The following is a 68,199-nucleotide window of genomic DNA, read 5'->3' as shown; positions in this document are numbered from 1 at the left end:
TGGGCCATTTCCCAGGCTGTGGCTCCAGCACAGCAGGGCCAGCAGTTGGCACCTGCATTTCAGGCACGAGGGAGCCATGGTTACACATGGATATTTCTATTCCCAGCAGTCATTTTTGGAGCTGCTTTTAACTTTGTCCTGTCTTTTCACCTTTTTGGATAGGAGGTGGCATTTTTTTCTCAGCATGGGTGTGAGTTCTTGTGGGCACTTTGAAGGCTGGAGAGGTCTCTTCTTGGTGGGGAAATGCAGCTGCAGGCTTTGCTCCCCAGCTATTCCAGCCCAGCAGCAGTGGGGTTGTGGAGTGTGATGGGTGTTCCTTGGGTGCTGGGGGTGCTTTTTCTCCTGAAAACCTGGAGATTCCCCAGCAACTGGGTGAGGCTGTGGGTTTGAAAGCATGCACAGGGTGAGGGGATCTTCAGCTGGGCTTGCAAATATCTGGAAGCTTCATGCCAAGGATTCCACAGCTTAGGGGCTGCCCCATCCCTTGGCAGCCAGAAACTGTATGTGAAAGGCTTCATAGATGCCACTGAAATTTCCCTAGGAGGGTCAATCCTGTCTGGAAATTCACCCTTGCATGTAGAGACTTCAGACACTTAATCTTTTTCCTTACCCCAAGAAATAATCCATGGACACCCCGGCTCTGCGGATCACAAGCAGAAGCCCTTGCCCTGAGGGAAGTGGAGGATTTTGCCTCCTGTTAACATGGGAAAAGGGGGAACTCAGAGGCTATTCAAAGGCTTCAAAAACATTCATTCAATCTACATTAAAAATGCCTCAGGCTCCGTGCAGGCTGTCGCTGCCCCAAGGGGGTCAGCACTTCTGATGGTCCAGTCCCACCAGCACAAAACGCTGCTGGTTCTGATTGTCTCAGAATGTTTGTTTGTTCCTCCAGGCCTCAGCCTCCAAAATCACTGGACTGCACAAGGAATTGAAGTTTTAATGGATTCTTCAAGGATTCAATTCCAAAATCTCATAAACACCCAGTGAGGCTTGGGGATATGCACCTCGAAGCAGAGGATGAGAATCCAAGAGCTGGTGTTTAAAAGTGAATTAATCTGGGATTTCAAGTCATTCCTGCTATATTTAAAAGCCTCATTCCTTAGGGAACACTGCCACAAAAGCACTCTGTCCTCAGTGTTGGTGCTGGCACACAGTGTGACACCCTTGGGGGGGACCAGCGCTGGCCCCACTACCAGCAGCAAGGACACAAACCTGCTCTAAGCACCAGGGAGTCCAAATCTTCCCAGAGGATGGGGGCTACAGCTTCCCCTGACATGGCAATGAATAACTTGGCACAATTCCTGCCGAGGGTGAATCACTTCAAAAGTTCCTGGGGAAAAGTACAATTTAGACAAAATGTTCCCAAGCCTCCTCAAGACCCCACAGGGGAAAGGCAGAACATCCCATCCTCTGGAGCCTTGCTGCTGGAGCACCTGAAGCTGGATGGTGTCAAGTCCTAAACTAACTCGAGGAGATTTTCTCCCTTGCTTGAAACAGTAGCATCCATAAAGAAGGTGCAGAGAAGCTTTTTGGACAGTGCCTGTGAGGATGTCCTGGCTGCTGCTCAGAGCAGGGAGATGCTTTCCCTGCCCTCAGAGGATGGAGCTGGGAGAAACCTCCCATGGCTGCCCAGTGGAAGAGAACAGGCTTCTTCCAGATTTAAAAATCCTCATGAATTCCCATGACTCCAGGAGCTGGGGCTTACTTCAGCTGCTGGATATCACAAGACTGAGGTTTCCAAGGTGGGCACAGCTCTTAAATACCTTGCCATGAAATCACAGTCTCCTTCAGCTTGTTGTGGTAGATCCAGGGCACCTGGCACTTCTAGGAGCCCAAAGGACAGCCCTGCAGCAGCACAGAGAAAGAAGAGGAATACCTATTTTTAGCCACAGATCATTTGGATTTTTCTCTTTTGCAGAGATGGGCAGAAAGCAATGAGAACAGTCTATGGCATTGAACTCCCCACCTAACACTTGAAGTGCTTGCCATCAAAACAGAAACTTATCTGAGATCTTAAGGGAAATGGATGGGATTGGGCCTGTCTTTCCAGCATGGAGCAGAGCTGGCTGGGGATGGCAGGGAAGGGGCTGGGCTGCTGCACTTGGAGCAGCTGCCACATTTGGCTGGGAGCATCTCCCTGTGCCTGTTGACACGCTAAAATGAATAGAGATGCCTTTTGATGTTGCCTTTGAATTGCTACTCTCTCTTCCTTCTTGTCCCCAGGGTATTTTATTGGACTTCATAATAAAGCTGGAGGGGGGGGGCAGCAGGGGGAAAGTTCTTTGAGCTTATTGTAAATGAGCAGAATTTTATCATCCCTCTGCTCCCATTTTAGATTTACCCTGTAATCTTATTTACAAGCTGAATACCAAGAGCTGGAGTAATCAGTAGGTGATCAATAACCAAGAGATGCTCCTTGAGCTGCAACCATTTAAAGTCAATCTGTTCCCTTGCATGCAGGTGTGGAAGTTGTTTTTTGGGAAGAAAGGTGCCACTGGGAGAGCCCAGCGTGGTCCCCTTTGTGCAGATTGAATCTGAGGTCTGACAAGCCCCAGTCCTCCTCCTATGAGCTTGGCCATGAACTGAATCCTCAGCACAAGCCATGGTTTGGGGGTGGGATGAAGTTAAACCTTTCCCTGCCTTGAAGCAGGGCAGGTGGACCACGACCAACACTTCTGCTCCTACTCAGCCCAGTGTAAACCACATACAATCCTCCCAAAACAGCGATGTGCTTCTGCTTACAGAGGTGGGACCGGTTGGTGGATCCACAGAAAGTTTGGGCTGAGGAACACATCAGCCCCTGTCTGCTGCTAATTAGCACAACTGCCCTCCCTGGGATCACTAACCTTTTTATTTCTTACTGCCCTCTCTTTTGCATTCAGCTTTGTCTTTCGTTTACCTGAAGATGCTGGCAACCCCAGTGCACTTTTAATTCAAAATAAAGAAATAGATCTGAGTTTTATAAAGGGCTGCAGGGAGGGAAAAGAGAGGGCTTGCCATCTTTTTGTTACTCTGTAGTCCAGACCTGGCAAAAATCAAGTGGCTAAATTCAGATGTTACCTCTTGTGTGACCACCCTGAGCAGAGGGGAGCAGGACACGGACACTTGCCCAAGCTGCCTGCCCACTGCCTCCCCCTCCCAGCTCCCACACTGGCTGGGAAAGTGCCTGCTGAGTCCCAGCCTGTTGCTGCTTCACTCTCCTCTCGCTGCCTCCTCCTTACTCAGCAGTAGCATCTCCCCCAGCCCATCCATCACCGCGGATTAGCCATTAGTACCGTCACCCGTTCGCGGGGCTGCAGCAACGATGGGTTGTGTTAGCATTCCAGCCACCACAATGAATGGCCTGACATCGAAACCCTTTTGGATCACAGGGAGAAGCCAATCAATTATTTCACTCCCCTGCCTGCTGCCAGCACCCAGGCTGGAGCATGCTCTGATCCCTTAATGGCGTTTTGAAACACCGTCAAGAGAGTGGTGCATTTCATTTCGCCGTGTGCATGGCCGGTGCCAGAAGCGCGTTATCATAAACCCCCTTGGTGGGACAGGCTGTCCCCTGGTGCTGCCTGCTGTCTGCACCCCTCCTGCTTCCTCCCAGGGATGCACAACCCGCCTCCCCCGCAGCCACCTCCTGCCACGGGAAGCACTGCAGGTAGCCCAGCCTCCCAGGCAGGCAGAGGAGAGGGGAGAAATTGTGTGCAGTAAGGGAAAAAAAGCCTTAATTGGAGTGTCCTGTCTCTCAATTCACTTAAAGCCATCAAGTTCCCAGCAGCAGCGTGGCTCTTGCTCACTTCCCTTCTCTCACGTACAAATATAGCACGATAATTAGATGAGGGCTCTTTGCCCTCTCGTTGGCATCTCATCCTGCACGGAGCAGGGTCAGGCAGCCGGCACGGCATGTGGTGCTGGGCAGAGCATCCTCTGAGCACACTGCCGCAGCCCCAAACACCCCTCCCTCCTGCGGAACGGGGTGACAGGGCTTCAGTCATTCCCCAGCTCCCAGGAGACACCACACGGCCGGGCTTGGCAGTGGGGAAAGCGTCCTGGCTGCTGGATGCAGGTCACTCTGGACCAAAAGGATCCTCCGATGGCACCGCACCTTGTTTAAAGCACCGTGCCCTCCAAACACTGTCTCCACAGACAGTTGTCCCAAAGCCGTGGTCAGCGGGGTGGGATGAGTGGAAGGACAATTTCCCCGCCTGCTGCCCCAGTTTCTGCAGTGCTGGTGAGAGCACAGCTCTTGCTGGCGGAGCCAGTGCTTGCTGAAGGCAACTTCTTGCAGCAGCTTTTATTCCTGGGGCTGCCTGTAAAGGGAAACAACAGGCTGGGGAATGCTGAGGCGGCTCCCAGTTCCCTTCAGCTTGCATTAAACCCAAGTTATTTCAGGACAAACAATCCCATCTCCTGGTTTACGACATTTATGACACTCGTGTTCAGAAGTCTCGAGCCCTTCGGGATCCAGAGCAGACACTCTGTCCCCTCACTGAGCTCTGTTTCCATCCCCCAGGAAAGAGAAGCAGAGCTCCTCTCACATAGTCAGGGGACTCTCAGCTGCTCTCTCCTCTGCGTGGTGGCTGTGTGAGCTTTAATGACTTTGTACATGCTTAGAAGACTTTTTCACTCTATAATGATGATCAAAGTGAAGGAATTGCCAAAACTGAGCTCAGCATCAAGGCAAGCAGTATGGGGCCTGATGTCCTCCTGGATATCACATCCCAACTCCGCTGCAGCAGTGGGGCTGGAGAGAGCATTGAAATCCTCCTGTGAACAGCAGGATTGCAGGGCTTTTCTCTGTGCAGGCATGGAGAAGCAGCCTGAATGGAAGGCAACAGCTAAATATAAACTCTGATTTAAAAGATAAGTGATGGTAAGTGGTTTCATTGTTTGGGAGCAAGGACCTCCGAACCATTCACTGGAAAAGGCTCAACCAGCCTCAGCAGAGCCAGTAATTAAAGGTAACTATAGCCCAAAGCAGCCACAGCACAAATAAAGCAAGGAATGAAAATTGCACTCCTGTGGTGAGCTGACCTAGGTTGGATGCCAGGTGCCCACCAAGCTGCTCTATTCCTCCCCTCCTCAGCAGGAGAGGGAACGGGATGTGATGGGAGGAGAAAATAAGATGGAAAACCACTCATGGGTCAAGATGACGGCAGTTTAATAAAGCCAAAGGCTCACACCGGCACCAGCTGAACAACACAGCAGCCTCCTAAAGATCTGTGTGCCCAGGGAGCTCATCCCCTGGCCATCCCAAGCACCAGTGGCAGGACACTGCCCAGCTGCCACCAGCCTACCTACTGGCACCCCCAGAGGTGAGGGAGGGCAATCCCCAGCTCCCTGTCCAAGAGGGAAAGCCATAATCTTAATCGCACTCAGCCTTATCAGGTTTTGGAGCGGGCTGCAGTATTCAAACGAGGTGAACAGAGATTTAAGAGGCAGCAGGGGGCCTCTTGAAGAGGATGAAAGGAATCATCTACAGCTGAGGGAGGAAGGGAAGGGAGAGGAAAGCTCTGGCTCTGTGAGCCGGCCAGGCACTCCCAGCTCAGGGCAGGCTGTACACCTGCTCCATGTGCCAGGGCCCCAAGGCTTGACACAAGCAGAGCACATCCACCTGAACTCCTTTCAAAGCTGATCTGCCACCCTGTCCACCAGTCAGGAGTCCACACAGGTCCTGAGGTACTTTAGTGAGGACGACTGTCCCTTGTTACTCCTCTTCAGAGCATCCAGTGACCTTTATTTGAAAGCCAGCCAGCTTTGCCATAGCTCCTTGTCCAGGGTGAGGGACACCTCATGGGTTGCAGCAGGAACACATCCCCAAGCATGTGGGACCTCAGCACTCACAAAACTGAGGTCTCCAGACCTGTCTGCCAGCCCTTTTCTGCAGAAGGTAGCAGCATTGTGCCAGGGAAAGTGAGGTTGCAGCACCTCTCCTGTGGAGACAGGCTGAGAGAATTGGGATTGTTCAGCCTGGAGAAGGCTCCAGGGAGACCTTAGAGCCCCTTCCAGTATCTAAAGGAGTTCCAGGAGAGCTGGAGAGGGACTTTTAACAAGTACATTGAGTGATAGGAAAGGGGGAATGGCTTTAAACTGACAGAGGGCCGGTTTAGATTAGACATAAGGAAAAAATGGTTTACAATGAGGGTGGTGAGGCCCTGGCACAGGTTGTCCAGAGAAGCTGGGGCTGCCCCATCCCTGGAAATGTTCAAGGCCAAGCTGGACAGGTTGGAGCAACCTGGGATAGTGGAAGGTGTTCCTGCCCACGGCAGGGGGTTGGAATGAGACAGTCTTTAAAATCCCTTCCAACTCAAACCATTCTATGATTTTATGCACAAGCCTCGAGCTTCCTTGAGCCTGTGGGGCTTTGCAACCCAATTCCCTGTTTTCTCAGCCATGGTTTGCCTCCTCTCCCTTCCCTGCACTAAAGCTGTACCCTGACATCAGCAAAACTAAGTACCTGTCCAGGAGAGGAAAGCAAGATTGATTTGACTCCAAATGCTGCCAAATGCATAAAGCCAACACACTGGGAAAAGTAAGGCAGGCAATTTCATCCTAGTTGCCTTCAGCAACAATGACATTAGGTGTTATTTGATACAAGAGAAGAGCCAATATATCCAGAGTGAAGGGCAATTATTTAAACCTGTGTATTTAGAGGGTCTGGATGCTGTTCAGAACAGGAGCACTGGAAACAGCTTCTGACTTGGGGATTGTGTGGGCCCAACACTTCTTGATGGCTTCACCCTAGTCCAGACTTCGCATTTAAAGAAAACTTGGGGCAAAGTTTCTAAAAGCAATGTTGTCCCGATTCTTCTCCACCATCCATAACCATCAGCTGGATCAGCACTAAAAGTCAAGTGCCAAAAATTTTTGCCAACCCTGTATTTCCAGCTAGGAGCACAGGAAGAACCCTGCTCACCTCGCTGAGCACAAGCTCTGGAGCCCCAGCCTAATAACGTAAATGTCAGGGGCTGAACCTCCAGCCAGCCTTTGTCTCTGGCACAGGAATGCATTGCTGGGGCTGTGAAATATTAAATGAAGTGTTAGAGTCAAAAGAACAAAATTACACATCCGAAGGCTGCTTTCCAATGCCCCCCGGGCTTGGCTCCGGCTGCCTGTGACGTAAACAGGTATGGATTTATGGCCAACCCACCCCAGCAGGGCCACCAGAGCTGGCAGGGGACAGGGGAGCACTCCTGCACATCCACACCCCTCAGCCTGAGGTCTGAGGGCTGCCAGGGCCCTGATGATGCTCTTCCTTCCCATTACAAACAGGAGGCTGTCAGGATTCAGAGCTCCCCACAGAGCCGGAGACAGAGTAGGGTAATGGATTAAGGTTTCTCAGTGCCAGGCTACTGCTTTTCCCATAAATCCACTGCATTTTGCCACAGGAACAGCCAGGAAGCCTCAGCAGGAGGCTGCCACGGGTGCTTGTGAAAAGCCCCAGTCAGTGCCTTTGTACCTCTGCTGGCACTGAAGCAGCTTTGCAAGATTGAGCTTCACAGACCTGAGATCTGCCAGAAGTGAAATGAAGAGACATCCTAGAGAGCAGACAGGCAAACAGGGCAGGTACAGAGGGCAGAGATGCTCAGATACTGCAGGCATGGAAATCCAATTCCTTGTTTTGTTGGAAAATGCAGGGCTTTGATGATAATGCTGATGAGGTCACATGTCTCAAACTGGGATGAAGCTGCAGGTTGGAGATGCAGGAAGGCACACACGGGCATGGAGAGGAAGAGGATTGACAGAGGCCCTGGAGAATGCAGGAATGAACACGGGAAAGAACCTGGGAAACTCAAACCACCAGTGCCACACAATGGGCTGAATGCATCCTGAGCAGCAAACTGAGAGCTCTGCAGCTACACCAGCAAGGTGAGGCACCCAGGACATTGGGAGCAGCCCTGAGGATCACTCAGCCCCTGAGGCTTTTTAGGAGCTGTTTTCACAATTCTCTGCAGTTATTCTGTAGGATGTTCAGCCACCACTCTGCCCCACAGAGGCTCATCCTTTGCTCTTGGCACAACCTCTCCATTTGTTTGAGAGTGAATTCAGAGTTGTGAATCATACAGCCATCAGGAGGGCAGGACTCCTGGCACGTCCATGCCAAGTATTCCAGCCTCAAATGGCTCAGACCTCAGCCGGAAGCTCTGATGGAGGCAGTGCTCACCAAGGCTGGGTGAGATCTGGTACCCTACAAAGAAAACCACCTCTCCTTCAGAAGGGGAGGGATGTTTGCAAAGTGGGACTGAGGAATGACAGCCACAGCAGGTCCTGCCACCTTCAAACTCCGCCACAGCAGCCAGGATCAAAGTGCCAATATCTCTATAATGTTAACAAAGCACATGAGATTTTTGCTAATGTGTGCAAAAAATATTTAAAGAATGACTCTGTTACTACTTAATCCCCTACATCTGTATTTAACCATGATCCCTTGATACTTCTGGACCCTAGGGCAGAGCATTTTACCACAAGCTGCCACAAAATTGCCATTGCACACCCAGATTCTGACCTCTACTTCCTCTCCTATGCCCCACGGCGTCAATAAAACCAATGTGATAAAACCATGCAGCACAGGGGAGCGTGAGGGACAGGTGCAGTGGGGCAAAGAGACAAAAGGATTCCCTGGGATCACCAGCCACCAAGGACTGAGGAAGCACTGTCCCAGCAACTTGAACCCCACAGGGTTCCATGAGTGCTCCCAGCAAGAAAAGGTCCATCTGATACACGGCCCCAAGAAACCCCACGACACCAGAGACGTCCCCACCCTGGAGATCTTTGCCTTGCATGCTGCTGTCTCTTGGAAGGGTGATGCCTCCACCTGCAAATGTCAGGAACTTCTGCTCCCGGAGCTGCAAGGGCAGCAGCTTTAAGGCAAGGGAAGGATTTCTAAAGCGCAGCACACACATCAAGTACAAAGGCCAGGGCTGTCTGTGGCAGTCAGAGCTCTGGGCTGCTGCAGAACAGAGGCATTACAGCTTGAGCTCTGCTCGCAGGAGAAGAGCCTGTGGGTGAAAAGCTCCTTCTGAGATAGGCAGGGCTATTTCCAGTGCACCTGTCACAGCTCCAACCTGATGCTGCATCAACCAGGGCAGCTCATATGGCTGAAGGGAGGGGAAGATTTGAGCACCCTTTCTGATAACAGCATGCCCCATGAGTCAAGGGCTCTGGATGATGTTAAGGGTGAGGAAGATCCAATGATGGGTTGGATTAGATGTTCTCCAGACGTCCCTTCCTACCCTAACAATTCTGTGATTTGGAGATAGTGAAAGGATATTGGGATAGGAATCAGAAATAAACTCCAAGCAGTTTTTCTGTTTGTCCAGGTGAATTCCTCAGAAGAACTGGAGAACTTCACACTGCAGCCCCATCTCAGCCCCTCTGTGTGGACTGTAAGCAGCCCTTAGCAACTGTATCACTGTCTATATATTGTCTTAATCACAGGCTCATGTTGTGCAACTGCTCCTTTTGATTTCTGCCAGGCATCTTTAGGACTGATTCCTTCATTTACAAAACCCCCACAAGTATTTTTGTCACTAACTCTTCATACAAAATTATTTGTGCATAAATAGGATTCTGTTCTCTGCTTGCAAGTATTGTGCATGGAAACCCTTTGACTGGAGAAAAGAAGATCCCTGCAGCCTTGACACCTCTCCTTGAACTTGAGAGCACCATTTCTGAACAATGCCAGGCTTTCCTCAGCCTGACTCGGTCTGAGTGAGTAAAACCAGTTCTTCCCTGTCTAGCCAGATGCTGCATTATGATGCTAGCCCAGAAAGAAAGCAAGCAGCTTAGACTGTACTGATAGAAGTCCTGATGGAATAATTAAACTCAAATAATTAAATTAACACTGCAATTGAGTAATTACATTTGGAGCATGGCTGTAATTGAGCAATATTTGTATTGTCCCATCCATGAGGATAGGCACAGTCGCCTTTCAGCAGGCAGAAGGAGATAGATGGTGCTAATAAAGGGCAGAAGATGGATGTGAGGTCACCAGATTAAGTGTGCTTCCTATTTTTGGCTAGAGGAGGAAGTCAAGCCACTGTGATCCCGTTGCCTTTAAAAGCCTAAGTAACAGAAATACAAGAGACTGCAGGACTGCAGGAGTCTGCTTTACCATTAATTACTTTTTATTGAAAGCTCCCAGCCTGCTTGGCATTGCATCAGCAAGAGGGCAGCCGTGACCCTGCCCACAGAGCCCCTTATCTTAATCGAGCTCAGACAGCAGCAGCAAGTGGTGAGTTGAGACCTGGGGAGCAATGTCTGCTTCCCTTGGCAACCCGAACGAGCCTGCAGAGCGTCAGGCCAGGAGTCAGCAGACGAGATCTCAGTAAGATAAAACTGAGACAGGAAAATAAACCAGCGATTTTGGGCTGCCTCACTCGTGCTGGGTGTAGCTGCATCCTGAGATTCCACAGGACTGAGGGCAGGGAGGGGGCTCTGGGTCAGCGAAGAGGGCAGGTGAATTACCACCCCTGACACCCCCTTGCACCGCAGCCCAGCTCTGAGGAGTGTCCACAGTGGCTGCTCCACTATGCACTACCTCTTCTTTCCCTAAAAAGCAGCAGCAGTATTGCAGCAGGTGAAAAAGCCATCAGGAATCCATTTACCTGTGAGTACAGGGGCTTCAGGTGCTGCATGTGGATCTTTCCTTTGAGGCTTGGGCTGATGATCAGCCTTGGGGGACACAGGCATTTGGGCGTTCAAGGATTAGCCTCTAGCCAAACACCAGCTGTAGCTCACAGCTTGACAATATTTGGAGATGGGGGGGGTCTTTCCTAGGAACTCAACTTTATCTGGTAGCCTCAGGTGCTGGGAATGGAAAAGTGAACAGCTGGGTTAACCTCTTCCGGTCTGAAAAGTCACTACAAGCATGATGTCAATCTTCTCCACCTACTCTGAGCTGAGCTCTTGGCAGCTCTGTTAGAGTACCACAAATCTCTCTTCCTTCCCCAGAGCAATTTCAGGTTTGGGGTTTTTTTAATTTTTTTTTTTTTTTTTTATTTCCAACTCCCAGAGCTTTCTAAGCAATTTAAACTTGTTTGGCAGATTTTATTTTTTTTAAGAAAGAGGCAGCTGATGCTAGTATGCTGTTTGAAGCTCCTCTCCCCTCCCACTCTCAGCAACATCTGAGCTTGGTGGTTAATTACTCTGAGACCTCTCCGCCTCTGTCAGTGTTAGCTGGAATGATGGGTTTACACCATGCATATCAACAAGCATCTAGATGGAAAATAAACCTACTGATGCTTCCACTGTTGGGGAAACAAGTGTGCTGATTCAGGCATCTCAATCCATGTGGATGACAGGCACCTCCTGCTCTGCAACAGAGCTCTGATCACTGAGGTCCGTGTTAGATCCTATGTGCACAGCGGGACAGATCCATAAAAACCAAGCTTGGGTAACTCAGCTCCTTGCTCTCATTTGAGAGAGGTTGCTCACATGCAAAATTGACCCGGTTTAACTTTTCCCAGGCAGACAAAGCACGGGACCCTTTCCACGTGGGAGAGGGCTGATAACTCCCCAGCTTCTCCTTGAGCCTGTGCCTTAGGAGGGGCACAATCCTAAGCCACAGCACTGAGCTGTGGCTCCTTTTCCTTGAAGGAGCGTGGCAACGCAGTACGAGAGGGGATGAACACGTCCTTGTGACGGGAAAGCCACATGCTGGTGACGAGTCTGGTCTGACTCATGGCCCAAGAGATGCTGTGATATTCCACCACTGGCCTGCTCTGTCCACCTGCTCTGAGCACTGAGGCAGAGCTTTAGCATTCAAGTCCATATTTACTGTAGGACCTCATTTTCCCACCACAAGAGCAATCCCAAATCAAGGGGAAGAGGTGACCTTGCTCACCACAGCAGCTCATTGCCTGGTTAAGATCTTGCACACAAACTCATTCCCAGCTCTTTCATTGTTTCTACAGTTGGGTTCAGGCTCTGTGTGCTCTGGTTTTAATCAGGTGTTTGGCATCAGGCCCATCTCCAGTTCAGTCCCTTTCACTGAGTACCAAAACATTCCTCTTCCAGGTGACAAATTCCATGGAAAATACTCTACATTACCCAGGTGGTACTTCCCTCCCCCCCCCCCCTTTGGTAGGGCATATAAGCAATTTTCTCTTTCTCTTTTGATCCATATCACACTTTCTCCTGTTTCTGTCCTGTACCCTGTTCTATTACCCAGCTTTGTACCAAGAAATACTACATAAGCTTGTATATAAGCAGCATTTAAGTTGGTCCATGATTCTTCTAAGTAGAATAATTTCAACAGAAAGGAATTTAGCTTGACAAATTCTGCCCAAGACCTACCCTTGTCATCCTTATGCTGCACTTCACAGCTTTCGTTAACTTATGAATCAATTCCTGTTGTGTCTCATGGCTTCTTTCAGATGTTATTATTCCAGTTCTCCTGGACATGAACAATTATCTTCATTTAAGAAAGTAGCCTGAGATGCTGCTTGGCTGTGGTTTGGGGAGGGGCAACAACGTTGGAAAACACATTTTATTCAAGAAAATAAAAATATTAGTTCCAAATAGAACCAGAGATGCAATTTAAATAAACTCACTGAGCATAAACTTGGGAACTCATGATGCAAGAGAAGAGAAATGGAGTTTTCTATAACTTCAGCTCTTCTCTTCATTCAGCATCTGTATCACAGCAAGCAGTTAATCACCTTCTGCTCTCTTATTCAAGCACTGGTTCAGGACAACCTTGCAGGATCTTTCCAGATGGTGACACCCTTCTCTTCACCCGAGGGATGCCCTATCCCTGGTCTGAAGGTAGCACCTGGCTCCAGAATAAGAACAATTCTAATTCCCTCATTTATCTATTTACCTACTGATCTTTGAGCAAAAGCTTGTGGTGGTTTTTTTGTTTGTTTTTGTGGGTGGGCTTTTTGTTAGTTTTTTTTTTTAGTTTGTTTTTTTAATAAACATGGGCTGCTCTAAATAGGGAAAAGGATGGAGGCAAGCATGCATATGCATGTAGGCCTAAAACTAGATGTGACATCCCCTGTTCCAGGTCAGGCAACAGCAATCTGTCACCCAGGCACTGCACACACTAACTCTGCTTACCCAGAAATAGGTGCTGCAAGGACAACACAGAGACTCCGGCTGTTGGGAGCATTTGAGAGGGTTCATGAACTCCCAACACCAACTCCCCTTTCATCTGCTGTTGATAAAAGTAATTGCAAAAGGGCCACCTTAGTCTGACCCCCAGAGTGAGACAAGGCTCCCAGCTCAATAAATCTGTGTGACCCAAGCACTCAGGCCCTCTTGGAAACCTCATAGCTATTCTAGGCACAGTCCCCATCCCACAGCTTCTTTTGGCACAGGATTTTCAGTGCTGGTGACATTCTAACAAAGGTATCTCATCAGCCCTAAGCTCAGGGCAGTTGTCTGCTCGGAACTTCACCTTCAAAACAGTGTTTTTAAAGAAATTTTGGTAATGTCTTTCTTCTCCCACTTGTGCTTTTGCCCAATCCACATCATTCCCACCATCTAGTTTGCCTTAAACACAGACCCAGCTCCCCTAGTTCCTCACTGTTTAACTCTTCCTGGAGGGATTCCTCTGGGTCCCTTGGGATCAGCTCAGGTGAGAAAAGGTATAGCTGACTACTCCAGATGAAGTCAATCCCTCATTCCCCTCTATATACTTACCAGCTTGGCACAGTGCCCCCCCAAGAACTGCTTTGGGGATATAACTACAGCAATCTGGGTCAGAAGATCCTATCACCAGGGTTCCCAGTCACAGAAACCCCCAGGGGTGGTAAAATCTCATTACTTGGGCACCTGTGAGGGGTGGAACCCACTCAGAACTCACAGTGTCATTTAACTCAAGTATTGGTGCTTACATTTGTACAGCTCCTCACCTGCTACTGTTTGGCAAATACCTGCCTTGCCCACATCACCTGATGAGTTAACAAAACCAGCTGTGTCCATCTCCATTCCTATCCTGCTCCTTTTTACACAGCTTTCCAACATGAAAAGAGTTTTCTAGAAGAGGTGTGTGGCTCTTTTTCTCTCTGCTCAGCAGCTGCAGGAGACAGGTTGCCAAACAGAACCAGAGAATTGTTTCAGTAAATACAACCTAGCAGTCTTGGCAGTGTTTGCTGGGTTGTGATACCATCAAGTTAAAATGACATGGATTAAAAAAAAATATTGTTCAGCAACAGAAGTGAGTTTCCAGCTGCTGGGATCCACAGAGGAGACACCCAATTAAAGAGAGATGGTCTCTAAGGATTGTAGGTGGACAGTATCTGCTACCGTTCTGGCAACTTCGTATGATCTTCTCTTCAGAAATGAGTGTGTGGAGGCAGAGAAAAAAGATGAAAGGGAGGCCTCGAGATGAGAAAACCACAAATGATCAAAGGTTCCTATGGATTGAGAGAAATACTCCAAAACCAAAGGCATTCCTGTGTTGCCTGTGTCACTGTTGCCCTGGAGTGGATTTCAAAATCTTCTTTAATTATTCATCTGGGATGTGGGGACACACATCAGGAAGCAGATGGAAATTTTTCAGGCCTTGGGGAAGGCTGAAATTCTGAATGAGTCTGACTTTTGCTGAATTGGTTCATGCCTTCATAACCAGATTCCACTGGGGCTGTGTGGGACTGGCTGCATTTGAAGCAAAGGCTCAAGAGGCCTCTCAATTCTGTCAACACTCCTCACACAGCCTGCAGCATCTGCTGCTTTTGTGTCATGGTCCTTCACTAAAAGCGCCTTAACACGCTCCAGGTTCTGCTCGTGGTGCTCGTGCTTGTGTCCCCTTCCCACCCACACAGACAGGACACACCTCAAGGAAGGACAAAACTCTTCACCCAGCACTGATCTGAGTGAGGGGAGATGAATCACACACTTCACCCACATTAGGCACATCCAACAAGGGTCAGATATGTCAACTGCAACCTGCCAGGAGGCTCTGGTGAGAAATGTCCTAATGTGAGAACAATCAGGAGATAAAGCACTTAGGAAAGGAGAAAAGAGATCAGAGTCCCCTGAAAAGAGCACAGAACAAACAATTGTGAGGGAAAAGGAAAAACAGGAATGCTGTTCACCATCATCTGATGAATTCATCACAATCTGAAGGGGAATTCTGCCTGAAGGAGAAAACAGAATGAAGAAAGACACAAAGAGAGCAAAGAGAGACACCAAGAGACAAATCATCTCCTGTTTGTGAAGATTACAGGAGAAAACTAAACCAGCCCCCAGCATATTCCAGGCACCTTCCCTGGAGCCAGGACCACGAGCAGACAACAATGACTGTCTGCCTGTGGCAGCAGTTCCTGAAGGGGATCCCAGAGGACAAGGAGGAATCCAAGCTGCAGGTGCTGCAGAGCAGAGGGTAAAAGTCTACACCGACACCAGCAGGTTGAAAAGGAGCTGCTCCAGCATGAGGGAGACTGATCTGTCTGTACACGTAGATACAGCTTAGTCATTCTAGATAAACTTTATCTGGAGGGAAGCATATACTGATAAAGCAGTGTTTCACACAGTGCAAGAAGTACACACAAAGTTTGGATACACACTTTAAACTGAACAGCAGAAAAATGAAGTAGTCTTTTCAGACAAATAGAAGGGCTCTATGATGATATCAACAGCAGACCTAGAGGAAGATGACAATAAGAGCCTGCAGGCTTAAGGGAAAAATCTAAATTTAAGTTCTTGCACTGTCTCAGGTGTTCACATGGAACAACTCTTCTGGGTCTTCTCTTCCTCAAGCTATAGAATGAGGCAAGTATCTTGGCCCCAGGGCAGTAAGGAGACAAAGGGAAATATGAAGAGAGGTGAAATTCAGAAAGCGAGCTGAGCCATGTATGTTAGCACACCACCACAGTTCTGAGAGAAGGCAGGAGCAAGTCAAAATGGGGATGGTGGCTCTGCAACCACAACTGGAGGACAGAATGTGCAAACAAGGTGAGATGAGAACCTGCAGTTTATTGGGATACTACTGTAAACAAGCCTCTACCTCATTTCCACATCTACAGTACCCTCTACTGAACTGCAATACATTTAATCAGGCTGCTTCTTATGGGAACCAAATAAAGCTCAATGATGCTTAATGGCTGGGGCTTAATGGCTGGCTTGTTTAACTGGGCTCATAATTTTGATTAATTAAGATGCTTGCAGGTGCTGGAGTGGCACTTCGGCAGCAGCACTGATGCTCAGAGGCAAAGGGGGTTCTCCTCCTGGAGGATTTCTGCCAGTGCTCCTTCAGCAAAGCAAAGCTGCCCTCAAGCCTGTGCAAAAAAAAGTCAACTCTTGTAGCTGGCAGTAGCCTCCAGATTTCTGGGAATTTTGACAACCTGTGTGTCCTTTTGACCAGTTTCCTCCTGGGAGGATATATGGAAAAAATCCAAACACTAAAACTTAACCTTCTGTCTAGGGCAGCTTCTGTGTCCTTGATAGGAAGAAAGTGAGAATATGAGATGCTCTCCAGGCAGTGATGGTGCTTTCAGGCAGTGGATCCAACCAGCCCAGCAAACTGCCCACCCCCAGAGCAGTGTCCCTGCTTTAGTGAAAAGGGCAGTAGAGCTTATCCTGAGTGGAACCCACAAAGCCTGGTTGCTTATGAATTTGTTCCCTGTGTTCCTATATGCTCACTCTGTGATTTCAGCTTCCCCCTGCCAGGATATCACCCTTTTCCCATCCAGTGTCACCAACCTGCCATCCCCCTCATGGATGATCTACAGGAGCCTGGAGATGGATGCACAGAGTGAGTGGCCAGCAGGTACAAGAAATCACACTACAGCCTCCCCCTTAAGCAGAACACATTTGTATTTCCTTTTTCTATTCAGTAGCTGGCTTTCTTACAAAACATACTTACCTCAGATTTTTGTCTCCTGAATGCTGATAAAATGCCCTCAGGTTAAAAAATATTTGGACACAAATTATGATACAGATACCAGTGTGGCATATGCTCATTTCCATAAGAAACTAAAACACTGGAGAGAGGCACAATGAGCCAGACTCATCACCGTTTTCAGTATCAAACACTGACGTTAAATTAAAGAGAACTTGATGATTTAAGGCTTAGTAAATTATTACTCCCAACTATAAAGGCAACATAACCTTGTGGAGAGAGCACTGGAGCAGGGCTCAGAAGAGTTGTACCCTGCCATAAATGTACTGAATTAATTTGGACAAAAGTTATCTTCACATGCATATAAATACTGATCAATCTTCCACTTTTCCTGTAATGAGTATAAGAAATGCAAAAATTAAGCAGCATATTGTCTAGGGAGCACAAAGGCAACCTTTTCCCAAGAAACAGCTTGTTTGGCAAGCACAGGAGGGAAGAACTGAGTCAGGAGGAATGATCTCAGCCTTTTCTCATACATCTACATTGTCCTGCTCAACCACAGCTTTGAAATAAGAGACATTCAGATCTAATTTATGGAAACTTAAACAGATAGCAGTTGGAGTAGCCCCTGAGTGTTACCAGCATATTTCATAGCTTGTAATGAATCATAACTGAGATATCTGCTTTCCAGTGCATTAAGGCTAAAGCAGAAGTTGATTAGGATTATTCTGACCCAAGCAATGGTTCACTTTTCAGGGAAGTGGTTGAAATGTCCAGACATCAGCCTGATTAGTCCTGGAGTTACAATGCAGTGATTACAAACATACTGTGACTACACCTTTAAACTCACTGTCTGTCTGCAGTCCATCATGGAGTGTCCATCTTCCCATTACAGCCTGCCAAAAATTTAGCTGCATGGGTGCTGTCTGCAGCCTAGATGGTCAATTATTTTCCTCTACTTCCACCCCAGAAGAATGCAGGACTCAAGTCATTTTGCTCTGAAAGTACTCACAGGTTTTTGGTTTAAGTGTAGCATTAATATGCCAGGGCCTGCTTGTCCTCTCCACTTTGATCATTGAGCAAGTACCTTTGTTTCCTGCAGGACTAACAATGTTAAATGAATATATTTGCCCAGCAGCTACTGAGAGAAACATCTAGACTGGACCTGAAGGCCAAAGAGCAGATTTTGCAGCATTTCACCCCTTTGAGAGAAGCTTTGTTATGCAAAGTTCCTCTTATATCAACTTTTATGAGGTCTCTCAGAGCTTAATATAGAGAAGGCAGACTCAAAGATAACTGGAACTGTTCCTTAGAACCTATTATTTTATTAATCAAGAAAGATCAGAAGAATAGCTGGAGGGACAGCAGGTGAATAGACAACACTGAACCATAAATTGTCAAAAACTGTTCAAAAGAGCTGAGACGTTCAGCAATCCAACTACAGTTGGTTAACTTGTTCTGCCAGCGTAAAGGAGCCTCAGATGTGCATATGGATCCCTGAAGAACTTTGATCTTCTCACCAAGAAATAGGTAAGAGAAGATTCTGAACTGGCCCCAGTCCCAGCACTGGAGTCCAAGCAAGGACAACAGTTGCAAGTCTTGAAACGGTACCAAAGCACCAGACTCATTGTCCAGAACCTCACTGTGCTACTTCTCAGCCACAACCACACAAAAGGCTTTCTCTGGCTTCCAGAAATCTCCCACTTTCTGATTCACAGGGTCTGTATCAGACTGAAGGAACCAGAAAGTTAACCAGAGCAGTGTAAGAGCCAGACAGCGTCAGCTTTTAGAACCTGTGGGTGCTGTGCTCCTCCTGACTAATTTCTCCAGAGACATTCCCCCTGGACTGTTCAAGGGAAACAATCTACTACTGCAGAACAAGCTGGGTTTCAAAAACACTTCTAACTAGAACCTTAGTTTTTGCAAACTCTCTCTATCTCTCTATTCATCAGAAGAATTTATGAAATCAAACTTCCTTGATACTCTCAAGGTGACTTCCAAGGTCTCCTCGTCAGAGAGAAAACGAGCTCTACCCTCCTTGCTGTTCACAGGGTAGGGGAGGTGCAGCAGCAGCTTCCTGTAAAAGAAGACACAGGGAATGTTGGTGTCTCAGATCAGGTGAGCAGTTGAGATGTCATTGCAAGTCACTCCTGCAATTTCTCAATCAATATGCCAGGGAAGGTTATTCCAATAAATCTCCTTCTTGCGACAGGTTGTGGGGTACCTGCAATACCTCATGCACAGCTGGACTGGCCCTGAAATATTTCCATCACCTAAAAGCAGCTTGGCTTAGAAGCAGACCCAGGACTACAGAGTTGGAAGCAGTTCCTTTGAGTCTTCCTCCCCATCTGTGGGAGAACAGTGTTTTTTAGTATGTGGAACTTGACATCTTGGTTGTTTCTTTCATACTGAGAAGACTTGCACTTATATTTGTAAAAGCAGCACTGGTTCAGGCTGTACCCAAGCAACCATCAGATTTATGGTGAACTTTTTATTTGCTAGGCTTGTGACTAGAGACAGCTGGGTACTGAGAAGATAATGGCAGATCTGAGTCACCAAAAAGATAGAATTGCAAAAGGAAAAGGATGCTGAGGTTTTCCTACATCTGCACTATTGCATTAAGCTACTTCTTTTACTGCCCATAGGTTCTGTAAATCATTAGCTGAACAATTATTCCTCCCAATTTTCCAGTTTCAAAACTAACATTACTAAACTTTCTTCCACTCCTGTTGCATCTTTGAGTTAAAACCAAGCACAGGGTAACTCAGTCTGCCTGGTTTTGGCTGTGAGAAAAGTAGCTTTTCTATAGTTAGCCTATTGGGGACTTATTTGAGCCTTAATCCATGGCTTGCACCTTGAATTTATCTGCAGAAAGCTATTCACATATAGATCTTCCCACATCCCATTCAGTGCAGCAAGTCAGCCCAGAGAGGATTAAGGTTTCTTATGAAAGCAGTCTTTGTGAAGAAGGACTTCAAGCAAAACAGACATGGGAATTATCTGGAAATCTCAGGCAGGGCATTGCACGCTGAGGGAGAGATGGAGGAAGACTGAGAAGTCCAAGAGTGTATCAGTCAGCTGATTATCCCTGTAGGCTTGAAAGAGCTCTACCAAAAAAAAAAAAAAAAATCAAAGGAAATCTCTTTAGGAAACCTTGTAACATTTCCATCTCTGCATCTGTGTTTGGATATGTCCATAATTTGGCTTTCAGCTACTGAAAATTTATCTTTTTAAACCTTTTTAAACCACTTTTAAAACCATCTTTGGTCATATATATTTGTACAAATTAGTATTTAGAAATCCTAGACAAGAAGTCCTTCAAGACTGTGGGCAGCTCTTTGCCAGATGTTTTGGGCCCTTGAAGCCTTGTTGTTTAAGTAGCCAAATCTGTCTCAAAGCAGTTTTTTACTAGACAGTATCACAAATTCAATGCCAGCACATTATACACCTATGGATGGACTATGGGTGATTTTTTCTGTATCTATTTCTCACGAGCAATGAATAGTACAATCATTAGCTTTGCTTTCCACACAGCCTGCAGTTGAAAGCTTGGCTAAACCTCATTTCAAACAAGGTATTAAGTGTACTTGTATCAATTGTGCTACACTTACTTTTTGGGAGTTCGAAGGTCAAGAACCTTGTCCTGGATATCTAATGTGATGTCTGAGTACTTTGTGTCTGGCAGCTTGATTTTAATCTGAAATGATGGGCAGAGGTAAAGCTGTGATTACATATGTTGCCCTAAAAGCCATAAAAGATCTCATTTTCATGAATATTTCAATACTAGTATCAAAGAGCAACATTTTGAGTAGGTAATTTGTATCAGAGAAAATACGACAGTGATAATCACTGCTTTCAATAGCTCAGTGATGTGTATTGATATCCTACTCTCTTCCAGATCCTGAGCTGCTAATGTGCTTGACAGGTGTTCAACATCCAGCAAAAGCCTCAGGCTTTGTGCATTGCAGGGACAGTTTGCTTCTGCTAGAAAGATAACACAGCAGTTCTACCTGTCCTGGAGCTCAGAAGCCAGGGAGGTCTTTGATTATATAAATATGAGGCAGGATCTGATAGCTGTAACTTTAAAGGCTGTCAGCATTGTAGCATTCTGCTAGCCCACATTCCTTGTAAAAAATGCAGGAAGATGAAAAAAATCTCCTTCCCAACCCCTCTCCTCCCCAAAATTGTGTCCGAGATGAAACTTCATCTTAGAGCTATGTTTTATTCCCTTCCAGTTTATATGGGGCATATGCATTTGCACAGATTCCCTTGAGCACACTTGGTCCTTGAGCAGATACACAAGTTCCTCAGGTTAGCAACTGTAAATGTCACCTTCAAATGCTTGGAGAACCACAAGGAAATGCTACAGGAGGTCAAAGGCAGCGGTACAGCTTGATGTTTACATTCTGTCCCTCAAAAAGATGGGAAGATGGAAAAGGACAGAGAAAGAGCACAAAGAAGGGATCAGAGCTCCAGGCTCAGCTCACCACTATATCCTCACAGCAGGCTGTGGAGGGGTCTTTCCCCGTCATCCCAAAGAAGACATCCTCTGTTCCCACATGCTGCTTGAAGAAAATCTCATACCTGAGAAAGAGAAGTCATTGCCTAGCAATACTGGAGAAGGGGCAGGAGACTAAAGGAGACTGTGATTCTCAGAGGACTGTAAATCCCCCTCACATTGTCTCTCCTTTTTTGCAGTCTTCCTTCAAGGCTCCAATCCATCTGCACTGGGTTCTGTTCAGAGCCATGACTGAGACAGCTGGAAGACAGCTGAAGATTGTTGACTCCACCTTCCAAAGCACTCACCATGCTGCCTCTGCTTCCCTAACCAACCTTTGCACGATCAGGAAATGCATCCTAAGTGGATACAATACTGATTCAAACCATTCAAACACTACAAACTCTTGGGGAACGAATTTGAAAGGGGGGATGTCACAATTATGTGTGCTCTGTTCTGTACTTTAGCATATTCTTGCAGCTTGAGCACAACATTCTGTTTTGCATTCAGCCAACATTTATTTTCTTCTCCTTCACATCTACAAAATGTAGAGTCACGTATTCCCTTGCTCTTGATAATTAATGAATGAGGAAATGAAAACTAAATTTGTATTTATAACATATGCTACTCCTACTAAGTTCAGCAAAATTAGTGGGGTGGAACACTTGTCTCAGCTGGCAGAAAGTGTGTGGAAAGCCTTTCACATCTCCATTGTGCACCTGCATATGTAATAATTCCTAAGCCAATGACAAATGTGTCTAATAGCTTTGGATGCACCTCTGCAGCCATCTGTTCTCCTTTCAGGACATTTTCTTTGCTTCATTTGATGAACTATTATAAAGACTTATACTCTCTCTTCATCTGTGCAACATGGGTCACAAGTGCTTGAGGCTGGAGAAGCACTGCAGAGGGGAAGGGTCAAAGAATGTAATGAGAAAAGCTTCTGTTGTGCCCACAGTACAAAGAGAGCATGTTCTATACCTGACAGGAGACCATTTCAAGGACAACTGTGCATGAGGTTGAAATCCAAATAATTTTCAGAAAGGCTGAGTCCCCGTTCATGTGGGTCTCAGCCCTGTGTTTAACTGGGAAATTGAGTATCTCATTTTCAGAAAGGCTGAGTCCCCGTTCATGTGGGTCTCAGCCCTGTGTTTAACTGGGAAATTGGACACCTCATGTCCTGATTCATGTGCAGGGGAGAGGGAAGATTCTGGTGTACAATGTGCAGCTTCATGGGCTACAGTCCATCTGCTCCAGCATTTAACACTCCAGGATATGGCATTGGAACAATGATTGGAAATGCAAAAGCTGCTTTATGGACTGACCCTCAGGGCTTTCTGACCTCTACAAACTACAAGTTATCTGCCTGATTATATCCATTTCAAGAACACTTTTGCTACTGTTTTTCTATGAGCAAGGAAAAAGGCTCTGGTTTTAAGTTGTGCTTTGACAGACTAAGATTGAATGACAAGATTTAAGAGCTCAAAATTGCCTGCACACAGCTTTTCTTCCTGCAGTACTATTTGTCTCTAAAGAGCTTAAATCTTTGAAATGCAAATATACATTGGAGTACTTTATGAATTTATGAGTACGGAAAAATGGATGCATCTCGGTTGCAGCAGGAAAAAGCAGGTATTTCACATAAATGGCATATTTTAAAGTTAATAAATCGTTTTTCTGACCTACTTCCCCTCCTAATCCCACTTTATACAAGTAACTGACACTGCATGTAAACTTATGACAGGAAAAAACAACACTACGTTTCTGTTATGAGATCAGAAGGTTTCAAGAGAGGGGTTAAAACCATTCCTCACATGTTGCTTTAGATGCAACAGTGATATTCTTCCTTTCTTCTTGCACAACACGAGCTTTCAGATGGCTGTAGATGCTGTTTAACTCATTTCCATTAATGCTATGTAAAGCCCACACAGGCAGTCTCAGCTCTCTTACTCTGGCTTTTCTCTAGGGTCCCAGGTATCATCAAATTCAGATCCTTCTGGGACCTCCTCTGTATTCCAAATGGTTTTCTTGTTTTCAGATTTCACTTGAAAAGTACCTGTAAGTGCGGAGAAAAATCACACTGACACATTTTGAAATGTCTCTGTTCCTTAAGGTTTGCTGAAAGCTTAGAATATTTTCCAAGAATGAAAAAAAAAGAAAAAGAAAAAGAAAAAGAAAAGCCATTTCTAAAGCCTAGAAAAGTATTTCTAGGCTTTAGAAAAATCTTTGCATTAAATGCATTCTAGGTAATGATTACAGTCTTCTTCACCTCACTATCTTATGAATGAGGATTTGCAGAGGGAGGATGTTTTCCTTTCACTTAAATCTCCTTTACCCAACCTTTATTTCCTGGAAATCCTCCTCTCTGGCATAAAATATCTAGCACTTCAAAATGGGCAAAGTGTAGAAGGATGAAAGACTAATCTCCCACAAGCCCCCTGACAAGAGATTTTTCAGTGAGCAGTTATTCACAAGAGGACCACCTCCTCACACAGAAATCCAATTCTTCCCATTAATTATTGGGCACACTCCAGACAAGGTGATTAAGACACACGAAAGTCTATGGGCAGGAAGTATGGTTTATGTCTATCCTGCATGGAAAAATATTCTTTTAGTAAGCTGGTAAATGTGAAACTTGGAAGTTTTTTAGAGTAGAACCTCTGGTTATTGTTGGAATCCCAAGCAAAAATAATCTGTTATATTTGCCACAGTTCCTTTCCTGCAAAACTCACCCTGGCCCTTGTTGGCCTTTCTTAGGGCTCATAACTAAGCTGCTCAATAACGTGACAGCATTAGCTCAAAAAAAACTTAACTTTGCCAAGACTTTACCAAAACTGTCTTTCTGTCTTACTTATATGGAGGTTTTGCTGCTCAGCTGTGATCTCTGCAGCCCCTAACCAGGCTGCACTCTGAACTGTTATTATCTCCACTGGAGGCTGCTCTGGCATTTCCCTTTCTGCTTCACTTTGCATGTTTTACAGTTAAGCTTTCAGGAAAGGAATAATTTTACAGTGTAATTGTATGAAATGTCATGCTATGCCCATCTCAAAGGTCAGTGACCACTTTTTACTGCAGCAAACCCTTCAGTGGTATCTTACTACAGCTGTTACAGTCTGCTGACATGAGACTGGATGCCAAAACATACAAATAATCCTCCTTACTGGTGGTCTCTTTCTTTACTGGTCCAACACTCCCAGGAGTCATGGCACCAACAGAACAGCGTGGCTGCAAAGAAAGGCAAAATGATCTTAAATCAATTTTCATAGAGCCAAACTCAGTTACAACCATAATGTCAGTAAATATAACATGCTGTCTGAGCTCAAACAAATCCCTGATGGAACTGAAAAAGCATTATCCCACAGTTTCATGATGGAACCACTGGATGTTCTCCCTGCCTCACTCTCTCTCACACAGCAGAAAGTGACCTTGACATGCTGGGTTTAAGCAGGACTCACAGAAGCCCAGTAACACAGACAGATGTGCTTTGTGAGTTTTGGTTTCCATGGCATTTTGGCAAAATTTCCATACTTTGCCTGCCATGAAAATATTACAGGAAACCAAGGGTGCTACATGAAAGCCCCATCACAGCATTTTAATTCCTTTTTACAGTAGAGATCATGAGGCAACAGCATTTTCCTCTAATTATGAATCAATTTGGTGCTAATAGGCCAAAGTGAGGCATTTCTCTATATATGAAGATTCCTTGGTTCGATAAAAGTGCCTCATATGCACAGAGCATTAAATTAAATCAAAATAAAGATTTCAATTTACCCAGATTGACTCAGACTTAATTGACATCCCTCGTGGCAATTTTCCATTCCTGTCTCTGAAGTGTCATTCATTTTATTAATAAGATGTAAACAAATTATTTTTAAAATCAGGATGTTTACTGCAGAGATGTACAGCAATAATGCTGGGTTTAAAAGGCAGGCATTAAACAGTTGGAGGATAGTTGGAGTGTGAAGGACCACATCTGTAACCCACTGAAAGAAACCTTCAAGGGATATGCACCCCTTTTATCCCAAATTATGACATGTGTTGCCACTAATGGGGCTGGTCAGCTCTTTGTTGAAGAGTGATTTGGAGGAACACTGAGGCATTTGCCATTTTTGTTATCCGTTCTTTTTTTTTTTTTTTTTGTTATCCATGTCATAATATGATCTGTTCAAAATCCTAAGTGACTTGGCAAAGTTTTGAGTCTTCACAGAGGCCTTCTACATTGTTGGCACCTGTGGGGTTCCTGGGAATATTTCTTCCCAGCACTCAGGCAGGCCTAGATAAAAGCAGCGGTTGTGTGTTGCAGGAATAATGCATGTTCTCCAAACACTGTGATCTTCATCTGCTCCTGAGATGAATTGATACAGAAGAACACATTCAGATATTTCTCTCATTATTCCTTCAGATTATGCACCTTAGCATGATTATCCACCTTTCCCTATTTTACAACCACCAAACTACATATTGTACATCAGTGATCAATTATCTCTACAGTTCTTCAATGCCTGACATATAAAATTAATACACTCAGTTGCCTCTGGATATTTTGGTCCTTACTCAGAAGTTGAGTAGCAAATTTTCCCCTTCATATGAAGTATCTGGCTGTAATTGCCTTCATCTCCAGCAGAGTTCAGGGAAAAAGTAGGGGGAAGTCTGAAGTACCTAAAACTCTTTCAACTCCATGCTCTCATTTCCTTCAGGCTGAAAAATTTAACCTCCCTCATACGCTGTGCTCACAATGTCTCCCTGTTTTCCTGGGGCATCTTGCTCATACTCTCCCTCAAGAGCTTGTTACTCTTAAAGTACCCTCTCGCTGTTTCAGTCAGTCCAACACCTTCCCAGGTTTTCATTCTGTTTTTACTCCCTCTGGAGAAAAAGAGATTTGCTCCTCCTTTATTAACAAGATAGGGCTATGGTACTAGATGCAAAAGAAGCAGCAACTCTTATGAAAAGCTCACCACATCATCATCATCATCATCATCCTTGTCTTGTGCATCATGCAGCAGTTTGGCAAGGCTCTGCAGAGAAGAGCCTGAGAACACACTGTCCATGTCCATACTCACTGCTCACCTGTGCAGAAAAAACAAGTGACAGATGAAGCAGCAACCAAATGTGCTTTGAACAGCCTGTAAAGCACAATTTTCCTGCTGTGTGTTTGGGAAGGAAAAGTTTAGCCAAGTTCCTGTATGTGTGATGACAAAACATGTAAAATGGAACATAAAATCATAGAATATGCTGAGTTGGAAGGGACCCATCAGGATCAGCGAGTCCAACTCCCGGCCCTGTGCAGGACACCCCAAGAGTCCCACCATGTGCCTGGGAGTGTTGTCCAAATGCTCTTTACAATGTGTCAGCCTTGGGGCTGTGGCCGCTTCCGCGGGGATCCTGTTCGAGTGCCCGACCACCCTCTGCGGGAAGAACCTTTCCAGACAGCCAAGCTTTTGTTGCAAGGACAGCTCGAGCCTCACAGCGACTCCTGCAGGAAACCCGGCAGAACTCCTCACCGCGTCTCTGCCCACCCGCCAGCCTTCGGACCGCCCCAGCGCCGGGAGCACCCAGGAGCGAGGGGAACCGCAACGACCGGGGAAAAGGCTGGGCACCGCGTCCCCCAACGCCGCCCCTCCGGCCCGGTGTCCCCGGTCCCGCACCCCCGACCTGCACCCTGGTCCCGCATCCCGGCCCAGTGTCCCCCCTGTCCCGCACCCCGGTCCCGCATTCCCGGTCCCGCATTCCCGGTCCCGCATCCCCGGTCCCGCACCCAGGCCCGGGGTCCCCTCCGGTCCCGCAGCCCCGCCCGCAGCCGCGTCCCCCGTCCCCACAGCAACACACACACGCCCCGCCCCCTCGCGCCCGAACAGCCAATCGGAGCCGCGGAACCGCGAGTGGCGGCCGCATTGACCAATGGCAGATGAGAGAGGGGAGACGCGGGGGCGGGGCCGGGGCGCGGCGCGGTGACGCCATCGCGGCGCGCGCGGTCGCGGAGCCGCCGCCGCGCCTGAGGGAGCTCGGCCCGCGCCGCCGCCGCCGCCGCGCCATGAGCCAGTTCAGCTTCGGGGCGGCCGCGCCCGGCGGCGCCTTCAGCCTGGGCGCGCCCAGAGCGGCCGCCACCACGACCACGAGCGGCTTCGGCTTCTCCTTCTCCGCGCCCGCCGCCTCCTCGGGCGGCTTCAGCTTCGGCAGCGCGACGGCGCCGGCGGCGGGCGGCAGCCAGCCCGCCGGGCTCTTCTCCTTCAGCAGGCCGGGCACGGCCGCGCAGCCCTCCGGCTTCAGCTTCGGCTCGGCCAGCGCGGCCCCCGCGGCCCCGGCAGCCGCCGCCTTCCCGCTGGGGTGAGAGCCCGGGGGGCCGGGAGGGGGAAAGGGGAGGGGGGCTCCTGTCGGTGCTGAGCGAGGGCTCTGCCGGGGATTCTGCAGGGAGCGAGCCTTGGCTGCTGTGCCTGGCAGTTCCCAGCGCCCTGCAGCGATCGCCTCCTTGGGAAAGTGCTCAGCGAGCCCTGTGGCCCGTCCCGGCGGATGTTTTCATGGGGGAGCTCTTCCACGTGTTGGGAAGCAGATGTTCCACGCTTCCGTCTGTAACTGGCGTGGAGACGCTTGCACAAGGAGATGCTAAAGCTTTGCTAACGGATATAAAACGTCTGCTCCTCCTGACCCGAATCTGGAGGGCTCAGAATTGGGAGTGATTTGTCCTTAAGGAAAGGCTGTGAGTTCTGAAGTGGTTCTGCAGAAGTGCTGCCGTCAAAGCTTGCCAGATGGGAGCAGTGGGAAGGGAGCTAAAAAGGGGACGAGCAGAAGAAACCCAGCCTTGTGTAGAGGGAGCGGAAAGGGTGATTGTGAGCTGAGAGAAGGAGCAGCTTCACTTATGCTGCCATAAAATGGCCTGTGGTGCCTGGCTGGGTTGAGGTAGTGAAGGGAGAGGCAGTAGAAAGAGCCCTGACAGGGGATGGCAGATGACAGCAGCTGACAGAATCTGTTGTCAGAATGGGAACACAGACGTGCCCAGGTGTGCATCTCTTTGAAAGGAGGCTTCTGCTGTCAGCAAAAGGTCAGGGAGAAAGGCAACTGTGTACCTGAGTGCATGTGTATCTCAAGCAGACTGGCTTCTTTTCTTTTCTTCCCTAGGGCAAATACTCCAAAAGTGAACTTTGGAGCCAGCACTGCCACTCCAGCTGCTGGAATCACAGGGGGCTTTTCTTTTGGTGCCCCAGCTGCAACCAGCACGCCCTCGAGTCAGGCAGCAGCCCCGTCTGGCTTTGCCTTTGGCTCTGCTGGCGGCAGCAGCAGCAGCAGCACGGCTCAGTCTGGGACAACAGGAGGGTTCACCTTCTCCAGTGGCACCACGACTCAGGCGGCAACAGCCGGGTTCAGCATCGGCACCGCGGCCCCGCAGGCGACGTCCGCAGGGCTGACCTTTGGCACGGCCCCTGCGGCTGCTGCCACCACCAGCACGGCCACCCTGGGAGCTGCCACCCCGTCAGCAGCCCCCTTCAGCCTCGGGGGGCAGCCCACAGGTGGGTGAGCAGGCTGGGGGTGCAGCTGCAGGCTGGGAGCCTTGGCCATGGGGGGTATCTGAGGGTGCAGTGGAGGAGCTCTGCAGCCTCTGCCTTCTGCTGGGGCAGAATGGAGCGAGGGCTGGAGCCAGAGGTGTTTCTCCTCGGCCTGTCCTGGGTCTGCAGTGCTGGGGAGCAATTGCTCTTTAAGCCTGTAGGAAAGAAGTCCATCTTTGCCTTTTGCTCCTGCATCCAGGTCTAACCTTTGGGTCACTGCCTTTAACAGCAGCCACGAGTACAAGCACGGCAACGCTGAGCACAGGTACCAGCCAGGCACCCACCCTGTCCTTTGGAACCAAGCTTGGAGGTAGGAAGCTGGGTTTTTTTGGGAAACAATTCCTCAAGGCTTTGTGAAATCTGATGCACTCCTGGCAATATTTGTCTATTGGAAGTAGACAAATATCTTATGCTGGGGTGTGGGAAGGGGCCAGAAGTGTTTGTTCCTCTGAGCTTGCCCTGGCAGTGCTGATCTGGGACAGCTCCTAGAGCCATTGGACAGCATGTCCTGTATTTTTCCTTGTGTCCCACGGGCCAAATTCTGTTCTGTACTTGTTTGGGGAGCACAGTGGAAGGGAGGCACAATCCTAAAGGGGACATTGGGAAAGAGAGGGAGCGGAGAGAGGGTAAGAGGCAAAGGGAGTTAAAATGCTGACATCCCCAAGAACCTGGTGTAGCCGGGCAGTTTGTGTCACCCTCTCTCTCAGCAGCGTTGTTGTGCAGCGGGTGGGAGCTCAGTGAGCTCTGCTTGTACAGATGGAGCTGTTTCTCTCTGCAGTCACATCCACAGCTGCCACAACGGCCTCCACCAGCACCAGCACCACCTCAGTGCTGGGCTCCACGGGGCCCACGCTGTTTGCGTCCGTGGCCACTTCTTCAGCCCCCACCTCGGCCACCACCACGGGCCTCTCACGTGAGTCTCTCCAGGCAGGTTTATCCCTGGGGGAGTAAATGAGCAGCGTGGCTGCTGCTCCCTGTGGGTGCTGGAGCTGCTGCTGCTGCAGTGGGAGGGGGAGCAGGCTGGGCACGGCTTTTCCAAGGGGCCCTGCATTGCATGGGTTATGCAACCCCTTGATGGTGTCTTCTCTTTACAGTTGGTGCCACTTCCACTGCTTCCACGGGGACAGCCAGCCTGGGGACACTTGGGTTTGGATTAAAAGTTCCTGCAACAACAGCTGCCACAACAAGCACTGCCACTGGTAGGAGTGAGATGCTGAAAGTCGCTGAAGAGAAGGGAGCCTGACTTGTGAGAGTAGCAGCAGAGCAGTTGTGATTTGTAAAGCCCTTGAGTCACTGAAAACAAGAGAGTCTGTCTTTCTCTGATGCTTTTCCATCTCTTTGTGAAAACATAGAATTCTGTCATCCACTGCAAGGGTTGCAGGGGAGGAACTGGGTGTGCTGGTAGTTATGGGCTCTAACAGTAAGACTTGAGGGGATTGAGAAGGGCGTGGGCTTGGCATGTTTTCATTCCCTCCCTGACAGAGGTGGGATTTGCTGTTGGTCCCTTCAGAGGGATCTATTGCAGCTCCTACAGCCCTGGGCAGTGCACCCTGGACCTGTTCTCAGTTTGTGAGGTACCAGGTGCGTCCTCCTCTGTTGCTTGACTTGAATCTCTTCTTCCAGGGACCACATCTGCTTCTGGCTTTCCTTTGAATCTGAAGCCATTGACTACGACTGGTGCCATTGGAGCTGTGACCTCCACAGCTGCCATAACCACAACCACCACAACCAGGTGGGTGTTTGTTACCACTGACCCTTTCCTGCCTGGGGCAGGAGCAGCTGCAGTGCTGGTGATGGGATCTGGAGGAGGAGGGGGAAATGAACGGTTGCTGTCGTGTTTCTCTTTCCTGACCTTGTGCCCTGTGCTTGCCCTCGCTCCCTCTCAGTGCCCCCCCAGTGATGACTTATGCCCAGCTGGAGAGTTTGATAAACAAGTGGAGCCTGGAACTGGAGGACCAAGAGAAGCACTTCCTCCATCAAGCTACACAAGTCAATGCCTGGGACCGGATGCTGATAGAGAATGGAGAGAAGGTGAGGTGACCCCCACTGGAACCTCATTCTGCTTGCTCAGGTCCTTAAAGGCCTCTGTGTTACAAGCCATCGAGTGGGACTTTCTGCCTGCAAAAGAAATAGATGTGAGCTCCACCTGGGTGCTTTTCACAAGCTCTCCGTGTGTTCTGGCCTTTAGGCCTTGGTGTTTGGAAATCTGTTCTGTGACTTTGCCCTGTGCTACCAAGTTCCCTTGGGGGGGATCATTCCAAGCTGAACCTCCCTTATTCCATCTTTGGTCTGTAAATCTTTATGGAGCCATCTCTTGTTTCTAGCAGAACTTGCATGGTGCTGCTTTCTCCCTCCCACCTCTCTTCTTTGCTGAGCTGACTTGAGAGTTTCCAAGGTGTAATGAAATGTCTTCTGTTTGCAGATTACTTCGTTACACAGAGAAGTAGAGAAGGTGAAGGTTGATCAGAAGAGGTAGGAGACTGTGAGCACTTGAAATTATTTTCTTTCTTCTCTGCGTTGTCCTGCCATTGTGTGACAGCTCTGGAATGTCTGCAACATGAAAGGGAAGCAGTTGGCATTTTCTCTTTTCAGACTGGATCAGGAACTGGACTTCATTCTGTCCCAGCAGAAGGAGCTGGAGGACTTGCTGACCCCTCTGGAGGAGTCTGTGAAGGAACAGAGCGGGACCATCTACCTGCAGCACGCGGATGAGGAACGGGAGAGGACGTGAGCACAAATCTGCTGGGCATGGGGGATGAGCAGTGTCCTGTGGTGATATCAGTCAGCAGGAGGCAGAGCTGCGATGTGTGACTGTGTTGAACAATGAATGGCTGTTGTCAGATAATTAATCCTGTTTCATGCATGGCAACTTAGATTTTATTCATAGTCCTTTGCTTTCTTGCTTGTCTGTCTCCATGTATCTGTTAAGAGTCAGGGTTTGGGAGTCGCTTCATGTGGGTGATGGAGCCTCTCTGGGTGCTGTTCCCGGGTCTGCCAGCCTTGGCTGCAGATGTGGAAGCTCATTCTGATTGCCCATAGCTGGTGCAAGTCTTCAAAGTTCTCCTCAAACCTTCTGATCTTGGTTCTCGTGTGCTCTGCAGCTACAAACTGGCTGAAAACATCGATGCTCAGCTGAAGCGCATGGCACAAGATCTGAAGGACATCATTGATCACTTGAACACATCAGGAGGCCCAGCAGACACGAGTGACCCAGTAAATGCAAGCTTTTATTTTATATTGCTGAGGAGGCAAAGGATATTGACATAATTCTAACTCTTCCTTTGTCCCCATGTGGATACTCCACTCATACTTTTTCTTTATACTGTTTTTATATCCTCATAAAACAAGGTCTGAATAACCAGCTCTTTCTGATATCTATTAAATTGATTTTGGTGCTCCTTATGGCTTTACTAAGAAGGTTTTTTTTCAGTAAAAATTTCCTTTCAGCATTGCTGAGTTTTTCCACATTCATTTGTAATTTTGCCACTTGAAGCCAAGGATGTTGAATGTTCTGCTGGTTCCTTGGTCTCAGTTAAAATAAGCCAAAGCCACAGACACATAATCTAAACTATGCAGTCTTCTTGCTGGTAAGGAGAAGCAAAGCAGCAGGGCTGCTGCACAGGCTTCCCTGGGCAAGTGGCTGCTGGTTTAGGGAAGCTGTGCAAGGAGAAACTTGCCCTTGACTCCTCTTAATGTTCATGCAGTGTCACAACTGACTTGCATCTTCTCTCTCTGCTCAGCTCCAGCAGATCTGTAAGATTTTGAATGCACACATGGATTCCCTGCAGTGGATTGACCAGAACTCAGGTGAGATTTCTCCTGCAACCTTTTGGGAATGTGAATGGGAAGCAGGAGCACGTCTGTGAGTGTTTGTTGTTCATCCCTGAAGCTGCCTGAGGAGTCTTCCTCCTCACCTTCAATGTCACTGTCCCTTCTGTGCTGGATTCTCCTGCTGTGCCTGATTAGAGGCCTCTGCTGAGAAGTAATTCCTGGCAACTGCAGCTGTTTTACCAAAAAAGCCCTGCTTGAAATGCATCAGTGCAAAGCAGAGAACTTGAAAACCGTATTCTTCATTCTGTCAAACTAATGTTAAATAGTCCAACTTGTAAAAGAGATGGGGTTTGCCTGTGGAGCAGGAAAATTGATGAGGGGAAGTGTGTGTGTTGAATATTACCATCCTTCCCACTCTGAAAACAGGAAGCCAGATCCAGGTAAGATGGAGCAGCCTGCATTGATCTGCACATGGGGTAACTGGAGGAATAATGTGGGAATTTCACAGCCTCAATAGCTTGAGATCCAGTGCAGAGTGGGAGATGCACTCAGGAGCAAACACTTGACCAGTGGAGTGAATGTTTCTGGTTTGGGATTCACGTTTAGCTCGGGCCATACTAAAACAAGACAGAAAAAAGGGACTTTTCTCCTCGGGATTGCCTCCTGGTGAGGGATTCTGGAATTCTGGGCCGTTTGGATTTCTAACTGGTAGCAGCCACACGGGGGCACGGCAGAATAAAGCAGCTCTGCTCTCAGCAGCTCCAGAGTGCACTGCCTGGGCCAGAGTGCTGTGAAAAGCTCACACCTGGTGTGAAAGCAGGCCTGCTTCTCCATGTTCACATAGAATTATTGGCTTAGGTCAGGATCTAATTAGGTGTTTTCTTTCACAACATTTATGCTAAGCTCCACATTCCAAACATGCCTTTTTCAGGAAATCTGGTACAGCTTCTGTTCTACCTGAATTCTGGCTTTACTGAATGTATGTGAAAATAGCCATCTGTTTCCTTTAAGTTGTCCTAGAAAGGAGACCCATTTTTCCCTCTGTCATTCGCTAATGAAGAAGTTGCTTTGTCCACTGTCAAATCTGAGTGACTGTCAACAAGAAAATGTTTTTCTTTCTACAGGCAAAACTGGGCAGGGTTGTGTTCTGGGGTGACTGTGACATGAATTCCTTGTTTCTCCCACAGCTGTGCTGCAGAGAAAGGTGGAAGAGGTGACAAAGGTTTGTGAGAGGCGCCGCAAGGAGCAGGAGCGCAGCTTTAGGATCACGTTTGATTGAAACACTCCCATGTTGAAAGGATGAACATAAAGCCTTGACAGAAAACAGAGGTGTTTGGGAACTGAGCACTGAAATGAGGACCTGGCTTTGTTTCTTTTCTTGCAATAAAATGTGTTGTTTGTTCAAAGCCCGTCTGTGTGGTAGTAGGACTGGATTTCACCTGCTCCCATCAGAAACTGCATGAAGTTTGTGCAGTAAGTGTGTGCTCTTTGTCCTTTAGCTCTGCCTGCAGACTGGGGAGATAACACAAATGCTATCTTGGAGGGCTCTGCGTGGTTTTGCACGGCCTGGTTTTGGTAGTGGGAGGGGGCTGCAGGGGTGGCTTCTGTGAGAAGCTGCCAGAAGCTTCCACCATGTCTGGCAGAGCCAATCCCTGGTGGCTTCAAAAGATGGACAAGTTGCTGGCCAGGGCTGGGCCAGTTAGAAATGGTGGTAATGCCTCTGTGAAACAGATTTAATAAGAAAGAAGAACATAATTCTGGCTCAGTTTTAATTGTGGCCAGAGAAGAGTGGGGTGAGAACATGTGAGAGGAACAACTGCAGGCACCAAGTCGGAATGGAGAAGGACAGAGGGGGAAGAGGTGTTCGGGTGCTGGGGTTGAGATTCCTCTGCAGCCCGTGGTGAGGACCATGGCGAAGCTGCGATTCCGCTGGAGGACCACGGGGCTGCAGAGCCCCATGCCAGAGCAGGCGGATGCCTGAGAGGAGGCTGTGAGCCCGAGGTAGAGGTGCCCTGTCCTTGAAAGACTGATGAACTCTCCGTGGCAGTGACCCACGCTGCTGCAGTTTGAGGGGGGCTGTCGCCTGTGGGATGGACTCACATCAGAGAAGTCCACAGAGAACTGTCCCCCGTGGGAGGGACCCCACGGTGCAGCAAGGGAACGACTCCTGTCCCTGAGCAGCAGAAGCCCCGGGGGCTGAACTGACCAAAACCCCCATCGCCGCCTCCCCGCGCCGCCGGGGTAGGAGGTGGAGCTGGGAAGGAGGGAGGGCTGAGGGGGAAGGTGTTTTTAAGGGCTGACTTTACTTCCCATTACCCTGCTCTAATTTAGTTAGTAATACACTTAATTTCTCTGAGTCGAGCCTGTTGTGCCCGTGACGGCATTTGATGACAGATCTCTTTTATCTCAACCCTTGAACCCTGCAATAAATTAAAACCCAGCTGCACAGGGGAGTGAGCGAGAGGCTTCGGGGGCTGCCCACGACAGCAGCCCCTGACCCGCAGCCTTGGGTGGCTCAGCCCACGACAAGGCAGCGGCTCAGGGGCTGCTCCGAGCCGCGCCGCTCGCCCCGGCCGCTCCTTCCGGGCAGCGGCTCCCGGCGCTCCCCGCGCACCGCGGGCGCTGCCGGGCCTTGGAGTCCGGAGCGGCGGAGCGGCGGGGCCATGCGCCGGTGAGCGGGGTTCCCGGGGTCCCCAGACTGCCCTCACGGGCTCGGCCCCTCCGCCGGTCACGGCCCGGGCTCGGTTCCACCCCCAGTCGCCGTTTGCGGGGCGTCCCGGAGCGGTGCGGGCCCGGAGGGGGCGGTGCGGGAGCGCGGCACGGTCCCGGCTGCCCGGTCTGGGTGTGGGGTGGGTGGATTTGGGGTCTCTCTGCTCCCAAGCAGGTGACCCCGGGAAGGGAAAAGCGCTGCTGAAATTCACAGTTCCTCTTCAGCGTCACGATTTCCTTTCTTTCTTCCCTGACTTATTTGAAACTGGCAGTGTCTGTCTAGATGCTAGATTTCGGTCAATAAAAATGATTGCATGTGATCTTAAAATAAACAAACAAGCCCCCCACCAATACAAAACCACCCGAAGGCTCCTTGGGGTATTTTAACATTCTCAGAGTAGTCCCAAATCTGTTGACTTTTTTAGTAATGTTAAAGGGAGCTTTGGTCAAGTAGTTTTGGTTCCTTGTTCTTTAAATCCCATTAAATCAGCTAAAAAGGTAGAGGAGCTGTAGCAAGGATGTGTTTTGAGCAGAGTTTCCCCCGTTGCCTTACTGACAGCGCCTGTGCTGTGCCTATGTGCCCCAGGGTGAACAGCAGCCTGTCCAGCGATGAGCTTCTCCTGGAAGACTTGGAGACAGAAGGAGAGAGGCAGCTGAAGAGCCTCCTTCACCACCAGCTCGACACCACTGTCTCCATCGAGCAGTAAGTCCTCATCTGGCCCAGGCGTGGTTTGAGAGAGACCAGCCCCTTGCTGTCCCCCAGCTCCTCAGTGCTGAGCTGTTTGTGCTGTTGTGTTGCTTTGGCTCACAGGTGCAAGTCCAAGCGGAGATGCTTTGCCCCTGCAGCTTTTTACAAACCTTTCGGGGAAGAGGCTGCGGGGGCTTTGACCCTGTCGCAGTTCCAGGCCCTGCAGGAGAGCGACAAAGAAACCTCCTCTCTCCGGGAACTGGGGCTCTCTGACTCGGAGATTCTGCTCTGGAAGAACCAGGCTTCAGCAAGCAAGGTGGGCATGCTCTGCTCCCATCTGAGTGTGGTCAGGTCCCTCTGATCCTGTGGCACTCTGGTAGAAAATTCCAGTCCTTTGTAAGTTCTGTGGTAAAGAATGGCCGCTCGCTGTGTCCCTTGCCTTCAGCCCAGCACGATCATACATTTCTTCTGGCCTGTTTTCTTCTGTGGGATGGTCAGTGTTAAAAGATGTGGTGGGGACAGGAGTGGGTCCTGTGGGAACACTGCAGGACATGAGGATATTCCTGCCTCTGCCTTGATCTCAAACAAAAAATTCCACTCGCTTATACCTGTGTATGAAGGATTTAAATGCCAGAAGAGAAGAAGAAGGAAATATTTCAAAGCACCTCAACATCCTCCTTTGAGTATCCTGATGCATCCCTGGATCCCGTTCCCAATTTGGGATGGCTGTTTGCAGGGAGGGTTTTGTATGTTCTCCTTTGGGGCTTGCAGGTGCTTCAGGGGCCCTGGGACAGCCACATGAAAGCAGTGCAGAGCTGTCAGACCGAGTGTGTGTGTGGTGGCGGTGCCTTGGCTCCTCCCTGGGTGCTGTTCCAGCAGGTTTTTCCTCTTCCCCTACCTTAACCCCTTTCTTTCACATTCCAGAGACAAGAGGCTTTTGTGGCTGTCCTGTGTCAGGTGCACTGGAGTGTCCTGCTTTTAATTTGCCAAACTAGAAGATGCAGAACAGGACTTGGGCTGATCCTTGGCCTCCCTCTGTCTCCTGTTCCTGAGTGATAGCTGTGTGCAGGAGAGAGTTGTCTGTGGTAATCAGGGGTTTGCCTCTTTTCAGCTGAAGTCATCACTTGTTTTGGTGTTTAAATGCAAATCCAGCCCTGATTAAATCCAGGCCTGATTAAAGCTTGGTGTAGAGAGGGGTGGTGTTAATTTAAGAATAAAAATGAATGTCAGCAGTACCAGCTGTTATATTTAGTATGAAATGAATTCTGGGACGTTCACAAATAAAGATTAGTATGGAAAACACTGCTCTGACAGAAAAAATGGTGACATCAGGGTATGTCTTCTACAGATTGTGAGACAAGAATACTTAGAGAGAAAGCCCAAGTCAGGTAGTGATGTGCAGCTTTGTACGTGGAGGCCCTGAGTGAAAGATTCCACCACGAGTGATGAGTAATGTCAACTGAGACAGAGAGGACTTCAGATTGCCTGGGGAGCTCTTGGGAAAGTACTGAGTGCAGATTTCTGTTATTTTCAGCTGCTAAGTGCAGCTTTTTTGAAAACAAAGTACAACAAATGATTTCCGGGAATTGCTTTTCTGTATAAACAGCCTTTTGTGCCTCAGGGAAGCTGTGAAATGGTGAATGGAAGAAGCCGTGCAGATGTGGGGCAGAGGTACCACGGGAAAGTCTTTGTTCGGTTGTGCTCAGTGCAGGGAGAAAGCCTGGTTTCTTGCCCGAGGCAGAAGGACCTGCCTCAGTGATTCTCAAACTGAATTTGAGGACAGAAAATCCACCCGAAGCCCCATAAAAGCTTGTTCTCTGTGTTCTGATCGAGGGGGGAGCAGAAATGCCCTTTCAGCAGCTGGGGTGTGTCTCTGTGCTTTGGAGTGGCCCATGCAGTGAGGTTTGTTTATGCAGGGGTGCTCCCTCCTCGCAGGTGAGCTGTGAGGGCTGTGCTGCAGTTCCTGCGTGGCTCAGTGGTGCTGGTCAGGGTTTAATCCTCAGCATAAACCTTAGGGTCTCAGTAAGAGTGTGGTGGAAACTTGAGCTCGGGGATGCTGTAGGTGTGGGGAGAGAATTGCCAAAGGGGGGTTGTGCAGTCACTGAAGGAAAATGGCTGTAGCTGTCAGAGGCTGCAGGGACAGAGGGACACAGGCCGGGGAGAGGGAAGCAGCACAGGCAGGTCATGAGAAAGGAGCTCTTGCTCCACTTCCCTCAAGGACTGAGCTTGCTGTGTGGTTGTATTTGTCCTACCCTTGCAGTGGCAGGACCTCTGGGTGCCCTGGGGGATGGTTCCTAATTGCACCCACTGCAGGGCTGGGGCGGTGACATTTGACTTGCTCTGAGAAGGAGGCCCGTGCCGTTCCTGAGCCAAGCCGTGCCATTCCTGAGCCAAGCCATGCTTGTTTTCCAGGGCTCTGGGCTGGGGGCGGCCCCGGAGGCCACGCAGGACCGGCTCCATGCCATCCAGGAGAAGCTGGAGGAGCGCCAGCGCATCCTGGCGCTGCCGCAGAGGTTTGCGGGCAGCAAGCAGCTGAGCCGGCGGGAGATGGAGATCGAGAACGCCCTTTTCCAGGGAACAGACCGACATTCCTTCCTCCGGGCCCTCTACCACGAAGGTCTGTGGGCTCAGGGCTCTTCCTGCCTTGGCTCCAGTACAGAGAGCCAGGCTGTGTGGGAGCCCAACACATTTCTGTCTGGCCTTCTGTCCCTGAAGCTGTGGTTCTGCTTTGGTGCTGTGTGGGAGGAGATATTTTCTTCTCTTACAGGAGCAGAGAGTTGGTTCTCTGAAGTGTTTAATATAGAGGCTTTTAAAGTCCATTTCTGGAGAGCGTGGATCTCCTTGATGTGTTGCATGTAGTGCAGAGCAGCTCGGGGTGTGGGAGAGGAGCCGGGGTTATGCTTTGGTAGAGCCTCGAGGTCTGAGTTACACAAAGTGCCTGTGTGGGACTGGAGATTGTTCCTTCTCTGAGGTAACTGCAGGGGGTGAAGGAAGCAAAGGCACAGAGCAGGTAAGAGGAGGAATGACTTGTTAAAGCCTCCTCGCTGAAGTGGAATTGGATCCAGTTGTAGGCTGGGAGATGCTGGTCTCACATTTGTCCTCATTTCCATTAAATAGAATTAAAAAAGACCATTGATCAGTCCATGTCATGGACCTTCTTTAAACCCAGGAGCTTAATCTGATGTCCTTGGAAGCAAAAAATGCATATTCCATGTAGAGGTACAGGAAGGCAGCATGGCCCACCCTGGCTGTGCATGCAGGAGGAGGAAGGTGTGTTGAAATGCGGCTGCAGATAAGCAAGTGAGGGCATCTCTGAAGAGAAGAGCTCTGATGTAGCACTGGTGGAGCTGCTGCTCTCTGCAGGTTTATCCTGAGCTGAGGAACCAGCACTTGCTGGGGCTGCTCTTGTTCTAAACAGTGTGCAGGGCCTGGGCATGGAGGCTGGGGTGAAAGAGGGTTTCTCCCTTGTCTCTTCTTGCAGTCCATGTGTTTTCCAGGTTATTGGTGATAGTTACCACGTTTCTCTGTTATGAATTAGATGACACTCAGAAGAGGGGAAGTGATGAAAAGGACCCCATGGTTCAGCTGGAGAGTGTTTACCAAGAACTGCTGAGCAAGAAATGCCCTGAAAAAGTCCAGTGTGCTACAAGTGACCCCTGCTTGTCCCCTTCCCCAGCCCCACAGGGGGCTGTGATTGAGGAGTCATCCCTTCCAGACCAGGAGGAGCAGGCAGAACAGGCAGCAAGTCCCAGTGTTTCTGCAACACAGCCCCACCAGTCCCCTCCAAGGCCTGTGGTTATCAAAGAGCCCGTAGAGTTTGTCCCAGAAGAGGAGATCCTCAAGAACCGCCTGTCAGAGGAAGAACTCCGGAAAATACCCAGGTTCTCATCCTACCATCCAGGGGAGCCTAGCAAGGTAAGCTGAGGTGAATCAGGGTTTATCCTTGCTCACCAGGATGCCCTGAAGCTGTGTCAGTAGGCAAAGGCTCCTCTTTGCTGTTGCCTTGAAGTTGCTCGGCTGATCCTCCAGGCCAAGGGGGAGAGCAGCCTCCACTCTGGGCTCTGATGGGAAGTCACCAGCCTGGGAAAGAGTAAGCCCAGCCCTCCCTGGCTCCAGCAGGTCACCTGTCAGATGTGCTCTGTCTGTCTGGGCCTGGCTGAGGCCTGCTGTCACCTTACTCAAACTGTGCCTATCTGGTAGCTGGAGATTGTTGCATTTTATAAATAACTGAAACTGTCAGCACTTGGTGCAGGCAAGCAGGGTGATGCCTGGAGTTCAGAGCTGCCTTTCTCTGTACAGCCACCTGTCCTCCAAGTGTTATCATTAGTACTTGGGTGTGAGGGTTGAGCTAATTCACACCCTGGAGCTGTACAGATTTGGGACCAGGCTGAAAGGTGTCTTTGTATGGCAAAGGCTGACTGACCCTCTGTCTCTGTTACAGGTGCTGTATTTGAAGAACCTGGGCCCCCGAGTGACGATGAAGGACCTGGTGTCCTTGTTTGCTCGGTTCCAGAAGGAGGACAGCCCACTGATCCAATTCCGCCTCCTAAGCGGCCGGATGAGGGATCAGGCCTTCATCACCTTCCCTGGTGAGTTGCTGCCTCGTGCCTTTCAGTTCTTCCCTGACTCCCAAAGGTGTCACATCCTCCTGCACGGCACTGGGCTGCTGCCAAGCCTGCTCTCCAAGGAGAAGCAGGGGAATTCACTCCTTTCTCTTCTATCATACCACAGTCCTTCCCCTGGGTTGGAAGAGGATGTATGAGGGCAGAAGTGATGTGGTGTGTCACGGGCAGTGTTTATTCAGCATGTCAGTGTTGCTGGAGGGTCCCCACACCACACTAGTTGTAGAGCAGGCTGTGGGGCCATCAGATGGGTGCACCCCTAGGAACACCCTGTGTCCCCGTGCCAGCACCTGCTGGGTGCCCTGTGCCCACTGTGCCCTCTTGTTGCAGACACGGAGTCGGCCCAGAGCGCGCTGCAGCTGCTGAACGGATACAAGCTGCACGGAAAGCCCCTGGTGATCGCCTTTGGGAAAAGCAGGAAGCATTTGCCAGAGGCTGACTCTGCCATCCCCAGCTCCTCGGCTGCAGAGAACCCTCCTGCAACGTGAGGGGTGGAGAAAGAACCAGCAGCCTTGTGGATTTCAGTGAGCTGGGGCAACTCCATGGTTGAACATGGGACAGTGAAGGACACTTGGGAGGCAACGTGCAGGTCCAGCAATCTCAGAGTGTGGAAGGGAGAGCTGGGGCCTGGGCTCTTGCTTCAGAGAGGGGACTGCCTGGAGCCTGTTGTGGCAAGGAGGGAGGGAAGAAGCCAGGTGAATAAATGCACTTATTGTGGTATTTCCTTAGTGTGTGCTTATTGATGGTTATGGTCCACAAGGCTGCTAGAGCTGAGGGTGCTGCATTCTGCTGCTGCAGGCCTGTGTTCACACTTCAGCCCTGGGAGCCTCCCAGCTCTGCTGGCTCCCCCCGCGACAAGAGACTGCCCCGAGCCCTCCAAGGCAGCATTTCTGTATCCCACCAGTCTGCAGGCACAGCTAAAGCACAGAGCACACACTTCCCCCACAAACTTCATGCAGTTTCTCCTGCCCAACACAACAAAGACTTTGGAACAAACAACACATTTTATTGCAAGAAAAGAAACAAAGACAGGTCCTCATTTCAGACCTCAAACACCTCTAATTTCTGTGGAGGTTTTGTGTTCATCCTTTGAACATGGGGCTGTTTCAATCAAACGTGATCCTAAAGCTGCGCTCCTGCTCCTTGCGGCGACTCTCACAAACCTTTGTCACCTCTTCCACCTTTCTCTGCAGCACAGCTGTGGGAGAAACAAGGGATTAATGTCACAGTCACCCCAGAACACAACCCTGCAGAAGGAGAAAGAAAAACATTCAAGCAGGGCTTTTTTGGTAAAACAGCTGCAGTTGCCAGGAATTACTTCTCAGCAGAGGCCTCTAATCAGGCACAGCAGGAGAATTCAACACAGAAGGGACAGTGACATTGAAGGTGAGGAGGAAGACTCCTCAGGCAGCTTCAGGGATGAACAACAAACACTCACAGACGTGCTCCTGCTTCCCATTCACATTCCCAAAAGGTTGCAGGAGAAATCTCACCTGAGTTCTGGTCAATCCACTGCAGGGAATCCATGTGTGCATTCAAAATCTTACAGATCTGCTGGAGCTGAGCAGAGAGAGAAGGTGCAAGTCAGTTGTGACACTGCATGAACACTAAGAGGAGTCAAGGGCAAGTTTCTCCTTGCACAGCTTCCCTAAACCAGCAGCCACTTGCCCAGGGAAGCCTGTGCAGCAGCCCTGCTGCTTTGCTTCTCCTTACCAGCAAGAAGACTGCATAGTTTAGATTATGTGTCTGTGGCTTTGGCTTATTTTAACTGAGACCAAGGAACCAGCAGAACATTCAACATCCTTGGCTTCAAGTGGCAAAATTAAAAATGAACATGGAAAAATGCTGAAGGCAAATTTTTACTGAAAAAAAGCTGTTTAGTAAAGTCATAAGGAGCATCAAGACCAATTTAATACATATCATTAAAAATAAAAATAGAAGCTTGCATTTACCGGGTCACTCGTGTCTGCAGGGCCTCGTGTTGTATTCAAATGCTCAGTGATGTCCTTCAGATCTTGTGCCATGCGCTTCAGCTGAGCATCGATGTTTTCAGCCAGTTTGTAGCTGCAGAGCACACGAGAACCAAGATCAGAAGGTTTGAGGAGAACTTTGAAGACTTGCACCAGCTATGGGCAATCAGAATGAGCTTCCACATCTGCAGCCAAGGCTGGCAGACCCGGGAACAGCACCCAGAGAGGCTCCATCACCCACATGAAGCGACTCCCAAGCCCTTGATCTACACACCGAGAAAGAAAAGCAAGAGAGTGGGGGGACTTCCTGGAAGGCTTTGTCAGAACTGAAGGAAGCAGTGAACCTGGATTCTTCAAGATTCCTTATCTCTTGAACCAGAAAAACACTGCCCTTAATTAGCCTGTAACGATGCATCACTAAAGGCATACGAGGATGCTGGTGCCACACATAGTTCACTCTGCTCTCACCACTTCTGTCAGTGAAGAATCATTAATTTTCAGAGATTATGCCAAAATTAGTAACCTCTTCCAAAACAGCTGATTAGACCAACATCCAAAGAGCATTTCATGCTGATTCAAGGGCTTCCACTCACTGTTCTAGTTTCTAATGAGTAAAATCTAAGTTGCCATGCATGAAACAGGATTAATTATCTGACAACAGCCATTCATTGTTCAACACAGTCACACATCGCAGCTCTGCCTCCTGCTGACTGATATCACCACAGGACACTGCTCATCCCCCATGCCCAGCAGATTTGTGCTCACGTCCTCTCCCGTTCCTCATCCGCGTGCTGCAGGTAGATGGTCCCGCTCTGTTCCTTCACAGACTCCTCCAGAGGGGTCAGCAAGTCCTCCAGCTCCTTCTGCTGGGACAGAATGAAGTCCAGTTCCTGATCCAGTCTGAAAAGAGAAAATGCCAACTGCTTCCCTTTCATGTTGCAGACATTCCGGAGCTGTCACACAATGGCAGGACAACGCAGAGAAGAAAGAAAAATCATTTCAAGTGCTCACAGTCTCCTACCTCTTCTGATCAACCTTCACCTTCTCTACTTCTCTGTGTAACGAAGTAATCTGCAAACAGAAGACATTTCATTACACCTTGGAAACTCTCAAGTCAGCTCAGCAAAGAAGAGAGGTGGGAGGGAGAAAGCAGCACCATGCAAGTTCTGCTAGAAACAAGAGATGGCTCCATAAAGATTTACAGACCAAAGATGGAATAAGGGAGGTTCAGCTTGGAATGATCCCCCCCAAGGGAACTTGGTAGCACAGGGCAAAGTCACAGAACAGATTTCCAAACACCAAGGCCTAAAGGCCAGAACACACGGAGAGCTTGTGAAAAGCACCCAGGTGGAGCTCACATCTATTTCTTTTGCAGGCAGAAAGTCCCACTCAATGGCTTGTAACACGGAGGCCTTTAAGGACCTGAGCAAGCAGAATGAGGTTCCAGTGGGGGTCACCTCACCTTCTCTCCATTCTCTATCAGCATCCGGTCCCAGGCATTGACTTGTGTAGCTTGATGGAGGAAGTGCTTCTCTTGGTCCTCCAGTTCCAGGCTCCACTTGTTTATCAAACTCTCCAGCTGGGCATAAGTCATCACTGGGGGGGCACTGAGAGGGAGCGAGGGCCAGCACAGGGCACAAGGTCAGGAAAGAGAAACACGACAGCAACCGTTCATTTCCCCCTCCTCCTCCAGATCCCATCACCAGCACTGCAGCTGCTCCTGCCCCAGGCAGGAAAGGGTCAGTGGTAACAAACACCCACCTGGTTGTGGTGGTTGTGGTTATGGCAGCTGTGGAGGTCACAGCTCCAATGGCACCAGTCGTAGTCAATGGCTTCAGATTCAAAGGAAAGCCAGAAGCAGATGTGGTCCCTGGAAGAAGAGATTCAAGTCAAGCAACAGAGGAGGACGCACCTGGTACCTCACAAACTGAGAACAGGTCCAGGGTGCACTGCCCAGGGCTGTAGGAGCTGCAATAGATCCCTCTGAAGGGACCAACAGCAAATCCCACCTCTGTCAGGGAGGGAATGAAAACATGCCGAGCCCACGCCCTTCTCAATCCCCTCAAGTCTTACTGTTAGAGCCCATAACTACCAGCACACCCAGTTCCTCCCCTGCAACCCTTGCAGTGGATGACAGAATTCTATGTTTTCACAAAGAGATGGAAAAGCATCAGAGAAAGACAGACTCTCTTGTTTTCAGTGACTCAAGGGCTTTACAAATCACAACTGCTCTGCTGCTACTCTCACAAGTCAGGCTCCCTTCTCTTCAGCGACTTTCAGCATCTCACTCCTACCAGTGGCAGTGCTTGTTGTGGCAGCTGTTGTTGCAGGAACTTTTAATCCAAACCCAAGTGTCCCCAGGCTGGCTGTCCCCGTGGAAGCAGTGGAAGTGGCACCAACTGTAAAGAGAAGACACCATCAAGGGGTTGCACAACCCATGCAATGCAGGGCCCCTTGGAAAAGCTGTGCCCAGCCTGCTCCCCCTCCCACTGCAGCAGCAGCAGCTCCAGCACCCACAGGGAGCAGCAGCCACACTGCTCATTTACTCCCCCAGGGATAAACCTGCCTGGAGAGACTCACGTGAGAGGCCCGTGGTGGTGGCCGAGGTGGGGGCTGAAGAAGTGGCCACGGACGCAAACAGCGTGGGCCCCGTGGAGCCCAGCACTGAGGTGGTGCTGGTGCTGGTGGAGGCCGTTGTGGCAGCTGTGGATGTGACTGCAGAGAGAAACAGCTCCATCTGTACAAGCAGAGCTCACTGAGCTCCCACCCGCTGCACAACAACGCTGCTGAGAGAGAGGGTGACACAAACTGCCCGGCTACACCAGGTTCTTGGGGATGTCAGCATTTTAACTCCCTTTGCCTCTTACTCTCCCTCCGCTCCCTCTCTTTCCCAATGTCCCCTTTAGGATTGTGCCTCCCTTCCACTGTGCTCCCCAAACAAGTACAGAACAGAATTTGGCCCGTGGGACACAATGAAAAATACAGGACACGCTGTCCAATGGCTCTAGGAGCTGTCCCAGATCAGCACTGCCAGGGCAAGCTCAGAGGAACAAACACTTCTGGCCCCTTCCCACACCCCAGCATAAGATATTTGTCTACTTCCAATAGACAAATATTGCCAGGAGTGCATCAGATTTCACAAAGCCTTGAGGAATTGTTTCCCAAAAAAACCCACAGCTTCCTACCTCCAAGCTTGGTTCCAAAGGACAGGGTGGGTGCCTGGCTGGTACCTGTGCTCAGCGTTGCCGTGCTTGTACTCGTGGCTGCTGTTAAAGGCAGTGACCCAAAGGTTAGACCTGGATGCAGGAGCAAAAGGCAAAGATGGACTTCTTTCCTACAGGCTTAAAGAGCAATTGCTCCCCAGCACTGCAGACCCAGGACAGGCCGAGGAGAAACACCTCTGGCTCCAGCCCTCGCTCCATTCTGCCCCAGCAGAAGGCAGAGGCTGCAGAGCTCCTCCACTGCACCCTCAGATACCCCCCATGGCCAAGGCTCCCAGCCTGCAGCTGCACCCCCAGCCTGCTCACCCACCTGTGGGCTGCCCCCCGAGGCTGAAGGGGGCTGCTGACGGGGTGGCAGCTCCCAGGGTGGCTGTGCTGGTGGTGGCAGCAGCCGCAGGGGCCGTGCCAAAGGTCAGCCCTGCGGACGTCGCCTGCGGGGCCGCGGTGCCGATGCTGAACCCGGCTGTTGCCGCCTGAGTCGTGGTGCCACTGGAGAAGGTGAACCCTCCTGTTGTCCCAGACTGAGCCGTGCTGCTGCTGCTGCTGCTGCCGCCAGCAGAGCCAAAGGCAAAGCCAGACGGGGCTGCTGCCTGACTCGAGGGTGTGCTGGTTGCAGCTGGGGCACCAAAAGAAAAGCCCCCTGTGATTCCAGCAGCTGGAGTGGCAGTGCTGGCTCCAAAGTTCACTTTTGGAGTATTTGCCCTAGGGAAGAAAAGAAAAGAAAAAAAGCCAGTCTGCTTGAGATACACATGCACTCAGGTACACAGTTGCCTTTCTCCCTGACCTTTTGCTGACAGCAGAAGCTATCAGTCTGTGTCCCCATTCTGACAACAGACTCTGTCAGCTGCTGTCATCTGCCATCCCCTGTCAGGGCTCTTTCTACTGCCTCTCCCTTCACTACCTCAACCCAGCCAGGCACCACAGGCCATTTTATGGCAGCATAAGTGAAGCTGCTCCTTCTCTCAGCTCACAATCACCCTTTCCGCTCCCTCTACACAAGGCTGGGTTTCTTCTGCTCGTCCCCTTTTTAGCTCCCTTCCCACTGCTCCCATCTGGCAAGCTTTGACGGCAGCACTTCTGCAGAACCACTTCAGAACTCACAGCCTTTCCTTAAGGACAAATCACTCCCAATTCTGAGCCCTCCAGATTCGGGTCAGGAGGAGCAGACGTTTTATATCCGTTAGCAAAGCTTTAGCATCTCCTTGTGCAAGCGTCTCCACGCCAGTTACAGACGGAAGCGTGGAACATCTGCTTCCCAACACGTGGAAGAGCTCCCCCATGAAAACATCCGCCGGGACGGGCCACAGGGCTCGCTGAGCACTTTCCCAAGGAGGCGATCGCTGCAGGGCGCTGGGAACTGCCAGGCACAGCAGCCAAGGCTCGCTCCCTGCAGAATCCCCGGCAGAGCCCTCGCTCAGCACCGACAGGAGCCCCCCTGCCCTTTCCCCCTCCCGGCCCCCCGGGCTCTCACCCCAGCGGGAAGGCGGCGGCTGCCGGGGCCGCGGGGGCCGCGCTGGCCGAGCCGAAGCTGAAGCCGGAGGGCTGCGCGGCCGTGCCCGGCCTGCTGAAGGAGAAGAGCCCGGCGGGCTGGCTGCCGCCCGCCGCCGGCGCCGTCGCGCTGCCGAAGCTGAAGCCGCCCGAGGAGGCGGCGGGCGCGGAGAAGGAGAAGCCGAAGCCGCTCGTGGTCGTGGTGGCGGCCGCTCTGGGCGCGCCCAGGCTGAAGGCGCCGCCGGGCGCGGCCGCCCCGAAGCTGAACTGGCTCATGGCGCGGCGGCGGCGGCGGCGCGGGCCGAGCTCCCTCAGGCGCGGCGGCGGCTCCGCGACCGCGCGCGCCGCGATGGCGTCACCGCGCCGCGCCCCGGCCCCGCCCCCGCGTCTCCCCTCTCTCGTCTGCCATTGGTCAATGCGGCCGCCACTCGCGGTTCCGCGGCTCCGATTGGCTGTTCGGGCGCGAGGGGGCGGGGCGTGTGTGTGTTGCTGTGGGGACGGGGGACGCGGCTGCGGGCGGGGCTGCGGGACCGGAGGGGACCCCGGGCCTGGGTGCGGGACCGGGGATGCGGGACCGGGAATGCGGGACCGGGAATGCGGGACCGGGAATGCGGGACCGGGATGCGGGATAGGGGGGACACTGGGCCGGGATGCGGGACAGGAGATGCGGGACCCGTGTGCGGGACCGGGGTGCGGGACCGGGAATGCGGGATAGGGGTGCGGGACAGGGGGTGCGGGACCGGGGACACCGGGCCCGAGGTGCGGAGTGAGAGGGCACCGGGTCCGGGGTGCGGGACGGGGGCAGCAGGCCGAGAGTGCGGGACGAGGGACACGTGCCTGTCAATACAAGTCTCCTTAAACCAGGCAATGTTAAATTCGGAACTTGTTTCAGCACCTGGTTTCTTCGGTCACTGCCTGACCCTTTTTTCCTGTTTAAAATAACAGGTTTTGATTCCAGAGGAATCTGTCCATTTAAATTAGAGCATTTCTGGAGGGTTGGGTGTGTTTTAGTTAAATGTGCTGATTGACTTACAGTCCAATGGCAAAACTGCTAATGACAAAGTAAATTTCCTGTGGAGAAGTCCTGACTTGTTGGAGAATAAAAGCTTTACTTCCTTACCAAAAATTTCAGCTCAAATGCTAAGAGGAGAGAAGTGGTAGAGTTTGGACGGAGATCAATTATCTGTATGTTACTGGAGGAAAATTCTTTTCTCTGATAACAAATTCCAGGGTGCAACCAGTTCATACAGCTCGATGGCTGTTAGCTGTTGAAGTTCAGCTTTCCATAAAGACAGATAAGATAGCCTTTATCACTAGGTAGAAAGGAAATCAGCTGGCTCTGCAGGCCTAGAATTAAGTTTTTATAACCTAGAAACTAGATAATAAAGGCACTTTTCAACAGAGAAGGAAGCAATGTCTAAGTTAGCAGCACTGTCTGAGGATGGGGACCTAAGAATGTATTGGACACTTCAGTGAAAACACCTGTGCAGTGCTTGTGACTGCCAGAAAAATGATAGTTACATTTCTGTTTTAAACCTGTACATGCTGGATTTTTATCTTGTGCTCCAGGACATCAAAGCAAATGTACAGTGGTGCCTAAGAGGGAACTTCTCCTAAGACTGTTTCCCTGTAACTCCTGACTGTGCTGGTGCCTTCCCTTGGAATCAGCTGTTCCTGGTGGTCTGTGCTGCACAGAAGGGTTACACTGCGTTTCTCTGGGTGCTCTTCTGGGAGTACCCCACCTTCTCAGGTGCCCTTGGGTAAGAGATACAAGGCTCTGCAAGTAGAATGAGTTCTGAGGACTATGCTCCATCGAGATTGGAGGTGTTGACAAGGTCAAGTTGACCTGCATTCCACATCAAAATCACTTCTGTGGGGACAAAAAAAAGGTTGTTGTCATAGGGGACTCGTTTCTGAGGGGAACAGAAGGCCCAGAGTATGGACACTGGAAGTGAGGACGAGCTACATGGGAAAATGGGAGCGATGCTGTTCACCATTGCAGGGAGAAAAATTAATGTGGCCAGAGCTCGATTAGTGTTCAAGCTGGCCAGCACTGTGAAGGACGGCAAAAATAGCTTTTTAAAACATGTTAACAGCAAAAGGAGGATCAGAGATAACATTGGTCTGCACTTGACGAGGTCAGACACCTCACAAACAGGGACGTGGACAAAGCAGAGATGTTTAATGCCTTCACTTGTGTCATTAACATCAGTGATGGGTCCTGGGACCCCCAGAGCTCCGTGTTGGAGGGCTGTGATTAGGAGCAGGATAAACTCCAAGACAAAACTGGACTTGTCTGAGGCTTGCTGCTCCAGCTGGATGCACGTAAATCTATGGGGCATGATGGCATTCCTCCCAGGGTACTGAAAATGCTGGTGCTGTCATCACAGGATCTCTCTCCATCATTTTTCAAGTCTTGGAAGTCTGGAGAGGTCCCAGCTGACTGGAAGCCGGCCAAAGTCCTAGTTTTCAAGACTGGTAGGGAGGAAGACCCTGGTAATTACAGCCCTGTCAGTCTCACTTCAGTTCCTGGTAAAAAGAGAATTATTTTTCTGGGCATTATTGAAAAACACTTGAGAGACAACACAGTCTTTTGGCTTCCAGCGAGGAGCAGGTTTCTGGCTGAGAAAATTTCTCTGGATAAGTCTCTCATTCTTTTTAAGTTTCTGGGGTGGGGGGAGGGTGAGAGTTGAGTTTATTTATACATGTATGTGTGTACGTGTTTCCAAGGCTCTCTTTCACGCTCCGGGAAGCCTTGCTGCCCGTGTCCTGGCAGAACGAGGTGACCTGCTCCCACGTGGTGGCACTGCTGGCCTGGCTGTGTCCCACACGTGTCCCCTCTGCCTGCCCACGGAGGGGTCCTGAGAGCAGCCCAGTGGACCTTGGCATCTCACAGAGTCACAGAATCGTGCCCCTCTGCAGCTGGTTGATGAATCACAGACCAAGCCGGGTCACCTTCTGCTCCTCCTTGCAGGATTTTGGGGAAGGCTCTGGGTTACACCATTGTGTGGTGAGAACAGTCCTGCTCATCCCTCGCTGGCTCAGGGCAGTCATGGGGCCAAACACCTCCTGTTGCTCCTGTTTTCCCGTCCTCATCTCTTCCCCCGACCCCTCTTGTTTCTCCTCACTGCTGCCACGCTGAACCATTTTTTCCAAACACAAGCTCCTCACAGCACCTCCAAGCTCCATCCACATCTTTGCCCTCAAAGCCTGTTCATCTCTCTCAACGCCCCTATAACTCCTCCACACTCTTTTTTCCCCTATGCTTTTCTTTGTGCCCACATTCCTTGTCCTACTTGCCCAGTGCTGCTGGGAATCCATCCGAGGGCCTGGGCCAGAACACAGACTTGCAGGTGGAGTGGCCTTTCCTTTCCTTTCCTAAGTCAGGCTTTGGATTGTGTCCTCAATGGGTCAGGTATCCAGGGCTCTGTCAGGTGCAAGGCCTAGTTGTGTTTGTGGACAAACAGCTGTGGTCTTGCAGGACCAGCATGGCTTTTCTGTGGCCATGCTGGACTCTTCTTGTGGCTAACACCCTGCCTGGCTCGGGCTAGAGCTTCAGGGTTTGGGCCCTTCCACTCCGTGAGGCACTCGGGCATCCATCGGTCTGATCAGCCCACGCAGCTGCTAAACTGGGTCCCCGCCTGTGTTTTCCTCTTGAGCGTGACTGTCTGTTTGTTAAATAATGTAGCGACACGAGGTTCCTTGAACTCAATTTATCTTCCCGTGTAGCCATGGGAACAGCCGGCGGGGTGGTGACGCTGGCCTTGCCGTCAGATCTGCTGCAAGGCTCTGCGTTAGCCTGGCTGAGCCCAGCTCCTTCAGCCGGTGCTGTCCTGCCTGGCAGCTTTGCCTTTAGGCTCGTTTTCTTGGACTCTTCTCTAGCCAGCAGCACGGCCGTACTTTAAACCTGGGAAATGTCGAGGATGATGGGGTGTTTGGAGGAAGATGAAGGGTTTGGGAGCGGCCAGATGTGACAAAGGGGAGCAGTTGCAGCCAAAGGATGCTGCAACTCCCTGTGCTGCCTGCAGTATATGGTTCATGAGAAGAAAATAAGAACAAGTGTGAGTAGTTCAATATTGTTCAAGCCTGTGCTTATTTCCAGCACAGAAGCATCATAAATCAAACCCGATTTCCTCCTTTATGCCATAAAATGACTGGCTCCAAGGAGCTGAGGAGAACCCACCCTTGCAGTCACACATTCCCTGTCCCTCCTGAAGTACATTCTCTCACCCAGGCCAGCACAGCGCTGCTCCTTTGACTCCAACACTTTGTTTTACCTGGGAAGGCACGAGACCATGTGACAGAAACCAGTGCTGAGGTGATAGCACCAAATGTGTGCCGTGTGTGTTGCCTGAGAGTCAGAGCTGAGCAACACAGCAATGTGGACAGAGAGAGCCCCATCCTGCGTGGTGAGAACTGTGCCACGTCATTTCCCCCGGGGCTGTACCTACACCTTACCACAGAAGGGACTTTCTCTCTTGCTGCTGGAGGCAGAAAGGACATGTCTATACAGCTGTGGGGTTTTTTGCAGTCTGTAGGACGTGTCTCTGTGCTTACCATTCCTGATCTCCTGTTTGGTTGCACCCTGTTTCACTTCCAGCTCATCTTTCAAGATTTCAGAGCTGTTTCTGTGACCTCTCTTGACATGTTCAGATTGTGCTGTTTACTGTGTTTTCAGGTCAGTGCTGCAGGTGGGAACACTTGAGATCGAAGGTAGCTCCCTTATCTCCCTCCATTCATGGTTTGAAAGTAGTGTTTCTTACCTTCATTCATGTTTGGTGTTTTCTTCTGACGTCTCTCCAGCTGGTCCTTAAGCCACAGGCCTACACTCCAATCATATTTAATTTTCACTAGAGCTGTTGAGGAGATTGAATCTGTACCAGGATATTGCAATGAGCCAAAGTTTTGCTTTACCAGTGTTTGGGATGCTTGCACCAGTGTTTATGGTTGCATGAAATATGGTTTCTGAAGTACAAAATAGCCAACAATCTTGGGGAGCATCCATGCTTCTGACCATTCTAGGAAGTTTTATCCCAAAAGCCAATCATCCTTTGAAGCATCTACCCTGGGCGGGTGAAAAGACAGACCTTTATTTTCTTCTCCAAAGCTGCTTCTAAAGCAGGAAATGTCCACACCTCCTTCAGACTTGATCTCAATGTTCTTCACGGCACATATGTGTAATCTTAGCTGCTGCTGCTCCTCCTCTTTGCATCTTTTTTTATTCCCTCCCATTTAAGTAGCTCTATGATCTGAACTTTATCCCTAACATACTTGACCTTATTTTTCAGAAGATTATTTACAGACATCTCTAGTGTTTTTCATGGAATGTGTCGAGCCCTTGGGGTAAAAGCTGTCTCCTGGTTTATTCCTGCCACCCAGGGAAAGGAGAACATGTTTGAATGATTGTCATGATTTAACCCCAGCCGGCAACTCAGCCCCACGCAGCCACTCACTCCCTCCCCGCCGGTGGGATGGGGGAGAGAATTGGAAAAGTAAAAGTGAGAAAACCCGTGGGTTGAGATAAAGACAGTTTAATAACTAAAGCAAAAGTCGTGTGTGCAGTCAAAGCAAAACAAGGAATTCATCCCCTGCCTCCCATGGCAGGCAGGTGCTCCAGGAAGGCAGGGCTCCATCACGTGGAACAGTGACTTGGGAAGACAAACCCAGAATGTCTTCCCTTCCTCCTTCTCCCCAGCTTCATGTGCTGAGGGTGGTGCTGTATGCTCTGGGATATCCCTGGGCTCAGCTGGGCTCAGCTGTCCTGGCTGTGTCCCCCCCAGCTCCTTGTGCCCCCCAACCTCCTCACGGGTGAGGGTGAGGAGCAGGAAAGGCCCTGGCTGTGTGTAATCCCTGCTCAGTGATAACTCAAACATCCCTGTGTTATCAGCCCTGTTTCCAGCACAGAGCCAAAACCCAGCCCCACAGCAGCTGCTGTGAAGGAAATTAACTCTACCCCAGCCAAAACCAGCACGGTGATGTACAGAAAACAGACACTCAGGCGTTAGTGAGAGGAATGGCCTTTGCTGAATGAGGAGGTGGTGAGCAAAGGCCAGCTTTGATGTAAGCATCCATCAGCAGAGATCTGTGAGCCTATGGAAGCGTTCAACAGCCTGTGAACAGTTAGCAAGCTTCCTATTCTCACATCTCTGTGTCTGACATCAGCAGCAAGACAAAAATATATGCTTCTTACAGCAAGACATGGGTCTTTTGGCATTTGTTGAGCGGGTTTGTTTTCCTCAGTGTGAGGAAATAACACACAAAGTAGTTCTGTGATGGAGCATTTCCTAAATGGATGTAGCTTGGCAAACTGCAGCTATTAATTTTCCTTAGATAAGCTGGTATCAGAGTACCTGGGTTTGAAACTTGGCACTTCTCTTCTGCATCTTTCAAAGCTCTCTCAACAATGCCCGTGCCAGGAGTTGCTGCCAGAGTAGTTTGGGAGGGATTAAGTTGTGTAGTGGAGATAAACACTTACTGGAGGTGAAGAGGTCAGAAAGGCATCTTCAGAGATAAGGCTTTCTGGCAAAGCCTCCTCCTCCCAGAGCTCTGGGTGCCCACTGGGCCAGTACCATGATGTGCCCCATCAAGTCCTGGGGCTGTGGCCAGCAGCCCTGGCAAGGCCTGGGGGGGACCCAGCCTGTCCTGCCCTTGATCCCAGCATTGCATGGGGGGTGTGCAGGGGCAGGCAGCAGTGCAAGGAGCCAGGGAAGAGCTGTGTTCAGGGCTCACGCTGCTGAAGGCACTGTGGCTCTCTTCACCCCATCACTGAGCTGAGAGCTTTAGTCCTGTGTTTTCTGGGCAGCCATCCCCCTGCTTTGCAAAGATTTTCCATGGGAAAGGGCAGCTGCACTCAAGGACAGCTGAGGGTAAACTTGTCTCCTCACATAAGACTGGGCTGCCTTCACACTGTGTTTTGCCTTGCTTATTCCCTTTTACTCCCCATGAGGATTTTACTCGGTACTGATGTTGGGTGGATTAGCTGCATCTGCTTGTGACCTGTGAGGTAAAACATACTTATTTCCAGCTGCAGAGTCCCAAGGCAGAAATCAGCCCCCTGGGGATGCTGGTCACCCTAGCAGATCTGGGAGACAGGACTTCCTGAGCTTTGGGAAGGAGGCCGTAACCCACAGCAAGACCCTTGCTTGTGAGCAGGCCCTGGGGTGTCAGCTACAGGGACAGGTCTGCCATGGGGGCTGGAAATTTGTGGTGTGTTAGCAGGATCCTGGCAGCTCTCTGGGCTGGGCTATGGGGACTTGTTCTGGGAGCCACTTTCCCCTTCCAGGGGCTTTGCCTTGTAACAGGGAGATCCTTTCCCTTGCCAAGGGTGTCCCTGGTCCTGAAGCCTGCTCTCCTTGCCTTGAAAACAAGGAGCTCATTGTTTTTCTCTCTGATACCTCTTCCCTGCTGCCTCCCTGGGCAGCAGAGAGGTGGAGTGAGCCTTGTCCCGGCCAGCAGCCAGGCCTGGGGTGAAACGCCCTGCCAGTTCACAATCTGGAAACACCATTAAAATAAAGGGTGTTGGGGAAGGGCAGAAGGCTGAGGAGGAGGCATTCAGTCGTGGGAGGATCAGAGGCTCCCAGTGCTCTGTGGGGTGTGTGCTTGGCTTCTGTGGCAGCTGGGGAAGAACCAGAGGCAAAGCGCAGTGCCCTCATTCCTGTAAAAGTGTACTGGAATAGCTCAAAGGGCACTGGAGCATCACAGTGGTGGATCCAGGGACAGCTGAGGTCTGCCCTTAGCTCTGTAATGCCTGCAGAGTCTCTGGGCTTTTCTATGCCTTGAAAAATACTGAAGGCTGAAATTGTGCCCACACCCTCAAAAGGAAAGGGCTAAAAAATTGGGTAATGAAAATGCATCTGTTGGAGAAATCTTGGGAGCACCTGCCGGGTAGTGCTGTGGGACTTTGCTCCAGTGACCTGAGAAACCTAGAGAGACAGCTTTTCTGGGAAAGCGAGTTCGAGGCAATCATGCTGCTTCTGACGTGAGTCTTGTTCTGCTTTCAGCCTTTTTTAGCAGGCCGGACATCCCAGAAATAGAGGGTGTTGTAAGTTCTGTGAAAAAAGACACCTGACTTGAGGAAAGATTAGTTTACCAGTGTGGGAAAAACTTCATCCAAAGCACACCCTGAAATTCTGAGTAGAGATAAAAGGCAACCTCAAAGCTGGTGAAGCCCCCCTGGTTTGTCTACTTATGGGGTGATTTCTTTCTTCCAGACTCTTGGTGCTTAGCAGAGAGCCTGGAGGGGCTCAGCTGTGCCTGGAGTCTGAGCCCCTTCTAGGAGTGAGCTTTTGTAAGCAGCTGACAAAATGTTGGTGGCCTCAAGCATGGGGATGACAGGATGGCAGAGGTTGCCTGGGATGACTCTGCAGACTTGCTAAAGTGGTGGCAGCTCAGTTTGTCCATGTCAAGGCATTTGGGATTCTCTGGTCTTCCCCTCTTCTGTCCAGCGTGGTGCTGTGGAACCATCACTTGGCAGTGGAGCTGTCGAGGGGGCAGGACAATTTCTCTGCAATTCTCTAAACCAATTCTCCAAAGCAGATTTTGGCAGATTTTGGAGATGGAGTATGTTTTCCCCAATATTTCTGTTAAAATCCCTGGAAGACCTTATGTTTGTCCCACTATAAAAGTATGTCTTGCTCCCTGAATTGATGTGGGTTCTACTACAAAGCCTTTTCTTGCTGCTACAGATTGCATGTACATGAGGATTGCTGAGATCACTAACCTGAAGCTCCTCTGGTAGAGATTAGACTCAAATTATTATGGAACAATCTGATTGTGATGTTAATGTAATGCCTGGAAGATCAAACTGCTGTGTCCTCTGCACAGGTATCAGGTTTTCTGAGATAAACACCTTTTATAACCCTCCTGATAGATTTCTGAGCTGTTGTTCAAACAGGAAGGTGCTTTCTAGCAATCTCCTTTGGTGCACCCAAAGGCCTCTGTCCCCTGCAGTGTCATGGAGTTCAGTGTGCCCTGCTTCCCTCATATCTTTCCTTAAAGACTGAAAGATCCTTTAAAGTGCCTTTAAACAGGTCTCCTCTGGGAGGCTGTGGAAAGCCATGAGTTTGTGCACCAGTTTTTCCTCTGATGGAAGGTGTTTTTCCAAAGAGGAGCTCGTTTCTCACCTCCCTTGCAAGGTCTCCCATCAGGACCAGGAGAACCAGGCACCAACAAGCCTGGCTTGTCTGCCCTGACTCCAGACAGGGCCATCCCCATGGCTTCAGGAGGGCAGGAAGCCTTTGGAGTTAAAATGGGAGTGCAATTGCCAGCTGAGCACCACAGATGCCCAGAGGTGAATCCACGAGGCTCATTCCTGGGTTCATGTGGGGTCTGGGTCATAGCTGGGGCAGGGAGTGCCTCTCCCATTCCCACCAGTGTGTGACTTGAGCCCGGCCTGGGAGTCAGGATTTGAAGTGTCTGGGAGCAGTCCCTTTCAGTTGTGTACCCTCTGCTGCTCCTGAAAAGGCTGCTGCAAAGCCATGGGCAATCTTCCATATCAGCCCTGGCTTGCTGAGGGGCCAGGAGGCTCTGACACGGCGTGGGAGGCAGCTGGGAGTGTGCTGTGGCTGGGGAGAGGGTGGAGGAATGTGCTGGCCCTTTCCAAGTGCCTCAGCCCATCAGGAACTTGGCCTGAATTTCCTTCCCGCTCCCATCTCTCCTATCTGAGCAATTCCTGGGGGCTGCGAGCAGAGAGGGGCCCTCCCAGCACGTGGCCTGATACTCCCCAGAGAGCTTGCATGGATTATTTGCTGCTGCTTCAGGTCAGCTGTGCTAGGCAGGGATGAGAAGCAGGTTGGGGATGCCAGAAGGAGCTGAGCTCTGCTCTCATGGAGAGCCCCAGGGAGACAGGAGGTGTGTGATTCTGGTGGGTCTGGGGCAAACCTGTGCCCTTTTTTCCCCAGGCATCCCTGCCCAATGCTGTGCATGAGAAGAGGCTCTGCTTGCACCTGGCAGCAGCAGAGCCCTGCTGTGGGGCAGTGCTTGGTGGGCAAGGGCTGGATGCAAGGGCCTTGGAGATGGGCTGAGTCGTTCCCTCTTTGGAAGAAGAAGTCGTGACTTTTTGCATGTTTCTCGTGACCAGCTGATGAGGTTGCAGTCCCTGATCCACGGTTGGGGTGTACTGAACATTTATAGTGCCTCTATTGCTTTTGAAGATAAGGGCACGTTGTATTTTATTGCCCCCTTTCTTCCATCGAGGCATCATCCAGAGCAAGAAAAGGAGAGGGGAATGAACGACTCGTTTCCTTATGACAGGGGATTAGTCACTGCAGCCTGGCCCTCCAGTGAGGGGTGCAAGGCTCCCCACTCCTCATCTCACACCATCCTGTGAGATGAGGGCTTGAGAAGGAGAGAGCTCTTCCCACCCAGCCCTCTTCCCACCCCTGCTTTGCCCCTGGGTGCCCATCTTGTCCTGAACTTGGCTGGGCTCCCCTGCACCTTTCCTGCAGGGAATTCTGGAGCACCCTCAGCTTTTCCCACTGAGCTGGTAAGGGGCAAGAGGCCATCTGAGGGGCTGGCTCAGCTCCATCACTTCACTCATGCTCACCATCAGCACAGCTGCCCCCTGGGACAGTCTGAGCTCCTGTTTTCTCTGTCCCGAGGCTGGGCCACATCCAGGCTGCCCTCAGGAACCTGGTTTATCAATAATGAGGAACATGGCTATTGCGTGATGCAGAGATAACCACTAACCATCCTTGCACCCAGTGTCCTCCCCTCCCCTTCCCCATCCTCCTTCCCAAGTGGAAAATCTGCGTCAACCTGCCTTACCCTGTAGCCAAGTTTTACATCTTGGGGTGCATTCACATTGAAGGTCAGGGAAGCTGGAGGGGAGAAATGTTCCCCTCCCTGACCCCACCCACTGCTTAATTCAGGGGCTCCCCTGTGGCGGGGCTGGTGGCACGGGGGCCTGGGGAAAGGCTGGTCCCTGTTCCAGTGTGACGGGTGTTTCTGTACCCAAGCTCTGAGCTCTGCCTGCCCTTGCCTGTGCCAGCTGCCCTTCTCCTTCTGGGGGAAACTTCCCTTCTGCTCCTTGAATTAAAGCATTAATAAGGCCAGCACCAATCAAGCTCTGAACGGAGAGTTTCAAATGCCCCTTTGTTTAATTAGCGCAGCCTCTGCCTGCAGACAGGGGTGGGAGGTGAGGGGCAAGGACCTAGTGCCCAGGAATTCCTCCTCTTTAAGGTGTGACCTTTTGTACCAGCTATTTTCTCTCCCACTCTCTCCACCAGCTGCCCAGAAACAAAACATTTATGGCCAAAGGACCCTCAGAACTTGCAGCATCTCCTGGGGGGCTGTAGCCAGCAGGTTAAGCCTCCTGCATGCCCCAGGGCACTCTTTTCCCCGGGGCAGGAATAAATAACTCAGCTGGTCCAGGGTTGAGGCTGTGCTTTGTGCTTTGTCCCTTGGCCATGGAAATGGGGCCTCTGGCCTTTGCCTTGAGATCCACCCTGGTGCCCTCCAGTGAGCGTCGCCCTGGGGATGGGTCCCCGTGTGGCTCCTTGCTCTCTGAGGAGGGGAGAAAGCGTGACCCAACGTTATCAGGAGCGTGTTAACCCCACAGCAAATATGATTTCACTCGTGCAAGGGTGACAGTGGTGACGTTTGAGTGGGGAGCATGGTCCCTTCCTCTCCATGGCCTAATCTAAATTGCTTTATGAGGGGTCAGCAGGTAGACCAAGGGCTCCTGCTCCCTGAGGGACAGAGAGCCAGGGCAAGGGGGTCCCTGGGTGGCCCTGTGCTGTGGCATGGCAGAGTGGGGGTTCTCTCATGTGGGGCAGTGGTACATTAGATGGATTAAGATGTACTTGCTCCTCGGTGGGCTGTGGGGCTGGGCCTGCACCTCCTCTCCTCCTGCATGTGCCCAGCATCCCCCAGTGCCACCAGCAGCCTGTGTGAATGTCATGCTGCTGCTCCTGTGCAGGGCTGCAGCCACGCAGCCTGTCCTTCCACAGCCTTGGCTCCTGCCTGCCTATCCCTTGCAGCTTTCCAGTGCCTCACTGGTGGCATTTTTCTCCCAAAACACGCCCTTCAAGCACCTCGGGGCTCAGGACCTGCCTGTGAGATCTCTCTGCAGCTGCTCAGCCTATACCATGGCCAGGAGCTGCTTCTGGTCCTTGGGACCATGTTTGCCCCGAGGGTGCCAGTGCTCACTGGGATGGGGATGGGGGAGTGCCAGAGCTCCCCACCACCTGGGGACTTGGGTGTGCCGCACACAGGGGCAATGAATCCCCCTGTGGGCACCCCAGTCTCATCACACCTGCAGAAGGGGAGACAGAAGGGAAGGTGCTGCCTGCTATTAGCCCACAGGGAGCTCTGCTTGCCCCCGCTGGCACCCTGGCAGTAGTGGTGCATGGCAACCTCCCAGCGTGGTGCCCAGGGACAAACTGTACCAGGGAGTGGCCCTCCTCCCCCTCAGCAGTGCTCCCACCTGCCTGGGCTCCTGGGTGACAAAGCCATCAGCTGTGCCACAGCAAGGGCCACTTTCACATCTTGGCCCCCACCACAGCCCCCCTGCTGGCCCCTCGGTGCTAGAGAAAAGCTGGGACACAGTCTGGCTAGAAAGACATATTTATTGCAACATCGGTTTGCAACCAGCACTCAACCTCCCCAGCAGTGACTCCAGACCCACGCACATGCCCTTGACCCCGCTGTGATGCCTCCATGGCCAGCAGGCTGGTCCCTGGGGCCACAAGCCCACTCCCCCCATCCAGGTAGGTTCATTGGGGCTGCAGGCTGGGGTCCGGCTGTGCCAGGAGCTGCCTGTGAGCTGGCAGCATGGAGTAGGGAACAGAAGCCGGATTCAGGGTCCTTCATCAATGTAAGCCACCAGCTGGGATCTCCAAGCAGTCACAAGGCTCTCAGAATCCCAGGGAGAGAGCGGGGTCAACCCCCCCAAGCACGTGAGAGGGCTGAGCACGGGCGATGCCACCGTGTCCTCTGCTCTTACCGCGTCCCCTTGGTGCCAGCCCGGACGCTCTGAGGAGCCGGGAGAAGTGCCAGCCTGGTTCCCACCTGCAGCCACTACACGTATCCTGTCAGGTTGTAGGAATTGACCTCACTCTTGTTCTTCTGCACCGGGCTGACAGAGGGCCGGGGGCTCTTGCTCGCCAGCAGCTGGGGCTGGTAGGCGCTGGAGTAGGCGGTGGTTGTGTCCCGGGCAGGGCAGGAGGTGCAGAGGATGAAGCCGCCGATGAGGGAGAGGAGGGAGGAGATGGTGCCCAGGTAAAGAGCCTCCCCGAGCTCGAACTTCATGCTGTCGGGGAGGACGGGGTTGCGGAAATCCCGCAGCACCACGTGGATGTTCCACACCAGCGGGATGAAGCAGAGCAGCCCCCCGAGGACGAAGACTGCGCCGCCCGCCACCGCCACCCGGTCCTTGCCCGGCGAGCCCTGGCTGAAGACGGTGCACCTCATGCCCACGACGGAGAGCAGGCAGGCGAGGGAGGACACGGCGCAGGAGCTCACCATGAGGGCTTGGGCCGCCTGGATGTCGGCGGGCAGGTTGAGCAGGGAGCTGTAGATGTCGCACTGGGTGATGCCCGTGCTGTACGTGGCGCACTCCATCCACAGCCCCTTGGTGAAGCTGACGGCTGTCACGATGCTGGAGCCGATGTAGGAGCTGGTCTTCCAGCTGGGCAGCAGTGTGGCCGTCAGCGTGCCGATGTAACCCAGGAAAGCCACGGTGTAGCCCAGCAGCTGGAGCCCCATGGACACCATGGTGGGGGCTGGCTGTCACCTCTGTCACCTACCCAGGGCTCGCAGCTTCTCGCCCAGGTCCCTCCCGTGTGCTCACGTTCCCATGGCCCTGCGAGAGGCTCCGCTCGCAGCGCTGCAGCTCCACCCCGCTGCCGGGGGTGCTTGTTTTGTGCGGGGTGGGAGCCGAGGGGAGGTTACCTGCGACAGTGGAGAGCAATCCCTCCCCGATTAACGATTGACCCAAGCCCGTGGAGGAGCGCCAAGCGCCCTTTCACCTCCGCTATCTCCCCAGCCAGGCTCGAGAGGCAGAGCAGCACTGCCCAGGAAGGACGCCAAAGCCCTCCCCTGCACTGACGCCGCGGGCAGGGATGGAGAGCCAGCTGCTGGTGAGGGGAAAGTGCCCGCTGCTTTCCTCGAGGTCCCTTGTCTTCTGTGACACCCTGAGCCGAGGAAGCCAAAAGCTATGTCTGCACCATCTTATTTGGGACCTGCTGGTGGTGAACCCAAAGCTCCCCCAGCTGAGGAAAGGGGATGGCACCTCGTCCCCATCTGCATGAGGCTCACCCAAGGCATTTGCAGTCACCAACGACCCACCCCGAGCTGCTGAGGCTCCTTTGGGATAAGAGGACGTGGCCACCTGAGATTGAACCATGGATATCAGCCTTTCTGTGCTGCTGGGGACCACGATGGAGAGGGATGCATGTGACAGTGACACCTGCATCCCCAGGAGAGCCTGGAGGCCCACGGAGGGCAGAATTGCATCAGGCATCTCCTTTGGGATGCTTCCTGGAAGCATGCCAGCCAAGCAGGGCAACCTGTCCTGCACAGGGGTGAGCAGTTCGGGATGCAGCTCCTGATGGGATTTTGTGCCGGCGCCACCTCCCATCCACAGCCCTGCACACGGGCGGGGGGGCAGGGGTTGGCAGCGGTGGTGGAGAGGGATGGTTTGTTTTCTCTCTGCTTTGTTTCAAAATTCCTCCTCCTTCGGTGCCTTGCGAAATCGGGCTGAGCCCCGGCACCGCGGCCAGTGGCCTCCCTCACCCTGGGAACGCTCCTGGCTGAGCGTTCTGCCACCACCCAGGGCCTCCCCTCTGCTCCCGTCCCCCACGCTGCCACCTCAAATGCTTGGCACCAAAGTTTCCCAACTTTCCATCTCTTCTCCTGTGCACTAACCAAGACCTCCCACACTGTCTCAGCTGCTGGAAAAGGAACACCTGAAGTGCTCCGGGTGCTGGCAGAAAGGTGCGGGAGGGAGCCCTGTGGTACTTACGGAGGTGGCTGGAGGTGCAGGGTGGGACCCAGAGTGGCTGCAGCTGGGGGTCACCCAGGACTGGAGGCAGCTGCTTGGGGCAGGGTGAGCAGCCAGGGCCCCAGCCCAGGGGATCAGGGGCTGCAGTTGTTCAGCCACAGCTTTGCACAATCCACCTGCAAATCTCCGCCTGGATCAGAGGCTTATTGCAGATCAAAATTAAACCCTTTGGGTGTCGGGAAGGACTGGGGAGCTGGGATGCCTTGTTTTGCTTGTTGTCTATGAATTATTGGGGTAGGTTCACCTAATGGGTTCAGGTTTGAGGCTTGTTGTCATCCTTCTGGACAGCCTTACTGGCAGGCAGGTGACTGTGCCACCATCCGTGTGTCCACTCTGGGCTGGGCTGCTTGTACTGGGATTGGAGGGGCAGTGAAACACCAGCAGGTTGAGTTTTCCACTCCTCAGAGCCAGCCTGGGCTTTTGGTTTCCTCTTCCTGGCCCTGCTTGTCCTCCACGGGGTTTGTTGTTGTAAGACTACTGGCCCAAATGAGGAGCAAATGGGGAAGGTAATGAGAGCTGTGCTGGCCCCGTGCCCCCTCCTGCTCACCGGCTGCCACAGATGGAGAGGGACAGGGAGGGCCCCTGGTGACAAATTGTGCTTAGAGCTGAGCAGGGTCCAGCCAGCGTTTGGACAGCAGTGTTTGGATGCTGATAGCAGAGCTACAACAGGGACCATTTGCTACTTTCTTTCCTTGTCCCAAACTGAAACTCTCCCAGGAGCGGGAGGTGACCTGTCTGCCAGGGGCACTTTGCCTTCAGCGCTTGGGCAGGAGCAGTGGGCAGGGATGGGATGTGTGGCAGTGCTGGGGACAGGAGAGAGGGTATCAGACTTGTATCCTCATATTGAGAAGCTTTTCTGTACCTCCTGGTGTGGTCCACATCTCAAAAACTCAAAGGAGAGCGCAGGGAGCACTGGCAAGTGAGTGCTCTCCCATCTGTGGAAATGGGAGCTGGCAGCTCCCTGGGGTGCTGGGCCATGGATGCCTGAGCAAGACCATTGTCCTGCTAGTGCCTGGGATCCATCCCTGCCATGTGTCTTCCCTCCCTGTCTGCTCTTGAGCCTCTCTCGAGTCATCACCTGCCTCCTGGTTGCCACCACTGTAGTCCGTCACTGTCCTCATCATGCCCTTTGTGCTGTCCCCATCACAAGCCCACCACTTTGTCCCCATGGCATGCCCAACACATTGCACTGTCCCAGTCCCATGCCCATCATGCTGCCCCACCACTCCCCATCCCTTTCCCATCGCCCCCCCCCCTTATGCAAATGGCTACAAAGAGCACTTAATCATCCTTGTTAATTGTCTCTACCCTCCCCTGTTCCCCCCCGTGGATTTTCTCACAAACGGTGTCCAACTTTTCCCTTTTGTGTTTTGCTTTTCCACCAGAGATCGCAGCCCCTCCGCCCCCAGCCTCCCCCCGGCCCTCTGTTTACACAACTGGGACAAATTTCACACCGCGGGGACCGCTGTCCCCACACCCCCAGCCCCTCGCTTCCCTGCCCCAAAGAATTTGTGAGTCACAGCCGAGGCAGAGCTATAAATGTGTCCCCACCGAGGGTGTGCAGCGTCAGAGGGGACAGCGTCGCCTGCCACCATGGAAGCTGCTGCCTGTTGCCTGACTGCCCGCGGGCTCCGGGTGCCTGTGGCCAGTGCCTGCCCACCCCTGGGGCTGGAGCAAGGGGCAAGGTGATGGGTGCCGCGCAGGCTGGGGGGAGCGGGGCGGGCTGGGGGAGTGGAAGGTGGGATGGGGAGGCTCCAGCTGGGTTTGGGTGAAGGCTGCGGTGCTGGGGACCGCTCTGATCCCAGCGCCATGGGGGGGACAGAGGGTGTTGGTGTGAGGCTGTGGGGCTGTGGTGTAAGGCAAAGGTGCAAGGTGCAAGGCAAAGGGGAGTGGGCCAGGGTGAGTGGCTGTGGCGTTGAACCGGCTCTCTCTCCTAGAGCCCTTCCACTCTGGAGACCGTGGCTGCCCCGAGCCCAGGAGGGACCCGGGACGCGGCGGGAGGAGATGGACCCCGTGAGTTTGGCACTCCCTCCTATGTGTCCTGTCCCCATGCCCATGAGGTTGGGGTCCCTGTTGTTGGCAGAAAACCAACCTCTCGCCCCAGAGTCCGTCACCCCAGAGTCCTTTGCCCCCGGGCTGTGCCGTGCCCACCTCCCCTGGAGCATCACCCCGCGCCCCAGGCAGCCTCCTGGGACATGGCCAGGCTGACCCCCCCGGGGGGATACGGCCACAACAGCCTCCCCACGGGAGCCTGAAAGGGTCCCCTGTTCCCAGGCCGGGCGGGCATTCCTCAGGGGGTTAGTGGGATGCCTGGGCAACAGCTCTTGAGCACGGGGGAGAGATTACACTGGCAAAAAGCCTGTCAGGAGGGTGTGGGGGTAGATGCCAGCTTCCTTGCGGAGGTGTGAGTGCCTCAGCTCAAGGGCAGGGGAGGGGGGAGCTGCTGGGTGTGTGGGGCTCGGGCACAGGGCACCCTGGTGCCAGCCCGTGCTCCTGCGGGCAGGGGCAGCGGGAGCCCGGGTACCACCCGGCTGTGTCTCCTCAGGCTCAGGCTCGGGCTCGGGCAGCGGAGGGGGACGGCGGTCCCAGCAAAGCGCTGGCGTTCTTCCAGCACCCGGTCAGGTACGTGCCCTGGCACCGGGGCCCCGGGCGGGCGCGGCGGGCGCGGCGGGCGCGGCTTCACCCCGGCTCTCCCCACGCAGGCTCCTCTGGCCCAAGTCCAAGGCCTTTGACCACCTGTACAGCGTGGGGGAGAAGCTGCTGGAGAACTTCCCGGTGCAGGCCACCCTCTTCTTTTATGAGGACTCGGGCAGCGAGGAGGAGGAGGAGGAGGAGGAAGAAGAGGAGGATGATGAAGAGGAAGAGGCGATAGAAGATGTGGCCGCAGGACACCCGCGGCATGCTGGCAGCCCCGGCCTCAGCAGGCCGGCGTGAGGCAACAGGCAGGGGAAAGCAGACAGCGCTGCGTGCGGCAGCGGGACCAGACCCGCCCGGGGCTCCGGCTCATCCCGGGGCCGCCTCCGGGCCTCGCCCGCGCTCCGCGGGACCGCGGCGGGGCTCAGGACTACGACTCCCAGCGGCCGCCGCGGCACCGCCCGGCCGCCGCAGCCCGCTCTGATTGGCTGACGGTCCGTCGCGAGCTGGGGGAGGAGCGTGCGGCCCCGCCCACTTCCCCGCCCCGCATTCCCATTGCAGGAGGAAGGCGGCGCGCGCGGGCCGCGGAGAGGCGCGATTGGCCGAGGGGAGGGAGGGGGCGTGTCGGGGGCGGGGCCTCCCTTCCCCTGCCTGTCGGCGGGAGGGAGCGGCTGCGGCGGGCGCGGGGCCGCCATGAGGTACCGGCGGGGACCGGGGTGCGGCAGCGGGGGCCGGGGCTGGAAAGCGGAGCTGTGGGACCGCGGCTGGGGGGCTGGACCGGGAAGGAAGGGCTGGGGCCGTGGAGGGGGGAGCCGGGAGCCGTGGGACTGGCGCGGCGTGTCTGGACGCGCGGGGAAGAGCAGAACGGCGGTGACGAGGGGGACGTGTCGGTGGGGTGAAGGGTGGGGCTGGAAAGCCCCCGCGGAGCCGGGCAGGTGGGCTGGGGGACACCGCTGTGGGGTGACAGGTGACGTGGGGGTCCCTGATGTAGGGTGACAGGTGAGGAAGGGGACCCCGCTATGGGGTGACAGGTAGGCTGGGGGGCTCTGCCGTGGGGCGGCAGGTGAGCTGGGGGTCTCGGCTGTGGAGTGACAGGTAGGCTTGAGGGCTCTGCTGTGGAGTGACAGGTAGGCTTGAGGGCTCTGCTGTGGGGTGACAGGCTTGAGGGCTCTGCCGTGGGGTAGCACTGAAAGCTGAGGGGGGACTGGAAAGCCCCTGCACACCTGGGCAGGTGGGCTGGGGGTCCCTGCTGCAGGGTGACAGATGAGCTGGGGGGGTCCCTGCTGTGGGGGGGCTCTGGAAGCTGAGCACAGTGGGAATAATTTGGAGTTGGGTTTGGGCACGGAGGAGCCGGGCTGGGGGCTGCCGGGGCAGCGTGAGGACCAGCCAGGGAGCAGGATGGGGTGTGAAGGCTGTTTTGGGAGGGCGAGGCTTCCTGCCCTGTAGCCTCTTCTCCTCGCCGTGGATCTTGGCACGGAAAACCCCCAATATTGCTGGGATCCAGCTGAGCCGCTGGCACCGCGGCTACGTGATGCTGGCACAGTCAGCATCCTCCCTGCGCGCCGGGGCGCGTCACTGTGGGCTGTGGATCCCCCCGACCTGCACCTGTGCCCCCTCCCAGCCTGTCGAGGAGCTGCCACCTCCCAGTGTGGACCCCCAGGTCCCCTCGGGGGCTGCGGGGGGCCTGCTCCACGCGCGCACCGTGTTTTCCCCGGCACGATTTCCTCCTTTGGCATCAGTGACGGGAGCGGGGGCGGAGATGGGGGGAGCCTGGGGGAGACACAAATGTGCGACTGCAGCATCCTCACTCCCATGGCTGCATCCCTCGCGCCTCCTCACGGTTGCCTTAGCAACCTCCTATCGATGGGGTATTTATAGAGGATGGGAAGCCGGAGCGGGGGGGGATCGGGAATGGGTGGGCGTCTGCTAGGTCAGCCTCCAGCTTCAGGCTTCTCTCAGCCTGCGTGGGGGCAGGAGGGATGCTGCTCCCCTTGGCGTCAGCCTGTGCAGCGCTCCAGCTTTTCCTGCTCGCTGGAGCCAGGGGAGGTGGCCAGGAATTTGCTTGTGGAAATAAAAATAAGCGTCTGGGGCGTCTGCCCTTCTCACCGGCATTGCTCGTGCTTGGAGGGTTGTGTGCACCTCCCTGATTGTGGCACTTGGGTGCATTGACACAGATACTTGGAAGAAAGACTGTAAATTAAATTATACAACATTAAATTCGTTGCCTGGTGTGTGACGCGGGAATATCCTTATTTCTGTGTCTTTGTTCTCCTGTCCGTCAGAGGGGGGAATGCCTGTGACAACGAGGGTTTGTGTGGGAACTGTGGCATGTTCTCTGTGCTGTGCTTTCTTTTATCCTGGGGCTTTGGGTCTTTTTGTAAAAACTGATGACAGCAGACGTGGGTCAGGTGGTCCCTGCTCAGATCCTGCTCATGCCCTGTGGGGGAATGCAATGATCCAGAGGCCTCTCACATCCTCCAGAAGGGCTCAGAGAAGTGGGGTTGGGCTGTGGGGCACAGGAAGCAGCAGACCCCTGCCATGTACTTCTGGTGCTCTGCTGCTTTCCCTCGCTCTTGCTTCGTCTCCAGACTGAGGTTTGCAATCTGAACTTCCAAAACTCTTGGGAAGAAGCTGCTTTGTCCCTCTGGACACAGCTCCAGTCTTGCATGCCTTCTTGCCACTTATGGTGTAGGAACCTTGGAAAGCACAGCAAACCTGATGTTGGCAGGGAGAGGTGCTCCATTTACTGGAAGGTGGCTGTTGTGAGGTGTGCTGGTGAGCAGCACCAGCCCTTTAGTGTGCCTGTCTTCTGTGTGAAAGGAGAGCTGTGTTTCCAGCCCTGCTGACCCTGTGAAGGGCTCTGTGCTGTCCCTGACCTCACTCCAACAGAGCAGATCCAAGTGCTTCTGGAATAACTGGGTATCTAAAGCCCCGGACCTGAGACCAGCATGTGGTTTAGTTCCTGCTGTTTCTAACCATGCTTGCTCCTTCATTTGCAATAAATCACTGTAGGAGCTGGGCAGTCCTGTCCCCTCTGTCTCCTGACAGAGTTGTGGCTTTGCCACAGCAAGTGTCACACGCAGCAATAGTCAGCCCAGGGCAGTCTGATCCGTGGGGCACTGAGCACAGGGAGAAGACAAAGCATGGAAAACAAGCAGATATCCTTTGCTTTTGCAGGGCTTTGTTTAACTTCTATGGGCTTTTGTTCAGTTTAGTTTTGCTTTTGAAGGACAAAAGGTGCTTTTCCAGCTGGAGAGCTGTATCCTGGGTGTGCAGGGA

The 68,199-nt window shown here is 51.8% G+C and overlaps 5 protein-coding genes across 8 annotated transcripts; 2 read left to right on the top strand and 3 right to left on the bottom strand.

The window, feature by feature from the left end:
- Window positions 1-18,721: 18,721 nt before the first annotated feature.
- DNAAF6 (dynein axonemal assembly factor 6) lies at window positions 18,722-26,332 on the bottom strand (the record flags this gene model as incomplete). The annotated part of the gene is made up of 6 exons (XM_082289716.1): window positions 18,722-18,857; window positions 20,392-20,477; window positions 21,268-21,364; window positions 23,229-23,334; window positions 24,440-24,503; window positions 26,234-26,332. 6 exons carry the CDS (start codon window positions 26,330-26,332, stop codon window positions 18,722-18,724), a joined length of 588 nt encoding a protein of 195 aa, XP_082145842.1.
- Window positions 26,333-27,270: 938 nt separating this feature from the next.
- On the top strand, window positions 27,271-33,987 carry LOC309577409 (nuclear pore glycoprotein p62-like). Of its 3 annotated transcripts, none has more exons than XM_082289409.1 (12): window positions 27,271-27,602; window positions 28,392-28,780; window positions 29,049-29,126; window positions 29,595-29,729; window positions 29,911-30,015; window positions 30,440-30,548; window positions 30,703-30,847; window positions 31,239-31,288; window positions 31,409-31,543; window positions 31,918-32,029; window positions 32,557-32,623; window positions 33,775-33,987. In XM_082289409.1, exons 1-12 carry the CDS (start codon window positions 27,310-27,312, stop codon window positions 33,864-33,866), a joined length of 1,710 nt encoding a protein of 569 aa, XP_082145535.1. In that variant the 5' UTR covers window positions 27,271-27,309; the 3' UTR covers window positions 33,867-33,987. The 3 variants fall into 3 exon arrangements, with proteins under 3 accessions (XP_082145535.1, XP_082145534.1, XP_082145533.1); XM_082289408.1 differs by having other exon boundaries at window positions 29,046-29,126; XM_082289407.1 differs by having other exon boundaries at window positions 29,016-29,126.
- A 1,204-nt stretch (window positions 33,988-35,191) lies between these two features.
- RBM41 (RNA binding motif protein 41) lies at window positions 35,192-41,266 on the top strand. Its single transcript, XM_082289391.1, has 7 exons — window positions 35,192-35,258; window positions 35,883-35,999; window positions 36,108-36,300; window positions 38,397-38,601; window positions 39,523-39,899; window positions 40,426-40,573; window positions 40,937-41,266. Exons 1-7 carry the CDS (start codon window positions 35,251-35,253, stop codon window positions 41,092-41,094), a joined length of 1,206 nt encoding a protein of 401 aa, XP_082145517.1. The 5' UTR covers window positions 35,192-35,250; the 3' UTR covers window positions 41,095-41,266.
- Window positions 41,267-41,596: 330 nt separating this feature from the next.
- LOC309577399 (nuclear pore glycoprotein p62-like) lies at window positions 41,597-47,600 on the bottom strand. Of its 2 annotated transcripts, none has more exons than XM_082289389.1 (12): window positions 47,269-47,600; window positions 46,108-46,499; window positions 45,762-45,872; window positions 45,157-45,291; window positions 44,871-44,975; window positions 44,338-44,446; window positions 44,039-44,183; window positions 43,598-43,647; window positions 43,342-43,476; window positions 42,559-42,670; window positions 42,100-42,166; window positions 41,597-41,804 (listed from the first exon to the last, which is right to left on the bottom strand). In XM_082289389.1, exons 1-12 carry the CDS (start codon window positions 47,559-47,561, stop codon window positions 41,713-41,715), a joined length of 1,746 nt encoding a protein of 581 aa, XP_082145515.1. In that variant the 5' UTR covers window positions 47,562-47,600; the 3' UTR covers window positions 41,597-41,712. The 2 variants fall into 2 exon arrangements, with proteins under 2 accessions (XP_082145515.1, XP_082145516.1); XM_082289390.1 differs by having other exon boundaries at window positions 45,762-45,842.
- A 12,702-nt stretch (window positions 47,601-60,302) lies between these two features.
- On the bottom strand, window positions 60,303-60,998 carry CLDN2 (claudin 2; the record flags this gene model as incomplete). Its single annotated transcript, XM_082289392.1, has 1 exon — window positions 60,303-60,998. One exon carries the CDS (start codon window positions 60,996-60,998, stop codon window positions 60,303-60,305), a length of 696 nt encoding a protein of 231 aa, XP_082145518.1.
- Between the last annotated feature and the right edge of the window lie 7,201 nt (window positions 60,999-68,199).

This window comes from Coloeus monedula, assembly GCF_965178545.1.
Source record: "Coloeus monedula genome assembly, chromosome: 12".
In the NCBI taxonomy this organism is placed as follows: Eukaryota; Metazoa; Chordata; class Aves; order Passeriformes; family Corvidae; genus Coloeus; species Coloeus monedula.
This window is presented reverse-complemented; position numbering and strand designations above follow the sequence as displayed.

Coding starts and splice junctions, on each gene's coding strand:
- LOC309577399 (XM_082289389.1), bottom strand. CDS start 47,561: ATGAGCCAGTTCAGCTTCGGGGCGGCCGCGCCCGGCGGCGCCTTCAGC. Junction 43,477..43,597: donor GTGAAGGTTGATCAGAAGAG/GTAGGAGACTGT, acceptor TTCTCTTTTCAG/ACTGGATCAGGAACTGGACT. Junction 41,805..42,099: donor GTGGATTGACCAGAACTCAG/GTGAGATTTCTC, acceptor TTTCTCCCACAG/CTGTGCTGCAGAGAAAGGTG.
- LOC309577409 (XM_082289407.1), top strand. CDS start 27,310: ATGAGCCAGTTCAGCTTCGGGGCGGCCGCGCCCGGCGGCGCCTTCAGC. Junction 31,544..31,917: donor GATGAGGAACGGGAGAGGAC/GTGAGCACAAAT, acceptor TGTGCTCTGCAG/CTACAAACTGGCTGAAAACA. Junction 32,030..32,556: donor CAGCAGACACGAGTGACCCA/GTAAATGCAAGC, acceptor CTCTCTGCTCAG/CTCCAGCAGATCTGTAAGAT.
- RBM41 (XM_082289391.1), top strand. Junction 36,301..38,396: donor ACCAGGCTTCAGCAAGCAAG/GTGGGCATGCTC, acceptor CTTGTTTTCCAG/GGCTCTGGGCTGGGGGCGGC. Junction 39,900..40,425: donor ATCCAGGGGAGCCTAGCAAG/GTAAGCTGAGGT, acceptor TCTCTGTTACAG/GTGCTGTATTTGAAGAACCT.